The sequence below is a fragment of the Cenococcum geophilum genome (assembly GCF_001692895.1).
Source record: "Cenococcum geophilum 1.58 unplaced genomic scaffold K441scaffold_26, whole genome shotgun sequence".
NCBI classification, from domain to species: Eukaryota; Fungi; Ascomycota; class Dothideomycetes; order Gloniales; family Gloniaceae; genus Cenococcum; species Cenococcum geophilum.
The window spans coordinates 762,343-834,431 of record NW_027137584.1 but is presented as its reverse complement, the minus strand read 5'-3'; the positions used below and the strand labels follow the sequence as shown (position 1 = coordinate 834,431).

General features: G+C 35.5%; 7 protein-coding genes across 7 annotated transcripts; 3 read left to right on the top strand and 4 right to left on the bottom strand.

Annotated features, from left to right (window-relative positions):
* Nucleotides 1–27,651: 27,651 nt before the first annotated feature.
* On the top strand, nt 27,652–28,008 carry K441DRAFT_722838 (uncharacterized protein; the record flags this gene model as incomplete). The annotated part of the gene is made up of 1 exon (XM_067654077.1): nt 27,652–28,008. A coding segment is annotated over one exon (357 nt), but the record flags the coding sequence as incomplete, so codon positions are not given.
* A 4,176-nt stretch (nt 28,009–32,184) lies between these two features.
* On the bottom strand, nt 32,185–32,358 carry K441DRAFT_565307 (uncharacterized protein; the record flags this gene model as incomplete). Its single annotated transcript, XM_067643694.1, has 1 exon — nt 32,185–32,358. The coding sequence occupies one exon, from the start codon at nt 32,356–32,358 to the stop codon at nt 32,185–32,187; it is 174 nt and encodes a 57-aa protein (XP_067502994.1).
* Nucleotides 32,359–32,446: 88 nt separating this feature from the next.
* On the bottom strand, nt 32,447–34,335 carry K441DRAFT_138281 (uncharacterized protein). Its single transcript, XM_067640115.1, has one exon. The coding sequence runs from the start codon at nt 34,068–34,070 to the stop codon at nt 32,535–32,537; it is 1,536 nt and encodes a 511-aa protein (XP_067502993.1). The 5' UTR covers nt 34,071–34,335; the 3' UTR covers nt 32,447–32,534.
* A 1,805-nt stretch (nt 34,336–36,140) lies between these two features.
* On the top strand, nt 36,141–36,683 carry K441DRAFT_565407 (uncharacterized protein; the record flags this gene model as incomplete). Its single annotated transcript, XM_067643699.1, has 1 exon — nt 36,141–36,683. A coding segment is annotated over one exon (543 nt), but the record flags the coding sequence as incomplete, so codon positions are not given.
* A 15-nt stretch (nt 36,684–36,698) lies between these two features.
* On the top strand, nt 36,699–38,348 carry K441DRAFT_565156 (uncharacterized protein; the record flags this gene model as incomplete). Its single annotated transcript, XM_067643686.1, has 2 exons — nt 36,699–38,072; nt 38,172–38,348. 2 exons carry the CDS (start codon nt 36,699–36,701, stop codon nt 38,346–38,348), a joined length of 1,551 nt encoding a protein of 516 aa, XP_067502991.1.
* A 5,043-nt stretch (nt 38,349–43,391) lies between these two features.
* Nucleotides 43,392–46,692, bottom strand: K441DRAFT_565356 (uncharacterized protein; the record flags this gene model as incomplete). The annotated part of the gene is made up of 4 exons (XM_067643695.1): nt 43,392–43,447; nt 44,282–44,289; nt 46,439–46,548; nt 46,582–46,692. Coding segments are annotated over 4 exons (285 nt in total), but the record flags the coding sequence as incomplete, so codon positions are not given.
* A 126-nt stretch (nt 46,693–46,818) lies between these two features.
* Nucleotides 46,819–50,086, bottom strand: K441DRAFT_565640 (uncharacterized protein; the record flags this gene model as incomplete). Its single annotated transcript, XM_067643711.1, has 2 exons — nt 46,819–46,952; nt 49,993–50,086. Coding segments are annotated over 2 exons (228 nt in total), but the record flags the coding sequence as incomplete, so codon positions are not given.
* Between the last annotated feature and the right edge of the window lie 22,003 nt (nt 50,087–72,089).

Below are 72,089 nucleotides of genomic sequence, written 5' to 3'. Positions count from 1 at the left end.
AACGCTATTAAACTAATACCTCGCGGGGATTTTATATAATGGTCGGTCCTCTACTAAGAGCTATATACTAAGCTGGACATTTATATTATAGTTCTTCTACTAGCGACCTAAAGGATTGTTAACGCTCTACTGTTATAGGCTTGTGTTTAGGCTCGCGATATAACTATTAAGCTATTTAGTGCCTAATATAAAGAAGTAGATAATGACCACAGGACTATTTAATAGCATATCCTAAGCTTTATGGATTTATAGCGTAAATAGGCTAAAGTCCCTGTTAACGAAGAAGTACTCGCTAAGTAATGTGCGCGTACCTAATGCGAGTTTATTAAAGGCGACAACGAACCTAATATAGTAAAGTCGTAGGGTTGCGGCATCTTGCGGGAGAATGCAAGTAAGATACTTAAGTGTAGTTAGATATAATAGTCGTTAAGTAACCGGAGAAGTAGTATTAGCAGTATTAACCTTAACGTTGCTAGTAATATTAGCATCTATAAATTGGACAGACGCCGTCTTATATAAATAATGAGTAGGCATTCTACTGGTTTTATAAAATACCTAGAACATAATACTATATGCTATAATATACTCTTTAATAATTTGCATAATAAACTAAACTATAAGGTGGTTATTATTTGGAAGCTAGAGTATATCTAAAGGTTCGGCTATTACGGAATTGCTATCCTCTATATAGGTATCTAAATTATTTACTAGGTTATCCGCTACTGGATAAAAGCCGGCTATATTAAGAGGTTTGGGTAATAGAGAGGTGGCAGCTATACTTAAAGTAGCAGTATTTGGTACATCTACTTTACCTAAAGCGGTTACGGCGTCTATTACCTAAATTAAAGTAGGTTTATTTATGCAATTATTAATATTATACCCTATAACTTTATAGTTTTTATATACCTAATTATAAAAGACAGTTTAATGGTCTAAAGAGCTATAGTTTAGGTAAGTCCGCTTTTTCTTACCTAATAGTTAGGGACAGTCTCGCTTTCTATAGCCTATAGCACTATATTAGTTATACGTTATACTAAAATAGTTGCTTTTAAGATAACCGGCTTCCCTATAATTATTATATATAGGGTTAGGGTAGTTAGCTTTAAGATGACTGGCTTTACCGCAGCCGTAATAAAGTTAAGAAGCTTTCTTAAGAGGATAATTGGCGCGTATATGGCCGGTAAATAAATAGAGATAGTATTTTAGAGCGTTGTTAGCCGAGAGGTATAGACTGCCGAGCTCTAGAAGAAGAGGCTTATTAAGTATAGGGCTTTTACCATTACCTTACGAGACACTAGAGCCCGTAGATGCTATAGTTAAGGCAATCTTAAAAACTATAACACCTTTAGCGAACTTTTTGTAATTACGGACGTAGTTAACATCGCGAGTTATAAAATAATTAGTGGGTAGGTCTATTTTGGTAGTAGGCTATATTAAGTAGTAGTTTATATAAATATATTAGTAAATATAGATTCTCTATTATATAGCTAAGGCCAAAGATAAGGCAGCTGACTTACTATATTATAAGGCTCTATAGCTTAGATAGATCTATAAAGGCACCGGTTATAAAGGTGGATACTAGTAGGGTAAGAGTAAGGGTAGGTAGTTAGTAGAGTTAGGTTAACTAGTAAAGGTAAGGAAATAAGGCGCGCCCTAATAAAATTATATAAGTAAGGCCTTGGCGGTAAAGCATATAGTTATGCACTTTGTAGGTTAAATGCGTATAAGGGTAAATTTATAGTAATAAGACTAACCTATAGAGGAAGGCGCGGTATAGTATAAGTTACGGGGACTACTTTACCTAGCCTATCTCTTAATATAGGCTAGGTAATAGTCTAGTACTATTAAGCTCTTATAGTTTATAATATAAGTATATAGACATATAGAAGGGTAAGGGAAAAGAGAAGTAAGTAGTAAAGTAAAAGTACTTTACTATAGGTAGGCTAATTATATTATAGGTAAACAGAAACTTAAACACCATAATCTGTTAAAAATATCACTAATAAGCACAGCCTACTACTGCTAGAAAGTATAAGTCTTTTCCTCCCTTAATTAGTAAGAGAAAAGGTATTATTAACTAAATAATCTCTTGCTAGAGTATGGGGTGGGAGGTAAGATATTATAAAACTGTATATAGTTTTAGACAGATCTAAAATAAAGATATTAAATTTAAGAGACTTTAACGCAATAAATACTATAGTAGAATACTAACCTCTTATATAATACTAAATAGATAAATAACAAGATAAGTTAATATTGCTAAATAGCTGGATGCTAGTATATATAACATATTTACTGTCCTAAAATGCCCTAAAATGTTATAAAATACTATAAAATGCTATTAATTGTATAAACTTATAATATAAGATATAAAACCTCCTACTACCTTTTATAGTAGATATGCGTTTAAATAAGCACTAGATATTTATGCATAGACGTAAATCCCGTATACTAGATAATTATTATTCTAGATAGACTTATCTAGTAGGCCCTTAAGTGCTATATAGTATAATAATAACACTAGCGATTATAAAGTAAGTGTAATACGTCGCCGTCTACTAGAAGTACTACCTGTTATATACTAAGCACTTTATAGCAATAAAGTCTGTATATATAGACGCAGGCTAGCCCTCTAACTTTAGTAGCGCGTATATTTACTAACTTTGTATAACAATAAGAAATATAGTGACGCCTATAATAAGTGCAATACGTCACCATCTACTAGAAATACTACCTATTATATAGCAAACACTTCGCAGCGATAGAGCCCGCATATATAGACGTAGGCTAGCCCTTTAACTCTGGCGGCGCGTATATATACTAACTCTATATAATAATAAGAAATATAGTAACGCCTATAACCTCCTATATTCTACTATACCGTAATAACTAGTTACCTCTTTATAGGCACTTAATAAATCGCTTATATTAAAAACTATAAGAGTTTAGTGGTACTAGACCGCCACCTAGCCCTAAATAGGCTAGGTAGGGTAGTCCCTATAAGTTATATAATTATACCCTTATTTAACTGTATAGTACTAAGTCTAGCCGTATTTACCCTAACTAGTAGCAGCAAACTATAGCCAATTTTACCTCTATGCGGGCACGTGCGGGTAATTGCAAGATTTACCTCTTTACCTCTTTTTAATTAACTTTACTTACTCTATCTTTTATCTCTCCTATAACTAACCCCTAACTACGTCTAACACTAGAGTTATGCTAATGTAGCGCTAGCCAGCTACCGTACAAAGCCCTTTTACTTTAATAGTTACCTTCTACTTAATATATGCCGTAATATTGTATATACCTAACCGAATAAGCGACTTAATAATAATATAAATATAAGTAAAGCCGGACGCGTAGTATAAGGCAAACCTAAAGCCGACTAAAGATATAGATATTGCCTAAGGCTTTAGAATAAGCATCAAAAACTATAATAGACTAAAAGAGATAGTTAAAGATATTATAATTAAAGTTAAGCCTAAGCACGTAATATATCGCGGTAACTCTATAATAATGAAAAAAGGGTATATTAAGGAGTTTTATAAGTAACTCCTGTAATTTGCCAATGCTCTACTGGATTAGAAACTATAGGTAATTTTAAAAATTATAGGAAGTGCTTATTCTAATTGCGTAAGGAGGGTACTAAGTACCTCTAAGAGTAGGCACGCTCTGTATAAATATACGTTACCCCTAAAGACTAAAGTATAAGATAAGATAACGCCACCTTAGCTACTGCATGCGATATAGCCTATAGACGTTACTACAACCCTACTATATGGTATCCCTTTGCTTTAGCTAGTAACCCTAGCGGCGAGCAACGTAATTAATATAGGAGATATTAAGATTGAAATTTAATCTATAGGCTTAATAGGTAAGTTAATAGTTAGGGTGGTTTAAGTCTTATATCTAATAAGCGGAAACCTATATATAGCTCTAGGTAAGCTATAGGAGGAACTATAAGCCTATACAGAGCTTAATATTAACGGTCCGCCTAAAAAGAACATCTATATATTGCTGTGGAGATATAAAAACCTCGTAATACGGTTAAAGGGCACACTTATTGCAGCTCTTAGCGAAATAGCGAGAAATAACACAAAGGAGGCCGTGCTTATAGCATTATTCTTACCTCCTAGCTTAAACTTCTAAGTCGCTACTACTAATAATATACCGCTAGCTATTAAATCTAAGGCGCCTAAACATAACGGACGTAGCGTAAAAGATAGCCAGTAAGTCCTAACGCTGCGTAAGGCTAGCGGTAAGAGTAAACTAGGAGAAGGTAAGAAGCGAAGTTAATTAAAATTAGCAGCATATAGCTCTAAGGAAGATAGTAAGGGCGAGCCTATTAGATATAAGAAATTAAATAATAGTAAAACTAAATCGGGTAAATATAATAAGTGGCCTTAACTAAGATTAGCAATAAGTGCTCTGGCGGAGGATAACGAAAGTAAGCCGGTCGTGCCTAGGAAGTTAAATAGTTGTAAGGCTAGCCTAAATAGAAGTAGGAAACGCCCTTAAGTAGAATTAGCGGTAGACACCCTTATAGAAAATAGTAATAATAAGCCAGTTGTGCGCAGAAGGTAATTAGTAAAGGAAAGACGTAACCTATCTGCCTATAAGCCTATATTAGTAAGTAACAGCAGTACCGGAGAAATTGCCGCAGATAATAGTAAATCGCCGTAACCTATTACCGAACCTAAAGGTATATACTAGCCTGACGATATAATAGACAACCCTACTGCCGTATTGCCAACTATTAATACCCCTTAAGATGTTACCGTAAAGGACAGTAAATTGCCGTAATATGCCAGTGGATATGATAATTAGTTCTTATATTATACTAACTCTAAGGACGCAGAGAGTAGAGATAAAGATAAGGATTTAGTTAATGATAACGACTAAGACAAGGATTTGGTTAATAATAACGACTAAGATAAGGATTTAGTTAATAATAATGACTAAGACGTAGACGTAGAGGAAGAGCTTAACTAGTAATCTTTCTTAGCCTAGCTCTATAAGGCCGGGAAGGATAACCTAAATAGCGCACTAGCGTACGTAACAGAGGCAGATATTTTACTTACTCTAAAGTATTTCCTACTCGTCTTATTAAAAGCACTTTCTAAGACTACCCTAATTGAACTCCCTAATTAGGGCCTTGTATTAGGCTTTAAATTTAGCCTATACTAAGTAGTATATATAGCTTAGGTATTTAAGTAAGAGAGGACAATTAAAGGAGGCGGTATTTGTGTAGACGAACTTAGCGCGGGTAAGACTATATAAATAATTACTTAATAGCTAATAAACTACTTTTATTATTAGAACGTAATAGACGTTTAAGAGGCCCGAGCCGCTAGGGATGTAATCTGCCACTTACCTAAGATGTATTCGCCGGATGTAAAATGCCTATAGGTAGTAAAGCAGCTGATTATATACTACTACAAAGATAACTTTAAGAAACTATACCCTATAGACCCACAGCGAGGCTACTTAGTTGTCTTTACGCTAACCCCGGGCCTGCTAGGATTTCTAAAGGACGTGAGTATAATATTATAAGACGGCGCGATTATAAAGCGCCCTAACCCGCCCTAGATTATAATTCTCGCCCCTAGCTATAATAAAGTTAAGATATTTAGTAAACTAAAAAAGGACGAATAGCTATAAATCTATAAGGCTCTTAAGTGGACCAATAAGGAATAATAGGAGAATAATAATAATATATATCTGGTTGGCAAGACTCTCCTATTACACCCGTGGGGTAAAGCTAGGTTTAAGAATAATTATTACCCTACCCCTAATGCGACGGAACTATTAGCGCCAAGATACTTAACTTAATTCCTTCTAATTACTACGCAAAATTATATTACCATACGACTAATACGCAGGTTTATTACTATATAAACTAGTATATAGAAATACCTAAAGGGCAAAACTCCTAGATTATATTAGAAATTAAAGAGTATAATATAGGTTGGGCGTATCCTTTGGGACGAATGCTACCTAGACGCAACCGGTAGAGTCTTAATATTGTTTATTAAGGATGTAGTTAAGGAGTACCATATTACGTATAATCGCAGCCCTGCCGTATAGGGTGCGTTTGGTACGCCTAATAATAGGAACCTAATGTAACTAATGCGGTTTATTATAGTAGGATTAAAGAGGCCCGAGTAGGAGAAAGTAGATAAGCTAAAGGGAACGGAGTTTAAAGTACTGCTTAAGCTTAAAGAAGAAAACATCTAGCTAAAGAAGAAGGAATTTAACTGTCTTTATAAGGATGCGAAGACTAACCTATTTAGAGTAATAGTAGATAAGAAATTCGGCGAACTGGCTATATTTTTCCGTATAGTCATTCTAACGTTTTAGATATATAGAGGGGAGTTAACACTCTGGTTTAATTAGTAAAAGCTTATCCTAAAGAATAGCTATTTTAAATTAGTTATGTTATAGGCCGACCCTAATAATACTAAGGCGGCTATAATTATAGCTATAGAGGACCGAGTAAGGATAGAGCAGAGGCGCCAATATAAGGAACTTCTTGCTATATAGGAGGAAGATGGCAGCGATCTAAATACTAAACCTAAGATACCAAAACTTACCTAAGCCGAGTTATACACTAACGCAAAAACGGCAGTAAGCGTAGCCTAGGTTGTTTAATACTAGGACTAGCATACCCCTATTATAATTAAGTCTAATAAGTCTAATAACAAATGCCTAAAAACTTAGAGTTGCACACTTAAGGACCTAATTATCGCTAAGTAAACTACTAACCCGCTTAGTAAGGAGTTTACTAATATGCTTAACCGCTATTTTTAATAGAATGCAAAGTTCTTTAAAGCTAAAAAAATCTATAATTGTGTTTATAACGAAAAACGGACGGATAGTTTAGCGTATAAGATTATTATTACTACTTACTTACCTCTTATACTAGCTTGTTGGTTTAATAGGCTATATAAAGAATATAGTAAAGATAAGGTGCTCCACTATGCAGCCAGTATATTTAATATTAAGAAGGCTAAGGCTCAGTAAACCTTTAATACTAATAACTCTAAGTGGATCCTACTTTGTACCTTCGCATTAATTAGGCTGGCCATTAACCTATAGCGCGCAAATTATACTATTATAGTTAAGCTAAGCTATAAGCTTTTGGAGGTAAAGTAACTATTTACTTAGATAAATTAACGAGGATAGACTAAGCCCGTCTGCTATAGTACTATTATAGCTAATTAGAAGTCGAGTATTAAGTAAAGGATATTAAAGTTAACTAAATTTACGTTATTACTGCAGAAGTTAGTATATAAGGAGAAGGCCAATTTAAGCTTAAAAGTAGGCTAAGGTAAGAAGGAAGACACTAAGACTATCTAATGCTAGTAACGATTGTAAGAGTATAATATAACTATAGATAGTTCTGAACACTATATATAGTTACTATATAGCAAAACCTATTATGATTGTATAGTGGCGTATATGCGGGCTAAGGGACGTGTCTTTTAGTAACTTATAAGTAGTAGCGTATCGTATATAGTAAACTTAGTTAACTAAAATGTTTCCAGTATTACCATCCTTAAGAGAGTATTAAGCTGTGTTATAGGACTAACACGCGTTGTTATAATTTGGCTTATAAGCGTACGCGTATATATAAGCACGGACCTAATCCCTAAATAACGCGTATATATACTACCTTACCTCCTATATAGATCTTTACGCGATATTAATTATATACTTTTACCTCGTACCTTAACAGTTAGCTTATACCGTAATAGTCGGCTCGTACTATAATAAGTGGCTCATACTATAATAAGCTGCAGCTTACAGCACTGTTATTATTAAAGTAGCGTTTAGCCGCAAATTGTAGCATTGTTATTGGCGGTATAGTATATAGCCGTAAAATGCAACTAAATGCGGCTAAATGCCGAAATTGCTAGATTAGCATAAACCTAACTTAAGATGCTAGTAAATTTTTTCGTAATGCTAGAGCCTTAGCGAGATTTTTATAGGGGTAGTAACTTTAATATTTATTAATAATATATAAAATATAAAATATAAAAATTATTAAAATCACTAAAATTATAAAATTATACTTTTATGCATACTTACTAATATTAATAAAATATATATAAAATATAAAATTTATAAAATTTATACTTTTATGTATGCTTAGTAATCTTATAGTTAGCACTTAGTAGCTAAATGCGGCATTTATAATTAAGTCTTAGCATTTAGCTGCTAAATGCTAGGAAATGCTGGAAATGCTAGGAAATGCTAGGAAATGCTGAAATGGCTGAAAAGTAAAAATAAATGCTGGTAAATTTTTTCCTGACGTAGGCCCTATAATTAAGAGGATTTAACTAATTAACGTATATAACTTTGCTAATTAAATAAAGTAGTTAACGGAACTATTATAAAGTAAATTAGCGTACGCTTAAATAGTATANNAATAGNATATAAATAAAGNACGAGCTNCNNTNTAGGACTTTAAGGAAGGTAATATAGTTTACCTAAATATATAAAACCTAAAGACTTAACGACCCTTAAAGAAACTAGACTAGAAGTTTATAGGCCTATACCAAATTAAAAAGAAACTAAGCCTATACGCTTATAAGCTTAAACTACTAACTAAAATAAAAATATATCTAACGTTTTACGTAAACTTACTATAACCCTTAAAGGGTAAACCTATAACTCGCGAAGTGCCACTACTACCTCCTATAATTATTAACAATGGTAACAGTTCTTACTTTATTAACTTTATTAATAATATATAATAGAAAATATAATCTAAATAATTTAAACTCCTTATTAAATGGGAAGGATATATAATATAAACTTAGGAAACCTATAACCAGATTAAGACCGACGCGCCTTCCCTAGTAAAAGAATTCTACAAAGACTATCCTTTACGGCCTGCTTTAGCTAGATGGATATAATATAAAGGTAAATAACTGCCACCTAATATAAATATACAAAATATAATAGTAGGAAGCTTAAAATTAAAAGGAACTTAAAATATATTATAACGTTTATAATATAATTATATAATATATAAGATATTAAAAAACTTTAACCACTAGTTAAAGTTATCTAATTGGTTAGATCTGTCTTACTAAGACCTATTATAAAGATATTAGTTCTGCTTACCACCTTAACCAAGCTAATAGCGATTTTCTATCCCGGGGATAGAAAATCCTAATTAGCCTATTTAATGATAGAATTAGTAAAACTTTATACTACTACCTAACGCGAAAATATAATACGCGATAAGTTATAAGTCTTAACTAAAATTAAATTATTTAGACCTTTGGCTAAAAGGGGGGATACTATAATAGGACTAGCCCAGTTATAGTAGGAATGTCTTAGTAAAACACTTAATAGATAAATTCTAACGCTTTAATCGAATTCTGCTAAATTAATTAAATTCTACTAAAGTCCGTTAAAGACCGCGTGCGTATATGCGCACGCATCGACCACTAAGCCCCTGACTATTTAATTATATAATTCTCTTGTTATTCCTTTCTCTTCTTTACGTAATGTCTTGTTCTTAGCAAGAACTATATACCCTTAGATTTAGATAAAATTTATATCATTCCTTCAAATCTTCCCTAAAGTCTCTTCACGCCCTTATAGCTTTTTAATTTAATATTTTTATAAAAGTATATAACTCTAGCTATTATATAATAATTAGATCTAGAAGTGCTTGCTTTATAGTATTTTAATATACTATATACTTTAGAACCTTACTCTTAAGACCTTAAACTTCTTCTTTTACTAAAAGCTTTTAATATAGTTCTAAAAGATATCTCTCCCCTTAATCTTTTACTATTATACGCTTCTAATTCTCTACTAGATTCTATTTAATATATTTTTTTAAAGATAGCCTTATAATCTAACGGTTAAGAAATAATATCCTTTTAGGTTTTAAGGAGGATAGTATTTATAAAAGTAGCGTTTCTTTATATAAGTCTTTTTTTCCTTTATTGCCATATAAGTATATTTATAAATTAAGGAGACTTGTCTTAAGATCTATGTTATATAAGTAGTTAGAATTAAATTAGTATTAGCTTTAATCTTAACGCTACTTAAAGGGCAGAAAGTATATTAACTTTAAAGGAATTATTATCGTTAAAGTTTTTAGGGTGAATTTTACTAGTACTAGCTATATTTACAAAGGCGCGCGGCATTAAAAATGGTCTGTTTTTAAGCGAAATTTAAAGTGGGGTACCCCTCCCTCTATTAAAATTTGTATTATATCTAAAGTACACTTAATATAACTTATTCTTTTTACATTAACTATAAAATTTATTTCCTCCTTCGCAATTAATTATAAGAGTATTAATTACAGCTATTCTAGCAACTATAGCACGTATTTTATCTTATAGTATTAACTCTTATTAACCCCTCTATACTTTATCTATCTACTCTATATTTAACGGCGCCTCCTAATCCTTTATAATTGCTATTTTTATTAGTATTAAAGTCGATTCTATAGTGTTTATATTAGAGGAATTGCTTATATGCTTATATATTAGTATTCCTTCCTTTTTAAGCCGCTGTTTTGTTTATTTTAAGGTATATAAAAGAGCGTTATCTTGCTAAAAGGAGAAGGGAATAAAATATCGCACTTAAACTCTTTAGGTTTATATATCTATAAAGAGATATTTTTTTAAAATGGAATTAAGAGCGGTTTAATTACTTTATAAATATATTAAGTATTATTAATACCTTCTTAAGAGGGGCCATTTTTAAACTAATTATTTTTCTAATAGACTTCCTATAAAGCTCTTTTCGTTAGCCACCTCTATCCCTTTATATTCTATGTTAGCGACTTAGTTAATCGAGGCACGAGCACGGCAAAAGGGTCGCGCGAGCCTATACGATTGGATTGTCTATAAACGAGGATCTAAAGCTAGAGAAAGGAAAAGGGAAGAAGGGTAGCGCCGCTCGAGGTTTTATGCGATCCTCTGGTCACGTGACTGCGACTATCTAAAACAGTAAGAAACTGTCTACGATTGTCCGCCACAATCCACCACCACAATCTACCGTTTTCTACCAGCGCCGTAACATTCTACTTCTCTTTTCTTTCTTATTCTTATAAGTTAAAAGTAATTTAATATTCTACCTTAATTTCGCCGTTATTAAAAAGCCTTAATAATATTCTAATTCTCTACTTTTTGGAACTTGGTTTTAGGGTAGTAAATATAATAAGAACCTTTATAATTATATATAAAACACCCCCAAAGTATTACCTTTAAGTAGTTATTATACCGGCGATTAATATAATTATTATAATGTCGCTTATCTAGAAATTAAAAGAGGGTTTAAGTACTGTAAGCGGTAGAGATAATAATTAATGCTTTGTTTAAGAATATAACCTTCCTCTACTCTTTTATTCCCTAGTTTTTTTTAAGATAAAGTAACCTCGTATCTTTATACCCGTTAAATGTCAGTTAAACTAAGCTTTTTAGTAGCTTTATAGCGTCGTAAACCTCGCTTACGGAGTTTCTATTTAATCGTACGGCGGTAGAGGTTAAAAAAGCCTTCTTTATAAGCAATAACATATTATAACTTCTTTCTTTACTTCTTATTAAGCATACAAGCCCCTAATAAGCCTATCACCTCTTTAGCACTAATCTTTAGCTTTACTTTACTCCCTTCTTTCCTTAAAACAAGTTCTTAAATTATTAGTAATAGGAGGCCAGCGTCTATAAGTTAAATTTCGATCTTTACGGCTCGATTCTTAATATTTATAGCTGTTTTTTGATGGATTCTAGACTTACGCGCAGCTTTAGCTATACCTACGTACTGCAAATAAGTTAAAAAGACAGCATGATTAAGATTACTAGTTTGCGGAGCCATTGGGGTAAGAAATGCATTTTTTATTATTGCTAAAGAGAGGAGTTTTTGGTGGGATTTGCTAAGAAAATTCCTTACTTCGGCAACAAATGAAAATGGACCATTTTCAGCCCGCCTTTGTATAGCGTCGTACAATAGGGGATAAAGGTTTAGTTTTGTAGTTAAAATTTTATAGATATCTAGATATTATCTAGATATTATCCGATAGCCGGACTATTCTCGGATAGGATACTGTCGTTTGCAAAAGATCGGGAACTCGCTTAAGGACGAAAGAGCCGCATTGCCCCCCACCAAAATTTATATAAGGGGTAATTCTTTTAATTTTAACCACCAATAATACGTTAACTACCTATTGTAAGTGCCTAAATAGTCCGTCGCCTCCCCTTTGCTCCTCCGTTCGTCGTCGCAAGGGCGCCGCCGGTTGTATACCCCCTAAAGACACGTCACCACGACGCTAGCTACCACAACCAACGATTCCACCACAACCAGTCTGCCACAGAGCAGACGACCTCCTCTACAACCAGTCTGCCACAGAGCAGACGACCTCCTCTACAACCAGTCTGCCACAGAGCAGACGACCTCCTCTACAACCAGTCTGCCGCAGAGCAGACGACCCCCTCTACAACTGTCTGCCGCAGGGCAGACGACCTCCTCTACAACTGTCTGCCGCAGGGCAGACGACCTCCTCTACAACTGTCTGCCGCAGGGTAGACGGACCTCCTCTACAACTGTCTGCCGCAGGGCAGACGACCTCTACAACCAGTCTGCCGCAGGGCAGACGACCTCCTCTACAACCAGTCTGCCGCAGGGCAGACGACCTCCTCTACAACCAGTCTGCCGCAGGGCAGACGACCTCCTCTACAACCAGTCTGCCGCAGGGTAGGACGACTCTCTACACTGTCTGCCGCAGGGCAGACAATCTCTACAACCAGTCTGCCGCAGGGCAGACGACCTCCTCTACAACCAGTCTGCTGCAGAGCAGACGACCTTCTACAACCAGTCTACAGGCCGTTATACTGTAGACGACCTCTACTACAACCGGTCTACGGCTGTCGCGCTATAGCAATCAAACTATAGGAGGACGCAGGCGTACCGTAGGCGCACCGTAGGCGTACCGCGACCAGACGATGCACTGCTAAGTAGCTATGGGGATAGGGGAAGGGGCCCGCGCTTTACCATTATAAGAGTTAATTATTATAAGTGTATAGGCGAATTGGTTGTTTATACCTTATACAGAAAACCTCGTGTAAAATTTTCTATGGGAGTAGGTTTATGTAACGAGGTTCGCCCTTATAAAATACCATTAATAGCCTACTTTTGGGGAGAGTAGCTATTAATTACTAATTCCCTACCCATTTCTTTAGCAAGGAGAAGAGATAGGGTATAGGATAAAAAGTCGCTTTAGGGGTAATTGGTAGCTGCTTCCAAGCTAGCAAGCTATTGTAACGCCTCTTATTCTTAAGTGCAAAACTATTTAATAAAAATCATTCTTTTAGAGCGCTTTTTCTACTCTAGGAACGGCAGAATACGGCAGAAATAGATAAAAGAGCCAGGATTTCCTTAGTTTTCTTGGTACGAACTGGACCATAGTAAGCAAAATACCAGAACGAAAAAACACCAGTCGCTAGAGCTCCCCTAGCATTTTAAAAACGGGCCAGAGTGTCCACTTAGCTACTAGTACATGTTAAGCTGCCTAGAAAGGATTCATGTATATAGAACTATAGCGCCATAGCCTAGAGGCTGCATGCGCAGTATTGTACATAGTATAATACAACGGATATAAAAAAAAATAATAAAAAAAGTGCCTAAATAGTAAAGCTGGCGCGTTACCTAGTTAAGTCAATTATATAGAAATCTTAGTGTTGCATCTTATGTCGCCCTAACAGCAGCAGCTACCTACTTAATTGTTAGGCCGTGCTCTGAAGCCTTCTAAATAAAAGCGGGCTCAATCTATACCTACTTCTGCTATCTTACAGCCGCCTAAGAAGAAGGTAAAGAGGAAGGCGAAAAAGAAGTAGAAGATAATACCAGTACCGTCGCCGTTACCGTCACCGTTACCATCGCCGTTACTATCGCTGCTACCGGCAACGCCCGCAGAGCCTACATCTATAGATAAGGTTAATAAGAACGAGGATAAGAATACCAAGGAGCTTATAGAGGTGGAAGATGAGGATATAGGCTCGNCGCCGCCGCTGTTATCGCCGCCGCCGCCGCCGCCTGCACGCTTTATAAGTGTTTGGAAGGCAGTTACAGGTAGTAAAAAGGAGTCTCTTCCTGGCATAAAGTTAGTAGTATTTAACACTAAAAATATATACTACTTTAAGCTGGAGCAATGGTAGAACGAGACTGTACTAAATCTACTACTACGGAAGTTTAAGATTACTTACCTCTAAGCTGTTGCCTTCTATAAGAAGGCGCAACAAGCTAACTACTACCCTTAAGATATTTAGTTACCTGCGGATTTATATTAAGCTCTTATAATAATTAAGGAGTGGTATAATGTAACGGAACCCCCCAGGAGGTACATATCCGATAAGACGGTAGGAGGTTTTATCTATATCCTATCTATATTCTAGAAAACATAGTTAAACAGGTTAGGGGCGAAAGGTTTTACTAGTGTCTTAGAAGAAATATATAGGAAGCTGGTTCCCCTCTAGAGAAGAACTAGCAATTAGTCTCTAAATAGAAGAGGTTAAAAAGCATTTATCCTTTATTTGTAAGGATCGTTCTACCTTAACTTATCTTCTACTTACCTATAACTCTTATTCTATACTATTAATTAGATAATTATATATTCCGGTTAAACTAGCCTCTTATAATTCTAATCGCTCTTAATTCTTTACGGAAGGAACGTATGGCTATTAATTAACGATAACGGGCTATACCTCCTTACCCCTTAAAACGACGCCCCTACTATAAGAGGCTTAGAGAGTCTCCCTAAAGGAGCGTATTCCCTCTTCCTATAAAGAAGCTATGGCTAGTCCGTCTAACCTTATAAGACCCTTAAAAACAATTACCGCTAGGGAGTTATTAAAGTAGTCGCTACGCGAGACCTTATAAAAAATAAAGGAGTTAGAGATATAATTAAGATAAGTATATTAAGACTATTAAGAACAATTATAAGGACAATTAGGGGAAGTATAGACACCCTAGACACGAAGCGGACTTAAAGGGGTAACGCTATACTACGTGGTAATATTAGAAAAACCTAAATTCCGCATAAAGAAACCTAATAAGTACTATAGTAATAGTCTCCGGAACTATAATCGTTTTATTTATTAATATAAAACTAAGTTTTAGCTAGATCTAAAATATTACTTTAACGAGTATAATTAGACACTAATTGCTTTTACCTTCCTATATAGCACCGTTAAGAGTTTATAGACATGCTACGAGAAGAAACTTACTATACCCTTTAAATTTAGCGAACTTAAGTCCTAGTTAGTTAATTAGGTCTAAGACCCTACTAATTAAAGGATGGATTATAACTAGCGATACTATAACGCCAAACAGCAAAAAGGCTAAAGTGTAGTCTAGTTTATAAACTACTTAGAAGAACTAGAAAACAATATACCCTACTTAAACCTATAGGATAATACTATATAACTTTACTAGCTACTTACTAAGTTATAACCTAAGATTTAATAGGCTATATAGGAGAAGGGCGAAATTCCTACCTTTTAAGAAAAGCTTATCTCTAAAGCTACTTAGATTAAGAATACTAAAAGAGACTATTTAGGTAAGCGAAAGAAATAAGACGCTAATAATAAAGAGCGTAGGACTAGACCTAGTTTTAATAATAGGGGTAGATTCTAACCTAACTATTTTATAGAAGAATAACGTAAGCAGGCTTTAAAGCTTTAGAGTAACGCTAGTTAGCCCTAAAATAATAATAGGCAAAAACCTAATCTAAATAAGTGGAACTAAGAGTCACGCGTTTATTATAACTGTGGTAAAAAGGGCTATATAAAGCGCTTTTATTAGTAGAAAAAATAAAAGTCGGATTAATTGGGAAAAGAGAGAGCCTAGTAGATCTTTACTTCCTTATACTGGGCTAGTAAAAGAAAGAGGGAGTAAGCTGCTGTATAGTTATTCCTGTCTCTATTTAAGTTAATAATAAATAGGTAACATAAGACTACCTTATAGACAGTGGCGTGACTATAGGGTTTATTTCTTAATTACTAGTAAAAGAATTAGATTTGGACCTTAGCGGCTTATAGGTGCGCACTATTTAAAGTATTAAAGTCCACCGGATTCTATGCTATGGGGAATAGGCTTTTTTCGTGGCTAGCTAGGACCGCGATGGTCTATAGGATACGTAGGAGATACGCTTTTATACCGTAGAAATTAAGGGGTATAACCTTGTTTTAGGATACCTATAGCTTCGCTAAGTTAATCCGGATATTAATTAGCCTTTAGCCTTATATTAATATTAGAAGTCTTAACCGCGCATTATAGTTAAAGATTAAAAGACTTTCTTAAACTATATATAAGAGGAAGGGTAGGCATATACTATATATACTACTCTTAACACTAAGAACAGGGATACGGGATATTTATTTTTAGATATCTGGCTATACGCAGTTAAGGAACTAGAGATTCTATAGGAATATATAGACTTAAAGGATGTTTTTAGTAAAGAGGCTGCACAAACCTTACTTAACCTTATATTAGTTAAGTATAAGATAGATATAGGGGATAAATAACCTCCTTTTAGACTACTATATAACCTATTAGAAAATAAGCTAGTAGTACTACGTTAATATATAGTAGATAATCTTTAAAGAGGATGGATTTAGCCCTCTATAAGCCTAGTAGGGGTACTAATTATATTTATACCTAAGAAGGATAAGACCTTTTGCCTCTATATTGACTATTAGGCGCTAAACAAAATTACTATAAAGAATTGCTACCTATTGCCCTTAATAGGGGAGCTTATTAATAGACTGTCGGGCGTAAAGATATTTATAAAATTAGATCTAAAAGATACATACTATTAAATCCGGATTAAAGCCAGTAATAAGTAGAAAATGGCGTTCCGAATATAGTATAGCCACTTTAAGTACCTAGTAATGCTATTTAGGCTCACCAACACACCGGTAATATTTTAGGCCTATATTAATAAGGTATTATTAGGCCTATTAGACACGATATATATAATCTACCTTAATAACATTATAGTCTACTCTAATAACTATAAAGTATATACGTATTACATATAAATAGTATTAGAAAGACTGTGGGAATATAAGCTCTATATAAACCTAAAAAAGTGCACGTTTTATACTACTAGCATTAATTTTCTAGGTTTTATCGTTAGCGTTAATGGAGTATTAATAGAGAAAAGTTGGGTAGACGCTATTAGGGAATAGCCCTACCCTATAATATTTAAAGAAGTGTAGGTTTTTTTAGGTACGGCGAACTTCTACTAAACGTTTATTGTTTACTATTTATAAGTAATACTCCTAATTACTAATCTACTAAAAGAATCTAAGAATAGTAAGAAATTAGGACCCTTTATATTTAGGGAAGCTACTAAATAGGCTATAGACTAGTTAAAGGATTTGTTTACGTTAGCGCCTATTCTAATACACTTCTACTAGAAGCTATATATATACCTTAAAACAGATATATTTAGCTTCGCCCTAGGGGCAATTATATCTTAATTAAAAGACGGAGAATAGCATCCTATGGCGTTTTAGTTAAGGAAAATAACTTTTATAGAATAGCGTTATATAACGTATAACTAGGAGTTACTCGCGATAGTTATAACAATAAAGTACTAGCGACATTATTATATAGGAAGTAATTACCCTATTAAAGTCCTTATAGACCATAATAACCTAGAATACTTTATAACTATAAAGGTATTAAGCGGTTAATAAGCTAGATAGGTAGAGGCACTATTATAGTATAATTTTAAAATTATATACCGCCTAAGAAAGATAAATCCCGCTAATAGGTTATTAAGACGTTTAGATTATAAGATAGGAAGGATCTAGGATAGTATAGGGGAAATAATCCCTATATTGTAAAATTTACTTAAAAAAAAAAGACTCTTTCCCTAAAACTATAGAATTTTATAGTAGGGCAGAGGTCCTAGTAATACAGCTGTAAAGCGCTATAATTATAGAGCCGTAAGATATAGTTATAGACTAGGTTATAGGCCAGGTAAATATTATAAAGTTAGCATACCTTAGAATTAGTAAGAATTCTGTAGGATATGCTAGGGGTATCGCAGTACCTTTAACTTAATGGTGTATTAGCTACGAGTGTTTAGATCTAAAGGGGATAGGCGAGATGCCTATTTATAGCGTGGCACACTATATAATGGTAGGAGAATCTACTAGCACTAATAGTTTGAAACATCTTATACTACGCCTTATATCTATAATAGTGGCAGGTAAAATAGAAGTAAGTAATCTATATAAAACCCCCTTAAACCTTCTTTAAGTATAATAGAGGGACGCCTTTATTTCTAGGGAGAGGTAGAAAGATATAGTAGAGACCGACTTAGCCGGAGTTACTAAGAAGCTATAGTAGCAAGACTAAAAGGGTTTATTGCGCTTTAAGGGTACTATATATGTCCTAAAGGACTAAGCTGTTTAAGACGAAATTTTAAAGGTTTTTTATAATAACTTTTTTAGGGGTCACTATGGTGTTAACAGAACTCTTAAAGCTATTTAAAGGAAATACTTTTAGGATAAAATGTCTAAAGAGGTTAAGGATTATATATTAAGATGTAATACGTGCTAAAGGGTATAGATATCTAGATATTACCTATATAGTAAGTTATTAGTGCTTTCTATTTTGCAGGGACCTATATTAGAATTAATAATAGATTTTATAATAGGCTTACCCCCTACTAAAATAAGAATAGGAGAGGTTGCTAATACTATCCTAGTAATTATTAATAAATATATAAAGTTCTTAGGGTACTTTACTATTATAATAATAATTACGGTAGCAGAGCTAGCAGACCTGTTTTTAAAACGGTAGCTCTTATTTAGTATGCTAAGGGGAATTATATCTAATAGAGGTACTGTATTTAATAGCGCATTCTAGTCTTTATTTTGTCTCTTATTAAAAATATAGTAAAGAATAAGCACCACCTTTTACTTGTAAATAGATGGGCTAACAAAGCGTTTAAATACGTTATTAGAACACTACCTCTACTGCTATATTAATTATTAACAGGATGATTAGACATTATAGTTAGCTTTGGCGTAATATATATATAATATAAGCATCTATAGTAGTATAAAAATGACCCCTTATAAAGTATTGTTTAGGGTAAAAGTAAATAACCTTTAGAACGTTAAGGACATTATTTCTAAAAAGGAGGCACTAGTAGCGTTTAAAAGAATTAAGTAAATAAGAATTTGCAAAGAAAAACTTAAAAAGCACTTACTAGACGCCTAGGCTGTGTAAAAAAGGTACTATAATAAAAAATATATGCTAAAAGAATTTAAGATAGGAGACGAAGTCCTACTGTTTATAAAAAATATCTAAATAAAATGTATTAAGAAGAAGCTGGATTACTAGTAGCTTATACCCTTTAAGATAGTTAGGAAAACTAAAGGAAATTAAGCCTATAAATTAGAATTGCCGAAATTATACCTAATATATCCTATATTTTATATTTCCTTACTAAAGCTATACTAAAGAAGAGATAGTACGGAACTACTACTACCTAGCGAAATTAATAGGGAACTAAAATGGAATATAGAAAACATTCTGGACTAAAGATAGCGCTAAAAAAAGCGCGAAATTTTTAGTTCGCTAGAAAGAATACTCTTAGGTATATAATAGTTGGGAACCTAAGGAGCACCTTTAGCTAGGATGCAATATGGTAATTAAAACCTTCTTAAGGACTAAAGGTAAAGATTTGGTAACGGTTCCGGATATACTATAGATAAAATAATAGGGAAGACCCTATAAATTAAAACTATAAGGTTAAGTATAGGTATTAAGAACGGAAATATTTTACTATTATAATAGGGATCCTAGAACCCTATAAGGGGAAGCCTATAAAATTTATAGGAGAACTACTAAGGATACTGTCTAAAGAAGACGCTATTTAAGAATAAGTAGTAGCAATATAAGAAAAGGCCTTAGGGATTTAGAAGGACCCCTTAAGAATAAAAGAAAAGTATTTAGTCTAGCACCAGAGATATATAGTAGAGTTAATAATATAAAGAGGAGTAAAAGGATAGCCTATAAAGAATTAAAAAATTTAAAAAATTGTAAAGCACCTATAGGAATATTACCCGTTTATTATATATAGGGATTATAGTAGTATACTGCCTTTATAAGAATTATTACTAAAGCTTAAAATAAAGGTATCCTTAAAGTATAAAGTTAATTCCTAATAATAGGGCATCCTAGAGGCATCTAAGAAGTACTATATAAAGCTATTCTATAAGAAGAAGGAAAGAGCTAGGTAATAACTTAAATACTAGCAGTAGTAATAGGAGCCTCCTCTTCTATCTTAATGTTATTATTAACGGTATTATTAACTCCTTTATCCCTAAAAGCATTAGCACTTTTATTAATATTCTTCTTAGAATAATAGGTACTGGAAAAACTAGCATAGGTAGGAAACTAGCGAGGAGAACGTTTATCTTAACCTTTATTACTATCCTTAGTATCCCTAGGTTCTAAATTAGCGTCTAAGTAGGGATTAGAGAGACGTTGGCTAAAGGAGTTAGTATAGTTCCTAAGTAAGTTACTAGAGAAACTTACCTAGCTAAAGTAGCCCGCGTAAGAGTACGAATGTTATTATTAATAAGGGTAAGCTGTTCGTATATATGCTTCTAAACACTATATATTTAAGATTATTACGTCTTTATAGTAGTAAAAACCCTTATTAAATTAAAGAGTTTATAAGTAAGGGAAGATACCTTCTATCCCTACCTATTACTATTAGGATATTAACAGAAATCTTAAATAGCGCGTTAGAGCCTGCGAGTCTTATATATATAGATAGCGGGGATCTAGTATAATTAGCGAAATTTAGAATAAGACGGAATGGGAAATACTAGGACGTAGGTCTTTCTTCTGCTACGGCAATAAAAGCACTTAGATTTATTTTTGCTAGAGTAAGGCATCTTATAGATATAGGAAGGATCCTACGTAAGAGTATAAATATAGCAATAATAGTATTTTAGGGAAACTGCTATAGGAGTAACAGACGCTGTCTAGGGCGTTACTAGAAGAGGAATAACACTACTACCGGTCTAGGGACGCGTAGAAGGACTACGAGCCGTTATAAGAGAATACTTTAAGAAGTTAGTATTGTTATAAGAGATAAGGTAGGGATCCTATTGCTTATAGACATGTTAAGAAAAGATAATAAGGTAGTAATAGAAGTGCGGCTAAAAATATAGAAGCTAAAAGGCGAAATATAATAAAAACAGCCTATTTAAGAATAAGATAAATAGTGTTGTTAATAAAAGGACGAGTAAGAGATAATAACTTATAAATAGAAAGAAATTAAAATAAAAGATGTTATTATTAAAACCTATTTTAGGTAAATAGGGATAGTAGTTAGTTAACGCGTTACATTAGATAACCTCCAGATCTATTTATAATAAATTCCCAAAATTAGAGAGGTAAATCCCACTAAATTTTTATTACTATTATTAAAATCCTATTATAAAAGCACTATAAGGAGCTAGGGTAGGAGAAAAGTAGAGAAATAAAAGAAAAAGTAAAGCTCCGCGCTAGTAAAGAGCTGGCGATAAGCTGTATTATAGAGTACCTTTCTACTAAGGGCTTCCCTAGTGATTTTAGCCAGAACTTTATAAAAGCTTAGTAAAAGCGAAGTCTTAGAGGACTAAAACCTTAGAAGGGGAGGTAATTATAATAGAACCCTCTGGGAGGTATATATCCGATAAAATAATAAAAGGTTTTATCTATATCCTATCTATATTTTAGAAGATATAGTTAAATAGGTTAGGGGTAAAAGGTTTTACTAGCGTCTTAAAAGGAATATATAGGAAGCTAGTTCCCCTCTAGAGAAGAACTAGTAATTAGTCTCTAAATAGAAGAGGTTAGAAAGCATTTATCCTTTATTTATAAGAATTGTTCTACCTTAACTTATCTTTTACTTACCTATAACTCTTATTCCACACCACTAATTAAATAATTATACGTTTTGGTTAAACTGGCCTCTTATATATAAGCACTGGCTATTAAAGTCTCTCTCCTTAAACTTTACCTTATATTTAGTTAAGGAGAAGGAGCTAGAGTCTTAGGCTCCTCCTACTATAGCTTTAAGTTAGTAAGTTGTTAAGAGGCCTATAGGTAGAAGGATAGCTATATAAGTTTAAATTACCAACTTACCTAACGTAATTACTGCTAAGGAGGCTTCTGGTAATTATAAATTAGTGGCCTTATATAAATATCCATTGCCGTAATAAAGGTAAGATATGCTAGTAGAATAAGCTATCGCCTAACTTGCCCGATATTATAATTAACTATTATCCTATAAATATAGTAGACTTCTAGCGGTAGAATAAAGAGCTCCTCTCTAGCGCCTCTACCGTTAAGCAGCTGTTGTAAAATATTATAATGGTCTTAGCTAGTAGTAGAGAGAGGAGTAAGAAGATCTAGAAGGAGCTAGTAGTAGAGAAGGAAGATTCTATACTAGAATATATTAAGTAGCTAATAGCAATATTAGTTATAAATTAGGCCAATTTTATAGCCTAAAATCCTTACCTCCGTTAATATTCTGCGTTATCTTTAAATATTAAAGCACCCTAAAACTTAAGCCCTATTTGGTTAGAAACAGATCTAGTTAAGCTACTTAGCTAGTTCTTTAACTAGCTAGCTAATAAGCTAGAGTTTAGTAGTAAGAGGTAAAGGGCTACTTTAGAGCTAATTAAGGATAAGCTAGTAGAGGAAGAATGGAATATTAACTTACTAAAGTTAGAGAAGCTAGGTAAAAGTATAACGTTAGATTAATAGGAGAGATATAGCTTTAAGATTAGTACGCTAGTATTACGGAACCCTACCACAGGGGCCTCCATAGGAGAGCCCCGTGCTTTTGTATACACCTCGCGTACAACTTATGTCAGCTACGCGTAGGTATATTACCTCCTTACGCCCTCGACCCTTACGATTGATCGCGTAACGTCTTGTAGACTCCTTAAATACATACGCTCTATAGCCACTGCCCCCGTTCCGTAACATTACGTTGCGCCTTTTTACCACCGATGTTTAGCCTATAACTAATTCTACATCTCTATAATACTATAGGCGCTGCCAAAAGTAGCGTGTCTATAAATTACCTCACTTTATACTTCTAAGGAACCTATAATAGTAAGACAATATTCCTTACTAGCTACTATATTAAACCTAAAGAACAATCTAATACCTATACTTAACCTACGACGCCAATCAATTCTAAGAGAATTCGATTTATTAGCCCTAATCCCTAAGGAGATAGATACTAATAATGTCTTATTTTTTATTAACTATATAACTACAGACAAGCAAATAAAAGGGCTACTATTTATTAAAATCAAAATACGAGACGCCGAGACGTTTGTAAAAATAGTAGTACAAGACCCTAATAAATACTACCGCCTTTTACAGAACTATTACCTAAAGCTTATATAAGCTAAGATGCGTACTACCTAAGATCGCGATATTATCTAAGACCTACAAGCTTATAAGGCGCTCGCTAATAATATACGTTAAGAAACTAAAGACAACCTCTATATATCTAAACGTGACGTTTAACAGTTAAAGAAGAATAAAATTATACTAATTGCTACGGTTACTAAAAAAGAAGGTATAATTAAATACCTATAATTTTAGCTTAATGAGCACATTTGTAATAACACTAGATACCTCTTTACTATATACAACGCTACCTAAGTCTTTACGCTCCTGGTAACTTTACCTACTTAACACTTAATAGAGGGTTAGCGCTAAGCAGCTTTACCTAATAGGAACCCCTACTAAAGCAGCGACGATAAAAGCTATAATAATTGGACCTAAACTACTACTATAGGATCTAATACACGCTACCCTAATCCCCTAGTCTTTTAAGGAGATCGTAAGGAATATAGCTACTAGAAGATATAAATCCGCAAGAAACTAACTTAGAGTACCTACTTTTTTCCTATAGAAGATACTAAGATTAGCTATATTATCGGGCGAATAAAGGGTATACTATTTAATAGACTCTTCGCCTAATGGGAGACTAGTAGCCCCTAGAAGTGGCAGTCTTACTAAAAAGTCCTTAATAATCTTAACCTAATATACCGCGATTATAACCTACTAGCCACTAACTGAGCTAAACTACGTGCCCTAAAGATAAGCCCTACTAAATTATTTAATGAGTTCTATATTAAATTCCAAAAATATACTAGAGCCCTCGCTTAAGACAATACTAAAAACTAAGAGGATCTCCTTAAAAAAGTTACTTATTGCCTTAGTTACGCAGCCGCCAGTTATAACTATAACAATATTTATAAGATGGTAGCAGCCCTATAGAAGATTAAACAACAACTAAATTAGATTACTACTACTAACCCTTACTTAAAGACCTCTTTATAGAAGCCCTTTAGGCCTACTAAACCTATATATACTAAGCCACCGACGCCTACTACTTTAGGTGCCACTGGAGCTAATATTAACCTCTCTATACTAACCTTTCCGCAAAAACTCCTAGACGGAGAGCGCGAGTTATTTTAGAAATTAGGACGCTGCTATAGATGCTATTAAAAAGGCTGTTATCGCGATAACCTAAACTACCTAATAGCTAGGTTTAGTATCTATTACCTAATACCTAACCTAATGCCCTAAATACTAAATACGTTGCTATATACTACTACCATACAAAATAAAGACGTAGTAATAGTAGTAGAATTAAATATGGAAACGGAAAACGCTAAGTCCTAGCCCTAAGTTATAGGTTGGGACGCCCTAATAATAGAGGGATCTATATATTAGCCTACTTAATAGATAACTTAGTAAAGATAAACGGACGGAAATAGATAGTTTTACCTATAATAGGAACTACTGCTATAAAATAATATAAAAGCCGTTCTATAATTAACTACGGAGCTACTAACCAATTTATAGATATCTAACTTATGCGTATTTATAACCTATCTACCTTACCCCTTACTAAAGCCCGCGCCCTATAACTCGCTAATAGTAGTTATACCGTATAGAAGATTACCTATATAGTATAACTCTACTTAGATATAAACGGGCACCAGAAAGAGCTCTAGGCCTATATTACACCACTTACTAACTACCCTATTATCCTTAGAATAAGCTAGCTTAAATAATATAACCCTACTATTAACTAGGAAAAGAGAGAAGTAACCTTTAACTTTAAATACTATAGAGAGACTTGCCTAGGATATAGCCTAGCCGCCTCTATTTACTTACTAGGATATTAATTTAAGAAACCCCTTATTACCCTACCTATAACTAACTACTACTATATAAGTGCCGCGGCCTTTTACTACATAGTATGTAGAAAAGGCTGGACCGTTACTATAGCTTCCTAATTATAACTATATAAGCTTAATAAAGAATAAGACCACGTCCTCTATAGTAATAGAATAGACATAGTTGACCTTTTAGAAGACGACGCCCCTATAGAACTCTACAGACTTTTACCTTTAGACTTTAAGAAGTTTATAAAACTTAAAAAAGGACTTACTAACGAAGAACTCTATAAGCTCCTCCTTAAGAGGTGCTACGACTTTATTAATATATGCTTATAAAAGGGTATAAATACACTCCCCCCATATTAACCTAATAACTATACCATTAATATTAAATAAGGAAAAACGCTACCTTATAAGAGACCCTACCTAATATTAAAAGACAAACTTCTAGTTATAAGAAAGTATATCAATAAGTACCTTAATAAAGGGTTTATTCGTCCTAGTATATTACTAACAGCCGCCCCTATCTTTCTTATTAAGAAGCTAGGAGGAGGTATCTAATTCTACGTTAACTATAGAGGACTTAACGCTATTATAATTAAAAACTAATACCTAGTACCGCTTATACGGGAGACCCTTAAGCGGCTTAGCCAAGCTAAAATCTATACTAAGCTTAATATTATTGCCGCCTTTAACCATCTCTAAATACGGGAAGGTAATGAATAGAAAACTATATTCGTATTGCGCTTTGGCTAATTTAAATATACTATTATACCCTTTAGCATATATAACAGCCTAGGCACCTTCTAAAGTTATATTAATAACGCCTTATGGGACTACCTTAATAACTTCTACTCCGCGTACTTAGACGATATACTTATTTATAATAATAACCCTTTTAAGCATACCGAACACGTTTAAAAGGTCCTATAGCGCTTTAGAGACATAGGACTTTATATTAACTTAAAGAAATGCGAATTTTTAGTTATAGAAGTAAAATACCTTAGACTAATTATTACCACTAAGGGTGTCTGTATGGACCCTAAGAAGATATATATAATTACTAAATAGTAAGCCCTTAACTATATTAAGGATATATAAGCCTTCCTTAGTTTCGCCAACTTTTATTAGAAATTTATATACAACTTTTTAGGCGTAGTAGTACTACTTATAGTAATAATGCAAACGAAGGGCCTTTCTGTAAAAGAAAGAAAAACGTACTTACGCTTTACCTAGACGCCTAAATACGAGAAGGCGTTCTAAGACCTTAAAAATACCTTTACTAAAGCACTTATCCTAGCCCACTTTACACCAGGACGACAACTCTATCTTAAAACTAACTCCTTAAACCACGTTAACGTAGGCGTCCTTTTTTAGATGGGTGATAACGGTTTTCTTTACTTAGTTATATTCTACTTGTCTAAGCTTATACTATAAAAGTATAACTATAAGATCTATAATAAAGAACTCCTTACAATTATATAAGCGTTTAAAGAATTCTAACTAGAACTCTCCTTAGTAGAGCCCGACTAGCCAACTAAAGTCCTTACGGACTATTGTAACCTTAAGTACTTTATAACTATAAAGTAGCTAAACTAACGCTAAGTATATTAGAACAAGTTCCTCTCTAGTTTTAACTTTAAAATTGTATATAGATTAGGAGTATAAGGTACTAAACCTAATAGCCTAATACGCCGCTTATAAGACCTTCCTTAGTCTAAAAATAACCCCCGTAATTAGTTCTAATAATAGACAATCCTAAAAGCACGAAATTTGGCCCTAGGTATACTACCTATAATAAAGCTAACTATACCTTAACTTTATACCACAGAACTAGAGTTACCTCCTAAAATTAATAAGCTTATTACTACAGTATATAATACCTCTATTAATCTATTACTATATTAACTTATTACCGCAAAGACCGCTAGCGCCTATACGCTGCCTACTAACCTCTAAAGCTTAGGCTAGATTAATATGGCAGCCTTAGAAGTAAAAGAAAACAGGCTCTATTATAAAGGTCGCCTATTTATCCCTAACTTAGAAAATTTATAACGGCAACTAATCTAAATAGCCTACGGAGGATTGCGCGAAAAGAGATTTCTCCTTCCTATTTGGGAAAAGCGCGGTTTTAGTGCCAAGACCCCACCAAAAATCAGCTCAGTCAACTTAATTGAAGCTTTTAACACTAATATATCATCTATATAGCTTCCAAATCGTGGTGTTCTACCGTTTAACATTTACGTAATTTACCTCGTTCCATCGCACCTTATATTCTACATGTCTTTTACGCTTTTTTGAGCCCAAAATGCCTTACTACGGCCTTGCAACGAGAGCGTAGGCTATAGTAATAAGGGCTCTAGGTACTCCTTTAAAAGCAATCACTTAAGTTACCGGAATTAGCACTAAGCACATCGGCAACCTACTAAAAAGGGCAGTAGAGAATGGCTGGCGTGTAGATTGGGTCCTCCTTGATGACCACCTTAAGGATAAGCCCCGCGTAGGGCGTAAGAAAAAGATTACTCCTGATCTTAAGCAAAAAGTTATCAACGCCGTCACGTGCGATCGTTACGGATGTAAAAAAAGTACTAGAAGGATTGCTCGCGAAACAGGCCTCTCTGCATCGTCTATTCGAGGTATACTAAAAAAGTACGGCTACCGTAAAACAAAGCCAATAAGGAAGCCTGGATTAACTGCAGCTATAAAGAGCGAACGATATAAGTTTATATTAGCCCACCGTTATTAGACCTTAGAAGATTGGAAGGTTGTAATTTGGTCAGATAAGATAAGCATCGTTTTAGGCCACCGTTAAGGGGGCTATTAGGTATGGCGACGTCCTCACGAGGCTTATATACGCAGCTATGTACGAGAACGATAGAAGGGGTACTCCGAGTTTATGTTTTAGGGTTACTTTATATACAACTTTAAAGGTCCTTGTTATATTTGGAAGCCTCAAATAAAGAAGAAATTAGATAAATCAAAATCAATTATTAAGATTTGGAATTAAGCTCTAGAGCCAGAGGCATACAAGGCTTAGAAGAAACAATAAGACGCTAAAAGAAGAGCATACGAACTATGTTATAATAGGTGTATAAGCGGAGCACGTGCCAAGTAGAAATTTACAACATCGTACGGAGCTTTTACTCGATCAGATGGAGGTGGAATTAACTAGTGGCGATATTTAACGAATATCCTAATACCAAAACTTCTTCCGTTCGCCTAGAGCCTTATATGCTTAAATCCTACTACGATCGTGCAGGAAGATAAGGCTACTTCTTATATTACAAAGATTTACCAAACCTACTTTAACGCCTGCGAGATTTAACGTCTTCTTTAGCCAGGTAATTCGCCTAATCTAAATATAATTAAGCCCTACTGGGGCTACTTAAAACAAGTTACTACAAAAAGGGGCCCACCTACCTCTTGTGTAGCTGCAGAGAAGGCCTAGCTTGGAGCTTGACAAGATCTTAAGTAGTGGCGAATTCAACAGTGGATTAAGAGGATCCCTTACCATATTTAAAAGATTATAGAACTTAAAGGAGGCAACGATTATAGAGAGGGAGTAGAGGAAAGGCAGCGAAGCCGGAAGCAGCTCCGTAAAGAAGCCAATCGTAAGCTTCCTATGATCGTTAAGGTGCTTCAAACGGGCTACAAGACGTTGCGTAATCACTATAGTTTACCTAACACCTACCTATAATTCTTCCTTCCTACGCAAAGCCGTGAGGAAATTAAGGAAATTACTAAGAAAGAGTGGCAAAAATTAGTTAATATAATCGTTCTAAATCCATGTTAGAATACTTAAGGCCCTGGCTTAATTGCAGATCGATAGCTTTATAATTAAAGACGCTAGAGGAACAATCGCAATTAGGTAGTTGAATGGGTAGAGTTATAGGTAGTTGAACGGGTAGAGAGCCAGGTAGAAAGTCAAGAGCAGTAAAGGCAGTTACGGCCTCGAAAACCTTGAAAGCCTATAGAATATAAGGTGCGATGGAATAAGGTAAATTACATAAATGTCAAACGGTAGAACACCACGATTTAGAAGCTATATAGATGATATATTAGTGTCAAAAGCTTTAATTAAGTTAACTGAGCTGATTTTTGGTGGGGTCTTAGCACCAAAACCGCGCTTTTCCCAAATAGGAAGGAGAAATCTCTTTTCGCGCAATCCTCCGTATAACCTCCGATTAAGCGGCTACTTAGGTAAAGAAGGAACCTATAAGCTTCTTAGCCGATACTACTTCTAGCCAAAAATAATAGACTTAGTTAAATACTTTATAGGCGCCTGCTACGGTTATAAGCGCGCTAAGGCCTTTAATATAAAGTACTAAGGACTACTATACCCTCTACTAGTACCTATATAATAATGGGTAGATATCATTATAGATTTCATTATTAACCTACCACCCTGTAAACGACATGGCCGTACCTATAAGAATATCCTTATAATAATATGCCAACTTATAAAAGAGCGCCACTACGTCCCAACTAAAGGTGTAGCTGTTAGTAACGTTACTAACGCCTTTCTCCGCGAAGTTTACTAACTATATAGGCTACCTAACTCAATTACGTCCGACTAAGGCATATAATTTAACTCTAATGTATGGAGACGAATCTGCTAACGCCTTAGCATCTCTATTAAGATGTCTATATCCTTCTATTATAAAACTACTAGGTAACCGGAAAACGCTAATACCAGTATAAAAGCGTACCTACAATAGGTAGTTGCCTATAGTTAAGATAACTAGGTAGATTACCTCCTACTAGGTAAATTTATAGCAAATAACTACGTCTTAACCACTATAGGACTTACCCCGTTCTTTATAAATAAGGGTTATTACCCCTAATCTGGCATAGAGCTACTAGAACCTATTAATAAGAAACTACTATATAGAAAACGCCTTAAGATGCTACTTACCGACTAGTATATAAACCGTATAAAAAATCCACTTAACTACTATAAGGGAGAAATGGCCTGGGCTTAAGTAAAGTAGGCCTACTTCGCCAACCGCTATAGAACGCCACCACTGGAGATGCGTGTTGGTAACTGAGTATAGCTAAATATACGCAATATCTCTATATAGAGGCCTATAAAGTTACTTAATTATAAGAACCTCAGCCCCTATTTAATTAAATGAGTTATTAATAGGGGAGCCGTATATAAGCTAGAACTCCTACCAGCCCTAGCCACCCGTAGAATATAGCCTATATTTTACCTATAGCTACTACACCTTTATTAGCCTAACCCCTTACTAGGGTAAATATAGCCTAAACCCCTACTAGTACTAATCCGAGATAAGAACAAAGATAAGAACTATAAGGAGTAGACCGTTAAATAAATTATTAACTCTAAATACTTTAGTAAAGGTAGAGGACGACGGCTCTACTACAGAGCTATATACATAGGATTCGATATAGATTAGCCAGAATGGCAACTATAGGAAGACTTTAAAAATGCAAAGAATTTAATTAGCAACTTTTACTACGCGAACCTATAGAAACTAGGCCTAAGCAGAGATTTTATACCTAATTCTCTATAAGAGCCCTTATAAAGTTAAACTGTTATACATTACTATATAAGGGCAAATTGCCGTTAAATTACGGTAAAGTGTAATTATATAACTGGAATATTATTAAGATATCTAGGAACTTTAACTGGCGGTTAAAGTTATCTAATTGGTTAGATTCTTAGATGCCAAGCCTTATTATATAACGTTATTTTAAACCTTTAGCAATACCCCCCTTTTCTTCTTTTCTATACCTTAAGTGTCCCTTTTATATATATATAGTAACCACAGCGTCACCGGAGCTCCGCCTCTATAGGAGAGGGGGTAGTGTTACAGAACCCCACCGCAGGGGCCTCCATAGGAGAGCCCTGTGCTCTCGCGTACACCTTGCGTATAGCTTATGTCAGCTACGCGTAGGTATATTACCTCCTTACGCCCTTGACCCTTACGATCGATCGCGTAACGTCTTGTAAACTCCTCGAATATATACGCTTTGTAGCCACTGCCCCCGTTCCGTAACAGCTAGTTAGAATTAGGCCTCTAATCTTAAAGTTTAAGCGATTAAGATAGTATTTATCTATTACTCTATAATATATCCTGCCTCTTAGAAGTAAGCTCCTGCGTATATACTATATACTTAACTAATAGTAAAATATAAGAAGTTCTTAAAGCTCTTAAAGTTTTTAACTAGCCGCTAGTTTCTTCTAATCTAAGCCTTAATGTTATTAAACGTAGCCTTAATAGGATTATAATCTAGTAAGTATAGTAGTAGGAATTTTAATAAGATACCGTGTTGCTTATAAAGCTCTTAAAGCCGTGTTAATTTATAGATTACCGCGTTATTAAGAATAAGGACTGATCGTGGCCCTAAATATAGCGTATAATAAGGTAGTACCTACTCCTTTATAAAGGCTTTAAATATTATAGACGTAATAAAGCCTTAAAAGATAAGGTAGCTAAGGTATCCGTTAACTACTAACGCTAGTAAAATGCTCTACCTCTCTAACCTCTTAAGTACGCGTGTTATACTATATATAGTCCCTTCTAGTAACTAGCTGTACTTCCTATTACTAGTCCTTTTATTTACTGCCGACTTATTAAGAAATATAAGCTGCTTTACTACTTAGCTCTTTTATATACTAATCCAAGCGTTATAGAGGGGAGCGCTCCTTTAAGCCGCCCGAGCTATAACCACCTTCCGTAACCAGGAAGCTCTCTTAAGAGTATAGTAGATAGTTATAATAGAGACTTAGATATTAAATTCGTTAAATAGGAAAGTCTGCATCTTATCTAGATACGCTATTAGCTGATCTTTAAGGAAGTTAAAAAGGCGCTGTATAAGCAGTTAGTAAAAAGCTTAACACTACGGCTGTATATATTATAATTTCTTAATAAGGTAGCAGGGCTCTCGGTTAACCTTAAACCACGGTAGGAGACGCGTACGGTTCACCCCAAATATTAAGGTTTAATCGTATCTTATAAATCGTCTTCTTGCCCACTTTTACAGCCTCCGCAATAGCTAGTACTGCCTCACCAGCTTTAATATAAATCCTAATTCTATGAACAACTTCATCTAGAAGGCGGCGGCCCATAATAACTTTAATTGTGGTGGTTAAAATTAAAAGAATTGCCCCTCATACAAATTTTGGTGGGGGGCGATGCGGCTCTTTCGTCTTTAAGCGAGTTCCCGATCTTTTGCAAACGACAGTAATTTATCCTCCGCAGGTCTGAGTTTTGGTTCTAGTTGTCACCTCATAATCTTTCATTCTTAGGGTGATAATCGCAGAATCTCACTATCGGCATAGTGTTCGAAACATCGCCTCTCCGAATTCCACCTTCTCCAGGCCTTGCCGTCTTGACCCTCCCAACCTTCGTTGAAATAGACCCAGCAGTCGTACGGGACCTCCTCCTGTCGTTTTATAAGTTTACCCCTGTTGTAATATTCGTATACCCCGTTAGTTAGCATCCAAATGTCTGGACTACGTTCCCCAGTGGATGTGTTGCTCGAGGTTGATGCCCGACTTTGTTTCACTGTCGATGCTGCTAGGCTATTGAACCCGTTAGCTCCAGATGTTTCATTGGCCGATGGGATCGGGGGAGCTGGACGCCCTGGTGGTTTTGCCGTGTGCGAAGGCTCTGCTCCTGCCGTTGAACCCGGTCTTTGAGTAACCACTCGTCGCCGTGGAATTAGATGTGTTGGTCGAGCCAATGGGTCCGGTGATTGAAGTTCGGCACGTGAATCGGAAGTTCGATTGACAAGCCCAAGCGGGAGCGTGGCTGTTTCTGTTGTGTTAATACTGGGGGCAGGAGTTGAAGGACCAATTTGTCCACTTAGTCTACTATATCGTCCACTTCCGTCAAGTTCCTGGATGGCATTCAAGTCAAGTTCATTTGTCGATATTTCATCCTTTTCATACATGCTAGTAGAGTCTGACTCTAGCCTTGCGGGACTGGTAGAACCCGGTGTTGCCGGGAAGCCCCCGGGAATATGGTTGGACCTCTCTCCTTGCGGACGGAGCGTATTTGTCTGCGCTGGCAATTCACGGCCAGGACTCGGCGAAAGGGTACCAAAGGAGTTCATACCACTGGGGCGGGAATCTTCGCTCGAATAGAATCCCGCTCCGAAGAGGGATTCGGTTGAGTCTTTCTCATCCACAGGCGAAACGTCGTCCTGATTGTTCATTGCCTGATACCTTGGCTCTATCTCAGGAGCCTGTGTGCTTTCTTTGCCGTACACTTCATCCAAAGTAGTCACTTCAGTTTCCTCTACAGCTGGTTGGACCCCGCGAAGGAATTCCTCTTCTTTCTGCGTCAAAAGGCCGACTACTTGATCCTCATCCTTCTCATTCATCATCGTGAAGTCAGGATGTTCCTCCATGTGTTTCTCAAACGCCACAGCAGATGGGTAGTCAACGATCTTACGATTCTTGTAGCATGCCAGGCATCGGTAGAAAGCGCGACGCTCTCGCCATTTACAAGCGTTTAAATGCGAAGCTGTGAGTAGCAATGAGGTGTCCAATGCTTGCCCAGTGGAAGAAATTCGAACAGCTCGATAGTATCCGACCTCCAGGCCACAGGCGTTGCAGATGTAACCCCAGTCCGAAGTGAACTTGGATACTTTTACAAGGTCAGAGAGAAAATCTTCGTCCTTGTCGCCGGATTGGAAAAGTTTCGCGCCGTCGCAAAACTGTCGGGGAGGTTCTTTCTTCTCCAACTGCTCGTTCTCTATCGCTGTGACCTTGTCATCTTCTGGCACCTGATCTCTGTAGATCTTGGCTAAGGCCTTCCCGGTACCTTTCTGCATGTTGTTGATAGACTTTGCTAGGCCGGTGAGTTTCTTAAGGGTCCGAACTTGAGTTTGCTCATCTTTTCCAAGTGTCGTGCGATAAGACTCTAGTTCCCTGATCCCTGATTGTACGGTTACTAACTGCGGTCTAAGTTGCTGAAGCTGCTTTAAAAGTAGCACTGAATTAATGTTAGTAATAGCTCTTAGTCTTGCCAGTTTGTAATCCTATTGTACCATTGGTGCTACTGTCGCTCAACAGTATCTGGAATTTTCTGCCAAGCACCGAAGCTATCTGGTTGTATTGCTTCCACAGTTCGAGCAACTGGTCAAAAGGGAGGTTATCCACCACGGTGGGTTGACTTGATTTGGCAGTGAACCGATTCTCTCGATATTCGTGCCACCATTGATAAAGCGAGCGGGAAGCAGAGATGACGGCGCAAATTGTTGCGAGTATTGTAATAGGATCTATCATTGTGATTTCGGGGGTGATTCGACCTCTCAATTCTTGAACGCCTCGATCTCCTATGGAGTGGTGATGTTCATGGCAGTTTAAAACGAATATCCTACTTTGAAATAGGAGCTGCGGGGCTGTGTCTGAACCCGCACGTATTGCGGCTGGCCTTTCAAAGTCGAGCAAAGGTAGGCGTGCGCGGGCTCGCTCAATCGCCACCAACTGCGCATGGTAAATTGTAGCGAACGCCTATGGCTGTACGCACGGGCTATTTTGGTTGCCCTAGAGAATTATTCTGGTTGGCTAGGGGAATCGAATCGAAGCAATTTAGAACTTGCCTAACTTACGTTCCCTCTTTCTCCTTCTTTTGCCCATGCCTACGCCAAAACGCGAATACGACGCTGTCTCTGCAGCGGCTGATAAAGTTTGGCAATATCGTACGGGCGAAAACCTCACGATGTTTGACAAAGATCACGACACTATAGAGACCGATCGCGAACAGCTGGGGTTCTCGCGGCCAAGCGTAGGCGTTCGCTACGATTGCTATGTACAAGGGGGTAACACGAACGGGTCGGACGGCCCTCCCTGCTAGTATGCTAGCAGAATAATACAGCCCAACCATTTTGCAAAGGTTCGCTTATTTTGATAACATACTAGCAGGGAGGGCCGTCTGACCCGTTTATGCTATCCCCTTGTACAGCTGGTTGCAGTCAGGCGAAGTTGAATGTGTACCGAATTCGAAACCTGCGGAATGGGGTGGAAGCTGGTCATGCACACATAACTGTCCCGGCGTTTACCTTGCGTTGAGAATGAAATGTTGGTGGTTAGAAATGAGGCTTACGGCAATGAATGTCATGCAAGCCTCCCAGAACATCTCGGCGGTTCGGTAACCCAGGTCTTAGTTTCGATCAGACATTGAGGCTCAAAGTCGGCCCTTCTGTCCCCAAATTGGAAGCAGAAACCTGCTAGGAAATGCAGCTTGCTGACAATCGGAGGCTGATCAGGATGGGCATGGAAGCTGTCGCAGCCTAGGCTTCAGCCCAGTAGGTGCAAATGAGGAAGCTGAACCAGAAAGCTAACGCAGTTCAGTATCAATTTGTGCCACCAATACGCAGCTGCATATGCGTCTGGATTATATATTTTTTTAATTGTGTGTCGTCTTGGCATTTAGATTAAGGGCAGGTAAAATCGTCTTCGCTGAGGTGAAAGGATCTGTCTCAACTTTACATATTACAGCATCGTGGTGTGGCCTGCAGAGATGAGTGCGCCTTAGCACTGTTTTATCCTTGCACGAGGCCGCGCACCTGTCTATCTGAGCCTTGCGATTGTGATAGCCTAAAATCGTGTATTCTTACCTGCTCATAACTTACTGCTTTTCGGTCGCCGCCTCTCCCTCCTTTCCATTGCCTGCTACGAACCTGCCCCTGTCATTAACTATTTCTCCCTTCTTCCTGAAGCCCCTCAGCTCCCGAAGACATCCTTCAAGTATCAGATCGTCACCGGCAAGATTTGAAAGACCGTTAGGCCAGCGAGATTCCCTGATGTCGTATGGTTACGGCAACGCTGCCAGCGGGCCTAACGCCTTCCCCAACGGCAATACTCATTATGTCAACGGCTCTGGTCCCCCAAGGCCACCTATGACTGAGCCGAACGAGGCGACATCGTTTCTCGAGGCATCCGGCGAGCACGCGGAAATACTGAAGGTGTTGGATGAACTGCGAGACTTAGGCATAGGCCAAGGTCGTAGTGTCCATTCTCTTCCACAAATTATTGTCTGCGGGTCACAGTCATCGGGCAAAAGTTCCGTCCTCGAGGCCATCGCCGGAATCCCGTTCCCTAGGAAGAGTCAGCTGTGTACAAAATACAAGACGCGGGTGACAATCTTACGCAAATCGGAAGTGGGAGCGACCCTGAAAATAATTCCCGATTCCTCAAGACCCACGGCCGAGGCGGAGTTACTACGAAACTTTGTCAAGGAGCTCGAGAGCACAGACTGGCGACAATCCATGCCTCCGGCAATATCGGAAGCAGATAATATGATCTTCAGTGGAACCAGAGCAAACAAAACATGGACAAATGACACACTCTCGATCACGATCACCGATCCTCACAAACAGGATCTAGAATTACTGGACCTTCCTGGTCTCATCAAAGTCGATAAACACAATGAAGGAGCAATCGACATGGTGGAGCGGATGGTGACAGACGAAATGAAGAAACCCCACTCTATTGTCCTGGCGGTGGCGAGGGCCACAGATGATTTGGAGCACCACGAAATCCTACAAATGTGTAAAGATCTCAAGGTAGACAGCCGACGAACTTTGGGTGTTCTGACGATGCCTGACCTGGCAGACACCCGAGCAGATACATACGCGAGCATAGTCCAAGGTCAGGACAAGCAGTTCAAAGACTCATTCCCACTTGACTGGCATGTGCTGCTCAACGGCAGTGACAAGGATCTGGCAGACCCAATGTTCGATCGCGACAGGAAGGAACGCGAGTTCTTCATCGACCAGCGGCCCTGGAATCAGCTCAGACCGAAAGACAAAGGTATAGACGAGCTTCGGCGCCGGCTCAGCAGTCTTCTCTTCACCGTCGCGCAGAAAGAGCTTCCGAACCTCTTTCAGAGTATGAGGGAGAGGGAGAAGATCCTGAAGGAAGAGATGGATAATTTAGGCGGTGACCTTGACGAGAAGGATTTGAAGAGAGCATTTAAGAAGTCGTTGGACCGTCTCAAGCAAAAGGCGAAGGATCATGCGCGCGGGATATACGAAAGCGACATCCGTAATTATCCGGGTTCCCATCCTGTACATCTGCGGTCTCGGGTTGTTGAGCAGAGTGAAGTGTTTCGCGACAGGTTGCTCAAGATTGGCCACGAATGGGACCTCGAAGGACGTATCCCAACTATCGATCCCGATGCCGATCTGCAATCTGTCCATCGCCCTCCGACTACCAGAGATCGGCATGTAACAGTGAAGGTTGAAGATAAAGCGGTCCAGGAGTTCGGAGAGCTTCTCGATTCAATGCGCAGCCGGGGATTGCCAGGTTTCAACAATGAGGAGGTGGTAAACAAGGCGTTCTGGCTTTTGACGGAAAGGTGGAAAGGCATCGCTGAGGACCATATCAAAGAGGTTTTCCAGTGCTGCGAGAGTTATTTCGACACCATGACATCCATTTACTTCGCGAAACCTGAGACGACAACCTCACTAGGCGCCGTGGAAGGCTTCGGAAATTGCAAGGTTGTTGCACGTCGCTTCCGTCGGAAATATTTGACGCCCGCTCTAGAGGAGAAGAAACGAGAGGCCTTCCACGAACTCACGAAACTAGAAGAAGATCGATTAGATATCTGCCATAATTTCGACAGGGAGTTCCTAAGGAAATTTAGATTACAGCGCGAAAAAAGACATATGAAGCGTGCCATGGACTTGCTCCATAACAGCGGTGATTTGGACAAGAAGCCGGAAGTGGAACCAGCCGATATTGGAAAGCTTCTAAATCTCCACACACAGGAGGACTGGACGACTGAGACTGCAAAGGATCTACTGAGCGCGGTATGGACACATTACGAGGTAAGCATTCAACATCCAGAATAATAATCGATGAAGTGAGCAAATACTAACAAATAACAGATCGTCTGCCGCCAATTCGTCGCAAATGTAGTGATGCAGGTAGTCGAACGCCATTTAATGCGTGTGGTCGATCAGATCATTAACGATAATCTGGAACTGGACCAAATGAGAGAGCTAGTGAAAGCAGAGGAGGATGTGGAAAGAAAGAAAAAGGAGATTAGAGATGAACTTAAGATGTTAAGCAAGTCGATGGCTGCGCTAGAGTCCTTCTCGTAAACTATTGGTCTTCTGCTGGAGCATTCAGCTAGGAAATCATTTCGGCCTGCCGGAGTGGACAATGTCAGCAGATGACGAATGCATTGGGACGATATCGGTAGTCACAGGTAATCAGCGGATCAATTAATCGTAACTAGTGATCATAGCAAAGTACATGAGACGTTCTTGGAATGCCTCACTGAATCGACGAGCTGTTTTGTTGCGCGTCCTTCACGCGACGAGGAAGAGCAACAATAGAAAGTCTAGTTAGAGAGAGTGACGTTACCTAATTGGAAAGAGTGACTTTGCTTGAAGGTGGCGACGATGATTACAAAGTCTAGGCCGGTCAGAGAGTAGTGGGTACTAGGTGAGGAAAGGGTTAGCCAGATTCTTTTACTAATTAAACAAATCCGTAATAAATGGAATACTGCGTAGGAGGGGTTTTCCTTAGGCAGAAGTAGATACGCCCGCGTGGGCCCACTAGCGGGACCAAATTGGAGTTAATAGAATTTACTATTATTTGTCAGATCACTAACTAGGCGGAAAGCGGAATGAATATAAGAGGCTCTATGAGGAAGAAGCCATGGAGCTCAATCGCTCGAGAAAATATCTATAATATGGCCCGTGCATGGTCACGTGCATATGCACATCGCCGAGCTCACAGACACTTTATCTCAGTTGACTTAGACCCTCGGAGAGAAAATCCACCTCACCTGCAAACTCCTGAGCCAATTAGCGGCTGGCACCGCCATACCTCTATAATCCCTATAACTCCTGTAAACTCCTAAGCCAATTAGCAACCGGCGCCGTAGCCTAATATATGCTACGGACATTAGCGTTTACGCTAGCTTTAGTAGCCAATTATAAAGCGCCGAGGTAGATTCCTCTCTAAGGGTCTAAGAGATTATAGGCGCCTTTTATAAGGGCTGTACAGCCTTACTAGTAGAAGATAGTTATATTACCTTTAACGTTATATATCGCCCCTAATATAGCGCTACTTAGCTCGCTAATACCTCTATTTAAAAGCTTATCTTTTACTTTATATATTATATCTATAATAAAGCCTAATTATATATTACGGAGTAAGTGTAAGCGGCAATAATATATAGCGGAGTAGATACTATTAAGCTATGTACATAAACTGTGTAATAAAGTCAGGACATTATATAAGGAAAGAAGGTAAAAAAACGGGAAGAAAGGGTATATATTGTTAGCTTAGTTACTTAGTTAATATATACACGGAGCAGAATAGGATTTAGGTAGTAGCCCTAGTAGAACCTAGCAGAATATAGCAAAATATGGTAAATTGCCGTCCTGTGGTCGGTCTTTAGTTATTAAGTTAATAGAAATAGGTGGATGTATATAAGGTATTACGGGGGTGTCTTATAATAGTACCCCCCCCTTTAAACTTAAGCTTCTGCAAGATAGGGTTATAGTAGTTCTAAATAGAGTTTATAAAAGTCCTCTACGGCTTATATAAGTCCTATAGAGTTAATAGGCTCCTATAAGGGTTTAGTAAAGCCTCTCTATTTTATTAGGTATATATATTAGTATTTCCGCTTATTATACTTAATGTCGTTAATTCTTTTAATAAAGTACTCGTCCTTACTATCTACTTTAACTAGTAGGGGAGGGTCCCATATTTGCTTAGGCAGGGTATTTAATATAGGGGTAGTAGGGCGGAGGACTAACGTATAAAATACGGGGTGGATTTTAACCGTATTAGGGAGCCTTAATTAGTAGGTATAAGAGAAGACAACCTTTTTAACCTTATACAGGCCAGCGTTCTTCTAATTAAGTTTCTTAATAGGTTATTTTATATTTAGATTTCTTATATCTAGCTAGACGAAGTTACTAATCTAATAAGCCGGTACTAGGGTTTAGTTTTTATTTACTACGGCTTTATAAACAGATTAGGCCTATATTATCTTATTAATAAGGAACTATTATAGTTCCTCCATCTTCTCTATAAATTTGTTTACTTTTATAACTTATAACGCGTAATAAGCGAGGCAAAAAACACTACTAAAGGGTTTAAAACCCATTTATAGATACTAGTCGTAGTTGGCTAAAAATAGGGAGACCTTTATAGTTTCCAAGACGGAATTATTTATAGTAAACTTAGCGAACGCAAGCTAGTTAATCCAGTTAGTCTATAAATATGACGTATATATCTAAATATACTCTTCCATTATAGCATTTGTATATTCTATTTAGCCGTCTATTTCCGGGTAATATATAGTAAATAATAGTACTTTAATACAGAGTTAGGTAGTTAGTTTTTTCTAAAATATAAAGATAAACTAGCTGCCTTTATTAGAGATAATTGTTTTAGGGAGTCTATAGAGTTTCTATACGTAATCTAGGAATAGTTAGGCAACGGTAGGTGTTAATACATTAGGGTATACGATTAAGTATCTTATCTTAGATAGTTGGTCTATAACTACTATAATATTTATACAGCCTTTATTTATAAGGAGATTAATAATAAAATTAATTAAGATATCCTTCTATCTTTAGTCTAGAATAGGTAGTAGCTTAAAAAGGCTATTATATGTCTTATATAAAGCATTAGCTTATTAGTAGATATAGCAGTTAGAGACGTACCTTTATATTATATTATATATATTTAGCTAGTAGTACTCTTATTAGAGTAAACCTAAGGTCTTCCTTTAGCCTATGTGGCTAGCTACTAGTAGATTATATATATTGTCTGAACGAGTTCGAACAGGAATTTGTGGTCAAGTGCTAGGCCGCGCAGCATGGTAGAGTAGGCTTGGCTGAACTCCTGTTTAGGAATATCGGCCTTCTGACAGAGGTCCGTAAAGATGGTTAGTTTAAAGTCAAAGTTGTCGTTTTCACCGCTGTACTTAGATTCGTCGGTATAGAGCTTAGCTAGGTTAGCTAGTTCCTTGCCGTAGGTCTTCGCTTAGGTGCGTTGCAGATCTGTAACTTGCGGATCTGTGGCTTGCGGATATATGGCTTGCGGATATGTGGTTTGCGGATATGTGGCTTGCGGATCTGTGACTTAGGTAGGTTATAGATTTGTAGCTTTGTTAACGGAAGGGTTTTGGTCTATATTTTGGTTTACGGGGGTATTATGGTCCGTAACTTGGGTACTGGGTGTGCTTTAGCCCGTAAGATTAATTCCGAAATCGCTTAGGTTTGCAGAACGAATTTGGTTAAGTAGGTTAGGTATAAGGCTAGCGATGCCATTAAGTTTGGGAGAAGCAGAGAGATTATTAGTGGCTTTAACCTAGTCTAGGATTTTCTCTTTAGTCCATTCCGTTTGGTCCTCCTCCTATATTGTGTTGTATAAGGACCGTGTAATAGTAACTTGTTTATCTTTTTTAACCCATACACCTTGTGACGTAAAAGGGTTCGTAGGTTATGGATGGCAGTAGGGTTATAAGTCTTAAGAATAGCTTCCGTAAAGTCCGCAAAGTCTTCCTTATATTGCTCCTATAGGTCGTCGTTTAGAAGCTTATAGTGTCCGTATTTAAGGATTTTGAAATTAATATAGTCGTTGACGTCTTCCGTAGACGTAAGGTTGACTTCTTAGCTCCACTTCTTTTAACCTTTGCTAATTTGCTTACTTATATCTGCCATATTGTGTAGCGTTATATGTCTATATAAGCTGTGGCGGGTCGTAGTAGCTTATAGCGGGTGGAGGAGGTCTTATAACGGTCCGTAAAATCAATTAGCGGGTCCATAACAGTTCGAGGGGTCTTGTAGTGGTCCGTAAAGGCGATTAACGGGTCCGTGACGGTTCGTAGAAGGGTAGGGGGTTTCCGTAAGGTCTAAAGAGGTTTAGGGTTTAAGGGGGTTGAGGATAGGGGGTTCCATAAAGGTCTGTATTTGCGTCTATAACTTCCAGTAAACCGTACTAAGACTTAAATAAGTATACAGAGCTGGTGATAGTCCGTAATCCCCGACTTCCGACCTTCTAGCAGGTCGTACTAGGAGTCTAAATGGGTGGTTGCTGTTGAGTATCGCTCGGGGGAGGTATCGAGTGATTGCTGATTTGTGCGCGCTTACTGATTAGTGTTCGTACTAACTTAATAGCACGAGTGAGTCAGATCTAGGGGCACGAAATACGTATAGTATCGTATGCTCTTTTGGATGATGGTGACTTGTCCTTCTAATCGTATATAAAGAGGTAGAATTTAAGGGGTTTCCTGAGCTCGCTTAGCTCACGTGACTGCGACCACAAATTCCTGTTCGAACTCGTTCAGACATATATATTTAAGGAGCTTAAGCTTAAGTTTATTATGGTTAGGTATAACTAGGCGGCTTTAGTAGTATAAGCGGTTTCTATAAGCCTTATATTTACTTAGAGAAATCCTTTTAAAGCGTCTCTTAAATAAACTTATTATTTAGGTATTCGTTAACTATAATCTATTTAATTAATTAATTGGTTATTTTAAGGACGTATACTATAAGGTCTTTAGTAGGAGGGTTAAATAGTTTAAGATAAAGTAGGGTCTAATTTTAGTAAGAGCGTGCTTCCTTTAATACTAGCGCGTCTTATAAGCGTTAGATTAGGGCGTTAGGCTTCTAACCTTAAACGCCTAAATAGTACGTAATTAATAATTAAAAATAAGATAGATATTCTAACTAGCAAGCCTAATAATGACTTAGTTATTTTATGGTTGTAAAGTATTATAGGTTCTTATAGTTGCTAAGGACCTTAGTTAGAAATCCAGCGCCTTCTAGTTTAGGTCGCCATTATTTAAAATATCCAATAATAGCTAGCAATTCTTTATCGTAGATCTTATAGTTATATTTAGCTAGGCTTAGTTATTTTAAGAAGTACACTATAGAGTATAATACTTTATCCTTATTATATTAAAATAAAATACCTCTAGTAACATAGTTGGATAAATTAGCTTTTATAATACTTATTTAGTTTAGGTTAAAGTATTAGAGTATAGGTACGGTAGTAAATATAACCTTTAAATAAGCAAAGGCCTTCTTATATTCCTTATTAAAGATAAAAGCTTTATTCTTTTAGGTTAAAGCTATAAGGGGTAAAACTATGGCAGAGAAGTTATTAATAAACTATTAGTAGAAATTAGCAAATCCTATAAAGGCTCTTACGTCCTTAACATTCTTAGGTTCTTACCAGTTTATAATTACTTTAACTTTCTTTAGGTCTATTTATATGCCGTTTATAAAAATAAAAAACCTAAGATATAGGACTTCTATTTTATAGAATTTATATTTATTTATATCTAATTATAAACTAGCTCCTTATAAGGCTTATAAAATAAAATAAATATATTTCTAGTATTTGGTTAAGTTATTACTATATATTAGAATATTATTAATATAAGCAGTGCAGAAGATATCTAGGTAGGGATGTAGGGTATTATTTATATAATACTAAAATAAGCTTAGGGCGTTTATAAGGCTAAATAGTAGTACTAAGTACTTAAATAATCTATATTAGGTACGGAACGTAGTAAGTTATTTATCTCCCTTAGTAATACAGAGGCGGTTATTAACGACTTAGTCAATTAAGGCACGAGTACGGCAAAAGGGTCGCGCAAGCCTATATAATTAGATTGTCTATAAACGAGGATCTAAAGCTAAAGAAAGGAAAGGAGACGGAGGGTGGCGCCGCTTAACGTTATATATAATCCTCTGGTTATATAATAGTAATTATCTAAAACTATATAAAACTATCTGCGACTATCTATAACTATCCACTATAATTTACCAATATCTACTAATATCTATTAGCCACAATCTACTAGTTTCTAGTAGCGCTGTAACATTACCTTCCCCTTTAAAAAAGCCTACCCTTAGGCTTTATACGTCCGTATTATATCTATAGGGTATTCTTATCTTTATACTTAATAGGCAGCTTATTATCTTCGCTATTTTAGTACTTTATCTACTTATTAAGGTACTTTAGGGGTCTAGGTTTGTTAGGGTAACAACTATAAAACTTTTAAAGCTTATAGGGACTACTTATAAAGTTCTATATAGGGTACTAAGTAGGGTTTAGGTTATACCCTTTCTAACTAATATAATATTTTAACGTTCCCCTTATAAGCTTATAGGCCAGTATTTCTTTAATTTCCTATTTATTATTACTATTAACTTAAATTAGCAGGGGAGGTTTATTCTTTTATCTAGGTAATAGGTTATTTATAGCTTTTTATAGTTTATCCGGAGAGACAATAGGGTAAACTTTAATTAAATTTAGGAGCTTTACTTTATATAAGTTACTTATCTTCTTAAGAACCTTATATAGTCCTACTATTTAATAGTTTAGCTTATAGCTAGGTTATTCTGTCTTCTAGTTCTTTATTATAACCTAGACTATATCTCCCACGGTAAAGTTAGGCTCTCGCCTATACTTATTCGCCTACTATTATATTAACTCCTAGGCCTTTTCTAGATTTATACGGGCTACTATTTAGGCTTCTTCTAAGCGCTTAGTGTACTACCGTGCTTCCTTATAAAATAGTTTTTCGCATATAGTCTAGGGTTCTTTTAGTCTTTCCTAGTTAAAGCTTATATAAGGTAAGTAACCCATTTTTAGTTAAATAGGGGCAAATCCTATAGAGTTATAGGGTAGGGTCGCTTAGGCATAGTTTATTAAGGGTAGCAGTTTAGCCTAGTTATCTTAAAAGTAGTTAATAAAGGGCCAAAGTCTCTAATTTAAGTATTAATTTACAATTTTCGTCTAACTATTTATCTAGGGGTGATATGCTATAAAAAGCTTTAGCTTAATACCTAAGATCTAGGTAAACTTATTCTAGAAAGCTGATATAAATTGCGGCTTGTAATTAGATATAATAGTATTTAGTAATTTATAGATTTAGTAGACGTAGTAGATATATAGTTAGGCTGCTTTTTTCGTATTAATATTCTTATAACATAGGATTAAGAATAGGCGCTTACTAAAGCGGTTAACTAAAATTATAACTATATTGTATCCGTTACGGTCTATAGGTAGCTTATAAAAGTCTATAAAGATATACTACTAGGGGCGTTCTAGTATTAGGAGTAGTTTTAATAGTCCTAGGGTCTTATCTCGTGGGATTATAGATTTATAGCAGCTATTGTAGTTCCGTATATAACGGTTAATATCTATAACTATTCCGGGCCAGTAGTAGCGGTTACTAATAATCTTACAGGTCTTATTTTTTTTAGGGTAGGCCGTAAAGACCTAGGTATAAGCTTCGGTAATAAGCCAGGTCCGTAAGTTCTGTTCCTTAGCTACTACTAGCCGTTTCTAATACTTAAGTAGTCCGCTTTTAAGGGACTATAGGCTAGTAATATTCTTTACCTTTTTATGGTACTTCTATAGAGAGGGGGTTATTTAGTTAGCCTATAGTAGTTTATTAATAAGGTTAAGTTTAAAGGAGTTAATAGGATATATCTTAGCGCCTAAAGAGTCTATACTTAGTTCTGCCTATATTTAGTGGTTAAGGTATTTTAGTTATAGTAGCGTCTAGGTCTATAATAAGATCTTTACAGCCATCTAGTTATCTAGGTTTTATTTACGCCTTATAAGAGCGTCCGTACGGTTTATAGCGCCTAGTCTATATATAATTAAGAAGTTAAACTAAGATAGGATATCCGCCTAATATACCTGCTAGGCCGTAAGGGCCTTAGTTATTATAAAGTATTCTAGGGCTTTATAATCTAAAGCTACCTTAATCGGCTTAGGGGTCCCCTTTAGCTATATACGCTAGTGCTAAAAGCTAAAGATAATAGCTAGCATTTCTTTATTATAGATGTGGTAGTTTAGCTTAGCATCTATTATAGTTTTTAAATAGTATATAATAGGGTACTATTCTCCATCCAGTTACTTCTAAGAAAAAATACTAGCTATTACGCCGTTTAAGGTATTCGTTTTTAGCATTAAGGGCCATTCTAGGTTAAAATAGGCAAGTAGGGGAGCCGATACTAGCCGTTTTTTAAGCTTATTAAAGGCCTGCCTATATATAGCATTAAAGTAAAAGGGCTGGTCTTTTCTGGTGGGACGGTTAAGAGGCCGGGTAATCCTACTATAGTTTTTAATAAAATATTAGTAAAATTTATAAAAACTTAAAAATAATTATACCCCCTTTATGGTCCGTAGGGGTACCTACTAGTTAATTACGGCTATCTTCTCTAGGTCGGCTTTAATTCCGTCTATACTAATAATAAAATTTAGGTACTTTATACGCTTAATACTAAGCTCTAACTTTTTAATATTAACCTAGAGGCCAGTCTTATAGAGCTGTTATAGGACTTTATAAATATACTCCTTATATTCTAGCTTATTCTTAAAGTAGATTATAATATTATCTAAATAGGCCGTATAGAAGTTGTTAAGGTAGTTAAAGAGTACATTATTTATATATCGCTAGTATATAGCTAGTCCGTTAGTTAGTCTAAAAAGAAGTACCTTATATTTATATATTCTATAACGGGTTTAAAACATAATAAAATCCTTAGACCTAGGGTTTATTCTAATTTAGTAAAAGGCCTAGCGGATATTAAGCTTTGTAAAGACCTTAGCTCTACATATTTGGGCTAAAGTCTTATTAAGTAGGGGTAGCGGATAGCGGTCCTTACGGGTTATATTATTTAGCTTATAGTAGTTAATACAGAAGCGGAGTCCTTTATTTAGCTTTTTAATAAAGAGAATAGGTAAGGTAAAAGGGGCTTAGCTAGGCTTAATAAAGCCCTTATTTAGGTTATTAATAAGATACTATTTTATAGCCTATAATTTAGTAATAAACTGCTTACAAAGGGGGCTAAAGCTAAGGGTGTTTTCCTTGCCCTACTTAATCTTAATCTTATAGTTATATAGTCGGTAAGGTAAAAGTATATTAGACACTACTTTAAAGAATATGTCCTTAAATTTCTAGTGTTAATAGGGCAGCTTTTATTCTACTAGTTCCTTGTCTCAAGGCTTACTTTTTATCTACTAAGCTCGCCTTCCTTTTCATTAATTATTTAATTAATTTCGTATAAGCTAGTTGTAAAGGCAATGGTATTAGGCTAAACTAAGTTTTAGTAGAATCCTACGGCACTAATATAGTAGACGTTAACTAGTAGGAGGTCCGCTAGTTTCTTGCGGATATTTATTAGGTCGTATTTTATAGTATAGGGTTTATAGTCTTCCTTAGCTTACGTTCTATTTTCTATAAGTTATCTTTTCTATCTATTAGTTTAGTATAGCGTCTAATATTCCTAGCTTTCCTTTATAGCTATATAGGGCCTAAGTCCTCTATAGTTAACTTAGCTAGGTTATTACTAGCTTCCTAAGTCTCTAGTGCGGGTAGTGTAATATAGCTAGTTTAGGAGTAGTGTAGTATATAAATTTATTACGGGTTAAGCTGTATATCTTTCTTAAAGGCCTAATCCCTACGTATAGCATCTACTTAGTAAATAGTATTAATCTAGGGCCATATAAGGGTTTCTATTATAATACTAATTTCTTTTATAAAAAAAGGGGTTAGGGGTAGAGTTTTAGACTAGATAAGCCGCCTACTCTATATATTAAGCTATAAGCCTAAATAGGCTAGCTATTTTTTTTTAAGATTATATTATGGCTTCCTAGGTCCGTAATAAGGAAAGGGATATTATACTACCTTTATCTGTTAACACGGAGGTAAATCTATAAAATAGTCGTAATAGGTAGTCCTATTCGCCCATTATACCCATAAATAAGAATTAGTTTAGGTAATTCTTTAATAGGTATATTTAAAAAGTTAGCTAGCTTTATGGTATACTAAGTGTCTATTAAGGCAAAGGCATTTACTCTAGAGTTAGCTAAAGTAGAGGTTAAAACTTAATATCTATTACGGAATAAAGTATAAGAAATAATATAGCTTCTTCTACTAACTAGCCAACCTAGATTGATATGCGACATATTAATCCCTTTTAACCCTAAAAAGAAGTCTTCCTCTAAAGTTCCTCTTTTTCTAACTCTATACTATTTTCCTAAATTAATAGGACCTTGTCCACTTTTATATTTATTAGGTAATCCTTTATATAGTGGCCTTTTTAACCATAAGAGAAGCAAGCTCCTTAATTACTAAGGGCCTATATATAGGGGTTGCTATATATAGGCCGAGTATTCACTAGACCTATAGTAGAACTAGCTATATAGCTAGCTGCTAAATTAGCAGCGGGCTATATAGGTAGTGCTATAGGGGTTACTAATTATACTAGGGCATTATAGGCCGTTCTTAAATTGCTTATAGTCTAATTTAAAGGGGTTTTAGCTTTATACTATTTAGCGCATACCTTAATTTAATGGAGGCCTTAATTAATAGCCAAGCACTAATCCATAAGTTCCTTTAGCGTCTATATAGTAGTAAAAACTAGTAATACGGCTCGCTATAGGTCTAGGGTAAGCTTATTAAATAGGTCTAGTATTAGATCTTCCTAGGGAATTTAAGCCTAGCTAGCTAGGTATAGAAAGTGGATCTATAAGGCTAAGAAGGTCTTTGTTATTTTTATATTTAGGCTTTTATAATTATGTCGGGCGTTTTATACTTTAAAGGGGTCCTTATAAATAGAAGATAGGTAAATAATTATCTCTTCTCTAAAGAGGAAGGGATTTACTAAGTCCTATACGTATCGCGGACGTAGGTGCGTCTATATATCCCTACCAGTACGGCTAAAGACGTAGGCCATTTTAGCCTAAGTAGTAGGGAAGTGGTCCGCATTAACTTTAAGCTTATCCTATAATTAAAGCCTCTAATTATTAAATATAGGGTTGGTTCTGTCTGTAAGTAATAGGGGGGTTATAACCTTCGCGAACCGCGACGATACTAAGGCTATATATTAGGCTAGGGCCTTAAGGACTATAGTAAGACTAGGTATCTAATAACTCTTTGCTAGGTATAGAGGGTTCTCTAGCTTTAAGCAGCTCTTAAAGTCGTTTAATTTCGGTATTAGCTACTATAAGCTCTACCTAGGAGTTTAAGTTAGTTACTATTTTACCATTAAAGGTATTTAAGGGTCCTACAGCTGCTTTGCTGGCTATTATATTTCTTAGCATAGTAGTATAATTACTAGGGTAACTTTTAGTAGAATTCTGTAGGGGTTCTAGTCTATATATATTCTATAAATCTTATTATTCTTTTCTATTCTTTTAGTTTTATTTTATTCTTTAAGTTCTAGTAATAGTCTTTAGGTCTACTTCTATGTTCTATTCTTATTTATAGTTTATAAATATTTTTAAGTTCCTTTTTAGGAAGAAGAGTAGACGATCTTTAGATAATATTAGTGACTTAGTTAATTAAGGCACGAGTATAACAAAGGGTCGCGTAAGCCTATATAATTAGATTGTCTATAAATAAGGATCTAAAGCTAAAGAAAGGAAAGGAGATAGAGGGCGGCGCCGCTTAGCGTTATATATAATCCTCTAGTTACGTAATAGCAATTATCTAAAACTATATAAAACTGTCTGCGACTATCTACGACTATCCGCTATAATCTACTAATATCCACTAATATCTATTAGCTATAATCTACTAGTTTCCACTAGCGCCGTAATAGCGGTTAAATATAGAGATAATATTAAGCTTTATATAATAGCAAGCCTTATTTAGTTAGTTTAGCGTCTCTTATATTAATGGGATTAAATATTAGTTCTTAATAGTAACGGCATTAAGGACTTAGTAGTCTATATAGAAGCGTAGACCGCCGCTAGGTTTCTTAATAAAGATTACTAGTATAGCTACGGGCGAAGAGCTTACTTTAATAAATCCTTTACTTAGGTTCTTGTCTAGATACTTTTATAGCACTTAAAGTTTGTTTTAGGACATCCTGTATAAGGGTCTAAATCTAGGCTACTTTCCTTCTTTAAATACAATTTTATAGTTGTATAATTAGTATTCTAGTAGCTTATTAGGTTCTTTTTATAAAAATGCATCTAGGCGTTTATAATACTCTACTAGTACCTTTATAGTAGGGTTAGTATACCTTTTTAGTGCTAAGGCTTTCTTAATATCGGCTATTATAACAGCAAAGATTGTATACTTAGGTCTTTTGGTAAATTAAGCTAGTGGAGTAGCTCCAATTATGCGGATATTTAGGGTATTAAGCTTACTTAGGTTATCTATAGTTTCTTATATAGTTTCTTATTCGGCTTTAGGTTTAGTATTAAGTATAGAATTGGTGTTAGATTTAGGTTTAGGTCCCCCAAGTATCCTTTTTATAGTAGAATACTAGTTCTTTTAGTTCTTTTATATATTAAGCTTAAGCTTCTATTTAGTTTGGGGCAGTATAGTAGTTAGGATTAGTTTATATAGTTTAGTATAATTTCTAAGTCCCCAGTAGATATTAGCGGAAATCTTATACTAGTAGAATTTGGTGGAATTCTTAGGTTAGTAAAATTAAGTAGATTCCTTAAGTATGGGGTAGATAGTTATAGAAGTCTTATATTAGTAGATTTTAGTAGATTCTTTAAATTTTAGTTCTAGATTTAAGTAGTAAGTTATAAGGCACTTCTGCTTATAATAGGAGACGGTAAATAAAAGCTTAAGGTTACCCTAATTAATAGTTACCTTATATAGCTTTATCTAGGGTCATCTAAGGATTATTAGGTAACCTAGGGTAGTAATAAAAAGCCTAATTAGTTCTTTATAGTTTAGGTATTAAAATCTTAGGTATACTATATAGGTAATTTAGCCTAAGACCATACGTTTACTATTAAATCTAAATACGTTAATATGCCAGTTAAGGGGGGTTGGGATAAAACTATTATCTTATATAAAGATCTTATTAATAAATCCTATACTATTAGCCTATTAATTATTCTAATAAAGGCGGTAGTTAATGGTTATGCTACGGTTCTAAGAGTTAGAGTTTGTAATATCTAAAGCATTTAATAAAATCCTAAGGTAAAGTCGTCCTAAAGAGCGACTTAGCTCCAAGATCTTCCTTTCATAGGCGATTAGGGCGGGATTCTTATAGTATATTAGTTATAGCTTTATTCTTATAAATGGTGCTTACTATATATAGGGCTAAAGCTAGATAAAGAGGGCCGTAATTAATAGCTTAAGGTTAGGCGCGGCAAATGGTCGCTAATATTAGCTATTTATAGATTGTTTAGGGAATAAGTAAGGGGACGAGGTAGTATTTTAAGATATAGTCCTTACTTCCGCATTTAAAGTAAAGGCCTAGCTTAATACGTCATTCTTATTTAAAGGACCTTAGTAGGGCGTACTCTAGGATTTTAGTATTAATATTTATAGTATCTAGGTCCTTGTGGGTCTTAGGTAGCTAAGGGGCAAAGTATTAGAGTATATATTTTAGGATAAGGCGTAGTATATTATTATATAGGCCGTTAATAATATTAGTATAGGCAGTAAGAGTAACTAACAGCTTAACTCCTATAAGGGAAGCCTTTAGTTTAAAGTTTAAGGATTCTACTAAGCAATTAATTAAAGCCGGTTCGTTCTATCTAGTCTCTTTAGTATAGTAATAAAACTTAGTAAAGTATAATAGGAAGCTCTTAGAGCCTTATATTATCTTATATAGTTTTCTTTATACTATTATAATTTAGTTAGGGTTGCTATAAGATACTTCTAGTATAGTAACTAGTTCTTTTATAGTGCTTAGCTAAAACGGGTATATAGTTTCTGCGGTGTCTTCTATTAAACGGCTTATAGCGTAACGTAGTTAGCTATTAGGGGTGGGGTAGTAGTTAATATTACCGTTTAGCTTATTCTTAAGTTAGCTAAAGAAGGAGCGTAGTTTATTCCTTTTACTTAAATAAGCAAGAGGATTAGGGAGACGTTTAGTTAGCTTTTTTACTAAAACACTAGTTAGTAAATTTAGGGTTAAGGAGCTAGTCCTAAATACGTTTCTTCTATCTAGTACTTATAGGTTAACACTAGTAGAAATAGGTAGAGGCGATAGTATAGTAGATAGTAGGTTACGGCGGATCTCTTCAAATTTTTTTCTTAGGGATTTAATTATCTCTTAGTATTAAGCCTCTTATTAAGTAAAGGTGTCTATAAATGTTACGGCACTAGCAGAAAGCGGCAGTTATAGTAGACGTTATAGTAGATATAGGGCTTACGTAACTCTTACGTGACTAGGGATTGTATATAACTCCTCGCGTTGCTACTTATCCTTTTCTTTTCCTTAGCTTTAGATTCTTGTTTATAGACAATCCAATTATATAGGCTTGCGCGACCCTTTTGCCGTGCTTATATCTTAATTAACTAAGTCGCTAACATTATCTAAAGCTTAAACCACCCTTTCTTCCTAAGAAGAAACTTAAATATATCTATAGGACTATGAATAGGACAAGGATATAGAATAGGACCCTAAGGATATTACTAGAACCATAAGGACAGAACCTAAAGGAAAAGAATAAAACCCTAAGGAAAGGACTTATAAGATATATACAGACCAGAACCCCTAAAGAAATTACCTAGAATTACCTAATACCCCTACTACTATGCTATAAAACACAGCAGTAGGCAAAGCAGCTATAGGACCCTTAAATATCTTAGATAAAGAAACAATTAATGTTTTAACCCCCTAGGCGAAGCTTACGGCAGCTAATACTAAAATTAAATGACTGCGAGAGCTGCTTAAAGCTAGAGATACCCCTATATCTAATAATAAGTCATTATTAAATAACTAAAGACTTACTATAGTCCTTTGGGCCCTATTTTAGCGCCTTAGTAGATCTACCGAGGCCTATATAGCACTAAAGCGGTTAGTAAAGGTTGTAGATCCCCTATTACTTATAGATAAAACAAACCCGATATTTAATAACTAGAAGCTTTAATTACGGGATAAGCTTAAAGTTAATACTAACTACTTTTCTATCCCCTAAGCCAAGATAGTCTATATCTTTAGCCGTACTAGCAGAGATACCTAAACGCATTTACGCCCACAATATACTAAAGACTTAGCAGAACCCTTCCTCTCTAAAAAAGAAATAATTAACTACCTATCTTCTATTTATAAGGACTCTTTTAGGGTATAAAATGCCCGCCTTAGCTATAAAGGTCTAAATATAAAAACAACGGAGACCTTTTTAGCCTTTTAGACCCGCTTTTTACACCTAGCTAGGTAAGCCTAGATTCCCTAGGAAGACCTACTCCTAGACCTCTTTAATAAGCTTACCCTAGACTTATAGCGGGCTGTACTACTAGCTTTTACTACTATATAGACGTTAAAAGAACTTACGGACTACTGCCTAGCTATTAACTAAGGCCTCTATTGAATTAAGGCACGAGCTAAACAGATAAAGGCTAAGAATCCCTTAAATTAAGCTATAAGTAATATAAGAACGGCCTGTAATACCCTAGTACAACCTATAACGCTTACTACACTAGCCGCTAACCTAGTAACTAGCTATATAGCTAGCCCTACTGCGGGCTAAGCGTTTACTTAGCCTACCTATAGCGACCCCTATATATAATCCCTCAGCAATTAAGGGGCTTACTTTTTATATAGTTAAAAAGGCTACCCTATAAGGAACTGCCTAATAAAAACAAAAGCGGATAAGGTCCTGTTAATTTAGGAGGATAGTATAAAGTTAGAAAAAGAGGAACCTTAGAAAAAGACTCCTCTCTAGGGTTAAAAGGGATTAATATATTACACGTTAATCTAGGACAGCTAATTAGTGGAAAAAGTTGCACTATTCCTTGTACTTTATTTTGTAATAAATATTAAGTTTTAACTTCTACCTTAGCTAACTCTGGAGTAAATACCTTTACCCTAATAAACACCCAGTGTGCTGTAAAGCTGGCTGACTTCTTAATATACCTATGGAAGATCTACCTAAACTAATTCCTATTCGCGGGTATAACGGATAGGTAGGGCAACCTATTACGAGTATTTTGCGAATATACCTCCGCGTTAATGGGCGAAGGTAGTATAATATCCCCTTTCTTATAATGGACCTTAGAAGCTATAATATAATCTTAGGGAGAAAATGGCTAGCCTATTTAGGCTTATAGCTTGATGTATAAAGTAGACGGCTTATTTAGCCTAAAACCCTACCCCTAACCCCTTCTTTTATAAAAGAAATTAGCATTATAGTGGAAAACCTTATATAACCCTAGATTAATACTATCTATTAGGCTAATGCTATACGTAGAGACTAGGCCTTTAAGAAGGATATACAGCTTAACCTATAATGGATCCGTATACTACGCCGCCCCTAGACTTATATTACGCCACCCACACTAAAGACCTAGGAAGTTAATAGTAATCTACCTAAGTTCCCTACGGAGAACTTAGGCCCTACGCAGCTATAAAGGAAGGCTAGGAATATTAGACGATATACTACTATAAAAAAATAAACCAGAAGGATAACTTATAGAAAATGGAATGCGAGTTAAGGAAGACCATAAACCCTATACCGTAAAATACGGCCTAATAAATATCTGTAAAGAAACCTACGGACCTCCCACTAGTTAATATTTGCTATATTAGTGCTTATTACAGGATAGGGGCAGTAGCTACAAAGCGTATGTATTTGAGGAGTCTATAAGACGTTGCGCGATCGATCGTAAGGGTTGAGGGCGTAAGGAGGTGATATACCTACGCGTAGCTAATATAAGCTATACGCGAGGTATATGCGAGAGCACGGGGCTCTCCTATAGAGGCCCCTATGGTAGGGTTCTGTAACACTACCCCCCCTCTTATAAAGGCGGAGCTCCGGCAACGCTGTGGTTACTATATATATATAGAAGAGACACTTAAGGTATAGAAAAGAAGAAAGGGGGGTATTACTAAAGGCTTAAAACAACGTTATATAATAGGGCTTAGCATCTAAAAATCCGACCAATTAGATAACTTTAACCGCCGGTTAAAGTTCCTAGACATCTTAATAATATTCCGGTTATATAATTGTACTTTACTATAATCTAACGGCAATTTAACGGCAATTTACCCTTACGTAGTAATATATAACGGTTTAACTCTATAAGGGCTCCTATAGAGGATTAGGTATAAAGTCTCTACTTAGGCCCAGTTTCTATAGGTTCGCGTAGTAAAAGTCGCTAATTAGATCCTTTGCATTTTTAAAGTCTTCCTATAGTTGCCATTCTAGCTAATCTATATCGAATCCTGTGTATATAGCTTTATAGTAAAGCCGTTATCCTCTGCCTTTACTAAAGTATTTAGAGTTAATAATTTGTTTAACGGTCCACTCCTTATAGTTCTTGTCTTTGTTCTTATCTCGGATTAGTATTAGTAGGGGTTTAGATTATATCTATCCCGGTAAAGGGTTGGGCTAATAAAGGTGTAGTAGCTATAGGTGAAATACGGGCCATATCCCGCGGGTGGCTAGGGTAGGTGGGAGTTCTAGCTTATATACGGCTCCCCTATTAATAACTTGTTTAATTAGATAGGGGCTAAGGTTCTTATAATTAAGTGACTTTATAGGCCTCTATATAGAGATATTGCGTACATTTAGCTATACCTAGTTGCTAACACGCATCTCTGGTAGTGGCGTTCTATAATAGTTAGCGAAGTAGGCCTACTTTGCTTAAGCCCAGGCTATTTCTCCCTTGCAGTAGTTAAGTAGATTTTTTATACGGTCTATATGCTGGTTAGCAAGTAGTATCTTAAGGCGTTTTCTATATAGCAGTTTCTTATTAATAGGTTCTAGTGGCTCTATGCCGGATTAGGGGTAATAACCCTTATTCGCGAAGAACGGGGTAAGTCCTATAGTAGTTAAGACGTGGTTATTCGCTGCGAATTTACCTAGTAGGAGGTAATCTACCCAGTTATCTTAACTATAGGCAACTACCTGTCGTAGGTACGCTTTTATGCTAGTATTAGCGTTTTCCGGTTACCTAGTAGTTTTATAGTAAAAGGATATAGACATCTTAATAGAGATGCTAAGGCGTTAGCAGATTCGTCTCTATATATTAGAGTTAAATTATATGCTTTAGTCGGATATAATTAAGTTAGGTAGCTTATATAGTCGGTAGACTTTATAAAGGAAGGCGTTAGTAACATCGCTAACGGCTACGCCTTTGGTTAGGACGTAGTAGCGCTCTTTTATAAGTTGGCATATTATTATAAGGATGTTCTTATAGGTACGGCCGTGTCGTTTATAGGGTAGTAGGTTAATAACAAAATCTATGGCGATATCTGCCCATTATTATATAGGTACTAGTAAAGGGTATAGTAGTCCTTAGTACTTTATATTAAAGGCCTTAACGCGCTTATAACTATAGTAGGCGCCTATAAAGCGTTTAACTAAGTCTATCATTTTTGGCTAGAAGTAGTATTGGCTAAAAAGCTTGTAGGTTCCTCCTCTACCTAAGTGGCCGCTTAATCGGAGGTCGTAGGCTATTTAGATTAGTTGCTGTTGTAGATTTTCTAAGTTGGGGATAAATAGGCGGCCTTTATAATAGAGCCTGTTCTCTTTTACTTCTAAGGCTGCTATATTAATCTAGCCTAAGCTTTAGAGGTTAGTAGGTAGCGTATAGGCGCTAGCGATCTTTGCGGCAATAAGTTAATATAGTAATAGGTTAATAGAGGCGTTATATACCGTAGTAATAAGCTTATTAATTTTAGGAGGTAACTCTAGTTCTGTGGTATAAAGCTGGGGTATAGTTAGCTTTATTATAGGTAGTATGCCTAGGGCTAAATTTTGTGCTTTTAGGATTGTCTATTGTTAGAACTAATTATAGGGGTTATTTTTAGACTAAGGAAGGTCTTGCGAGCGGCGTGTTAGGCTATTAGGTTTAGTACCTTATACTTTTAATCTATATACGATTTTGAAGTTAAAACTAGAGAGGAACTTGTTCTAATGTGCTTGGTGTTAGTTTAGCTACTTTATGGTTATAAAGTACTTAAGATTACGATAGTCCGTAAGGACTTTAGTTGGCCGGTTGGGCTCTGCTAAGGAGAGTTCCGGTTAGAATTCTTTAAACGCTTATACAATTATAAGGAGTTCTTTATTATAGATCTTATAGTTATACTTTTATAGTATAAGCTTAGACGAGTAGAATGCGACTAGGTAAAGGAGACCGTTATCGCCTTTTTAGGAGAGGACGCCTGCGTTAACGTGGTCTAAGGAGTCGGTTTTAAGGTAGAGTTATCGTCCTAGTGTAAAGTGAGCTAGGATAGGTGCTTTAGTAAAGGCATTTTTAAGGTCTTGGAACGCCTTCTTGTATTTAGGCGTTTAGGTAAAGTATAGGTACGTTTTTCTTCCTTTTATAGAAAGGCCCTTTGTTCGCATTATTGCTGTAAGTGGTGCTACTACGCCTAAGAAGTTGTATATGAATTTCTAATAGAAGTTAGCGAAACTAAGGAAGGCTTATACGTCCTTAATGCAGTTAGGGGCTTGCTATTTGGTAATTATATATACCTTTTTAGGGTCTATACGGACACCCTTAGTGGTAATAATTAGTTTAAGGTATTTTACTTCTATAACTAAGAATTCGCATTTCTTTAAATTAATATAAAGTTCTACGTCTCTAAGGCGCTATAGGACCTTTTAAACGTGTTTAGTATACTTAGAGGGGTTATTGTTATAAATAAGTATGTCGTCTAGGTACGCAGAGCAGAAGTTGTTGAGGTAGTCCTATAAGGCGTTATTAATATAGCTTTAGAAGGTACCTGGGCCGTTATATACGCTAAAGGGCATAACAGTATATTTAAATTGGCCGAAGCGCGATGCGAATGCGGTTTTTTATTTATTACCTTCCTGTATTTGGAGATGGTTAAAGGCGGCGATAATGTTAAGCTTAGTATAGATTTTAGCTTAACTAAGCCGCTTAAGGGTCTTACGTATAAGCGGTACTAGGTATTAGTTTTTAATCGTAATGGCGTTAAGTCCTCTATAGTTAATATAGAATTAAATACCTCCTCCTAGCTTCTTGGCGAGAAGGATAGGGGTAGCTGCTAGTAATATGCTGGGATAAATAAATCCTTTGTTAAGGTGCTTGTTGATATACTTTTTTATAACTAAAAGCTCGTCTTTTAATATTAGGTAGGGTCTTTTATAAGGTAGCATTTTTCCTTATTTAATGTTAATGGTATAGTTATTAGGTTAATATGGGGGGAGTATATCTGCGCTCTTTTGTAAGCATATATTAGTAAAGTTATAGTACCTTTTAGGGAGGAGCTTGCGGAGTTCTTTGTTAGTAAGTCCTTTTTAAGCTTTATAAACTTCTTAAAGTCTAAAGGTAAAAGTCCGTAGAGTTTTATAGGGGCGTTGTCTTTTAAAAGGTCGACTATGTCTATTCTATTACTATAGAGGACGTAGTCCTATTTTTTATTAAGCTTATATAGTTGTGATTAGAAAGCTATAGTAACGGTTTAGCCTTTCTTATATGCTATGCGGTAGAAGGCTAGGGCACTTATATAGTAGTAGTTGGTTATAGGTGGGGTAATAAGGGGTTCCTTAGGTTAATATCCTAGGGAGTAAATAGAGGCGGCTAGGCTATGCCCTAGGTAAGTCTCTCTATAGTATTTAGAGTTAAAGGTTACTTTATTCTTCTTCTAGTTAATGGTAGGGTTGTATTATTTGAGCTAGTTTATTCTAAGGATAATAGGGTAGTTAATAAGTAGTGTTATATAGGCCTAGAGTTTTTCCTGGTGCCCATTTATATCTAGATAAAGTTGTGCTATATAGGTAATCTTCTATATAGTATAATTACCGTTAGCAAGTTATAGGGCGCGGGCTTTAGTAAGGGGTAAGGTAGGTAGGTTATAAGTGCGCACAAACTAGGTATCTATAAATTTATTAGTAGCTCCGCAATTAATTATAGAACGGCTTTTATATTATTTTTTGGCAGTAGTTCCTATTATAGGTAAAACTATCTATTTCCGTCTATTTATTTTTATAGAGTTATCTATTAAGTAAGCCGATATATAGATCCCTTCATTATTAGGGCGTTCTAACCCGTGACTTAGGGCTAGGACTTGGCGTTTTCCGTTTCCGTATTTAACTCTACCGCTATTACTACGTTTTTATCTTATACGGTAGTGGCGCGTAGTAACGTATTTAGTGTTTAGGGTATTAGGTTAGGTATTAAGCGGCAGCTACTAAACCTAGCTATTAGGTAGTTTGGGTTATCGCGATAATAGCCTTTTTAATGGCATCTATAGCAGCGTCCTAGTTTCTAAAGTAGCTCGCGTTCTCTATCTAGGAGTTTCTATAGGAAGGTTAGTATAGAGAAATTGATATTAGTTTCGGTAGTACTTAAGGTAGTAGGTGTTAGTGGCTTAGTATATATGGGTTTAGTAGGCCTAGGGGGCTTCTATAGGGAGGTCTTTAGGTAAGGGTTAGTAATAGTAATCTAATTTAGTTGTCGTTTAATCTTCTGTAGAGCTGCTACTATATTATAAACATTGTTATAGTTATAGCTAGCGGCTGCGTAACTAAGGCGATAAGTAACTTTTTTAAGGAGGTCCTCTTAGTCTTTAGTATTATCTTAGGTAAGGGCTCTGGTATATTCCTAGAATTTAATATAGAATTCGTTAAATAATTTAATAGGGCTTATCTTTAGGGCATGTAGTTTAGCTTGGTTGGTGGCTAGTAGGTTATGGTCGCGGTATATTAGGTTAAGATTATTAAGGACTTTTTAGTGGGACTGCTACTTCTAGGGGCTACTAGTCTCCTATTAGGCGAAGAGTCTATTAAATGGTGTACCCTTTATTCGCCTGATAATATAGCCAATCTTAGTGTCTTCTATAGGAAAAAGGTAGGCGCTCTAAGTTAGTTTCTTGCGGATTTGCATCTTCTAGTGGCTGTATTCCTTGCGGTCTCCCTAAAAGGCTAAGGGATTAGGGTAGCGTATATTAGACCCTACGGTAGCAGTTTAGGTCCGATTATTATGGCTTTTATTATTGCTACTTTAGTAGGGATTCCTATTAGGTAAAGCTGCTTAGCGCTAGCCCTCTATTAAGCGTTAAGTAGGTGAAGTTGCCGGGGGTGTAGAGACTTAGGTGGCGTTATATATAGTAAAGAGGTGTCTGGCGTTGTTACAAATATACTTATTAAGCTAAGATTATAGGTATTTAATTATGCCTTCTCTTTTAGTAACCGTAGCAATTAGTGCAATCTTAGCCTTCTTTAACTGTTAGACGTTGCGTTTAGATACGTGGAGGTTATCTTCGGTTTCTTAACGTGTATTATTAGTGAGCGCCTTATAAGCTTATAGGTCTTAGATAATATCGCGATCTTAGGTAGTACGCATCTTGGCTCGTATAAGCTTTAGGTAATAGTTCTATAGAAGGCGGTAGTATTTATTAGGGTCTTGTGCTACTATTTTTATAAACGTCTCGGCGTCTTGTATTTTGATTTTAATAGGTAGTAGCCCTTCCGTTTGCTTGTCCGTAGTTATGTAGTTAATAAAAGATAAGACATTATTAGTGTCCGTCTCCTTAGGGGTTAAGGCTAGGGCTAATAAATCGAATTCTCCTAGGATTGATTGGCGTTGTAGGTTAGGTGAAGGTATTGGATTGTTCTTTAGGTTTAATATAGTAGCTAGTAAGGGATATTATCTTACTATTATGGGTTCCTTAGAAGTATAAAGTGAGGTAATTTATAGACACGCTGCTTTTAGCAGCGCCTATAGTATTATAGAGACGTAGAATTAGTTATAGGCTGAGCGTTAGTAGTAAAAAAGGCGTAACGTAATGTTATAGGACGGGGGCAGTGGCTATAAAGCGTATATATTCGAGGAGTTTACAAGACGTTGCGCGATTGATCGTAAGGGTCGAGGGCGTAAGGAGGTAATATACCTACGCGTAGCTGATATAAGCTGTACGCGAGGTATACGCGAGAGCACGGGGCTCTCCTATAGAGGCCCCTGCGGTAGGGTTCCGTGACAGTGCTATAGGATTTTACTAGAACTTAATTTAGCTGGATACCGTTGCCTTTATAACTAGCTTATATAAAATTAATTAAATAATTAAAGAAAAAGAGACCCTAGCCTAAGAGAAAGATAAGCTTATAGATAAAGAGCTAGTAGAATAGAAACTACCCTATTAGTACCGAGAGTTTAAAAATATATTCTCTAAGGCAGTATCCGATATACTCCTACCCTACTAACCGTACGACTATAAGACTAAGATTGAACCAGATAAGGAAAACGTCCTCAGCTATACCCCCTTTTGTAAATAATCTATTGCCGAATTATAGACTACTAAGTAATATATTGTGGATAACCTGGTAAAGGGTTTTATTAAGCCTAGTTAGGCCCTATTTACCTCCCCTATTCTCTTTATAAAAAAGCTAAACAGAGGACTTTGTTTCTGTATTAATTACTATAAGCTTAATAAATATAACCCGCAAAGACCATTATCCGCTGCCCTTACTAAATAAAACGCTAGCCCGAATAAATAGAGCTAAAGTATTTATAAAGCTTAATATCCGTTAGGCCTTCTACTAAATTAGGATAAACCCCGGGTTTATAAACCTTACTATATTTTAGACGTAATACGGATTATATAAATATAAAGTGCTCCCTTTTAGACTAACTAACGGACCTGCTATGTACCAATAATATATAAACAATGTACTCCTTAACTACTTCGACGACTTCTGTATAGCCTACCTAGATAATATTATAATTTACTTAAAGAATAAGTTAGAATATAAGAAGCACGTCTATAAGGTCCTATAACGGCTCTATAAGGCTAGCCTCTAGGCTAATATTAAGAAGTTAGAGTTTAGTATAAAGTAAATAAAGTACCTAGGGTTTATTATTAGTACGGATAGAATTAAGGCAGACCTAGAAAAGACGGCCGTAATTAATTAGTGGGAACTATTACGGACCGTAAAAGGGATATAGTTATTCTTAGGCTTCTGTAACTTCTACTAACACTTTATTAAGAACTACAGCAGAATTACTTAGCCCCTTAGCCGCCTTACTATAAAGGACTAGCCCTTCTACTTCGACACCATATATAGGCAGGCTTTTAATAAGCTTAAAAAACAACTAGTCTCTGCTCCCTTACTCGCCTACTTTAACCTAAAACGGCCCTTAATGCTAGAAACCGATGCCTTAGATAGTGTTATTGCTAGCGTTTATTCCCAGAAGTAGATAAACGGAGAGTAGTACCCTATTGCTTATTACTTAAAGACTATAGTAGATGCTAAGCTAAACTACCTAATCCACGATAAAGAAATATTAGCTATTATCTCTAGCTTCTAGCACTAGTAAGTATAGCTAAAAGGGACCCCTAAGCTTATCTAAGTAGTTTTAGATTATAAAGCCTTAGAATATTTTATAATAATAAAAGCCCTTACGGCCCGGCAGGCGCGCTAGGCGGATACCCTATCTTAGTTCTACTTTCTAATTATATATAGGCTAGGCGCTACTAACCATGCGGACGCTCTTATAAGGCGTAAACAGGACCTAATAACTAGATAGCTGTAAAGATCTTATTATAGACCTAGACGCTACTATAACCAGAGTACCTTAACCCTTAGATATGGGAAGAACTAAGTACTAAATCTTTAAGCGCCGAGATATATTTTATTAACCCTATGGAATTCGACCTTATTAATAAACTACTATAAGTAAACCGTATGGACCCTTCTCTATAGGAGTACCGCGAAAAGGTAAAGGATATTAGCAGCCTATAGTCCCTTGAAAATAGACTGCTTAAGCACTAGGAACGGCTAGTAGTAGTAAAAGAACAAAACTTATAAACCCGGCTTATTACCGAAGCATATACCTAGGTCTCTATAGCCTACCCTAGAAAAAATAAAACCTATAAGATTATTAGTAACCATTATTACTAGCCCGGAATAGTTATAGATATTAACCGTTACGTACAGAACTGTAATAACTGCCGTAGGTCTATAATTCCACGAGATAAAACCCCAGGACTATTAAAGCTACTCCCAATACTAGAGCGCCCCTAGCAGTATATCTTTATAGACTTTTATAAACTACTAGTAGACCGTGACAGGTATAATATAGTTATAATCTTAGTTAACCGTTTTGGCAAACGCCCTTTCTTAATCCCCTATTACAAGAATATTGATGCTAAAGAGGCGGCCCGACTATATATCTATTATATCTACTAAATTTACGGACTATTAGACACTATTATATTGGACCGCGGACGGTAGTTTATATCGGCTTTCTGGAACGAGTTTACTTAGATTTTAGGAATTAGGCTAAAGCTTTCTACGGCGTACTACCCCTAGATAGACGGTTAGACGGAGATTATAAATTAATACTTGGACTAGAGACTCTGGCCCTTTATTAACTACTTTTAAGATAATTAGAGCAAACTACTACCTCTAATAGACTACACCCAGGCAACCTTACCTTATAACTTTATGGGATTTGCACCTATCTAACTAAAAATAGGATATCTACTATAAATAAGCTTTAACTGGGATAAACTAGAAGGACTATAGACTGTACGCAAGAACCTATCTTATAAGGAAGCCCAGCAGTACGCTAAGCGCTTAAAGGAAGCCTAGACGGTAGCCCGTACGAATCTAAAAAAGGCCTAAAAATTAATAAAACAGCAGGCCAATAAGCATAGGCGCAAGCCTAACTTTACCGTAGGTAATATAGTCTAGGTTATAATAAAGAACTGGAAAATGGAACGGCCTAGTTATAAGCTTAATTATTAGATGATAGGACTGTATAAGGTCCTTAAGAAAATAGGCAATTTATATAAAGTAAAGCTCCCAGATTTAATTAAGGTTTACCCTATTTTCTTGCCGGATAAGCTACGGAAGGCTGCGAATAACTTATTACCTAGACAAAAGAATAAACCCCCCCTACCGATTTAAGTTAACGGCGATAATAAATGGGAAATTAAGGAGATACTAGCCTATAAGCTAGTAAGGAAAACGCTAAAGTACCGCGTTAGTTAGAAAGGCTATAACCTAGATCCTACCTGGTACCCTATATAGAACTTTATCGGCAGTCCCTATAAGCTTTAAGAATTCTATAGCCATTACCCTAATAAACTGGGACCGCTAAAGTACCTAGACGAATAGATGGAATGCTAGTATAATAAAGATAATAAGCTACCGGAAGAGCATAAAGATAAGAACGCCCTATAGGCATAATATGGATATACAAAGCCTAAGGGCAGGCTTTTGCGGAGGGGGGGGTAATGTTACGGCACTGGCAGAAAGCGGCAGCTATGGTAGACGTTATAGTAGACATAGGGCTTACGTGACTCTCACGTGACTAGGGATCGTATATAACTCCTCGCGTTACTACTTATTCTTTCCTTTTCCTTAGCTTTAGATTCTCGTTTATAGACAATCCAATTGTATAGGCTTGCGCGACCCTTTTGCCGTGCTTATATCTCGATTAACTAAGTCGCTAATAATAAAGGCCTATTACAAGCCCTTTATTTATTTGGTAAATATATTACGTAAGTTAATTATAGATATAGGGGCTTTTAGGTTATTCTGCATATTAGGCAAGGTAAGGTAGTATAGGTTTAACGCAATATAGTATTATAGAATAAGTATAAGCGGCAATAATATACAGCAGAGTAGATACTATTAAGCTATATATAAACCATATAATAAAGTTAGAATATTATATAAGAAAAAAAGGTAAGAAAACGGAAAGAAAGAGTATATATTATTAGCTTAGTTGCTTAGTTAATATATATATAGAGTAAAATAAGATTTAGGTAGTGGTCCTAGCAGAACTTAGCAGGATTTAGTAGAACTTAGCGGATGTCCCGTAATATTATGCCCCTAATAGGCGTCTATATAAGTAGAACACTTAAAGTTCTCTGTTTAGCCTTTTTAGCCTACTAGAATACTTTATTAATATATCTAAAAATTCCTTTAATAGCAATAACTAGATAGATAATAAGGGGATTATAATTAGGTACCATCGGTATAGTTATATTAAAAGATAATAGCTAGTATTATTAAATACAGTTATAAAAAATCCGCAACTTAGCTATATTTAAGGGCCAGTTATACTAGTAGGGTCTTTTACTATAAAGCTAAACCGCCTTATTTAGAAGCTAGACTTTAATATATTTAATAGGACATTAAATATAAAGGACTTAGACTTTAAAGTCGCCTTCTATACTATATAAAATATTACCTTAATATAGTATATAACTTTACCATAGTTGTTTAGTAACTAGCGCGCCTATAGAGTAAGTTATTAGGTAAGAGGTTAGAAGGCAAAAAGTTAGAACGCTTTAGTTAGGCGGGTATATATTATTATTAATATAATCTATTCTTCTCGCTTATAAATATCTATCTTATAGGCTTTAGGGTAAAAAGAAGGGTATTTAAAACGCTATTTGGCTTTAGGCTATATTATAGCTATTATTTAGCAAATCGCATTATAAATAGTATTGCTAAAAAAGTAGACGTACGTTAACTATCTTATATCTATCTCCTATAAACTCCTAGGTAAATTAAAAGAGCTTTTATAAACTTCTTTAGGAGCTAATATTTATAAAGGTATTTTAAGACCTTAGTATTACGGCACTGGTGGAAAACGGCGGATTATAGCGGATAATCGCAGATAGTTTTAGACAATCTTAGATAGTGTTATGGTATTAATAAATTGCTACGGATTGCCGTAGATTGCGGTTATATAACGCAAAGATCGTATAAAACATTAAGTGGCGCTACCCTTCTTCTCCCTTCCTTTCTTTAGCTTTAGATCCTTGTTTAGAAATAATCCAATTATATAGGCTTGCGCGTTCCTCTTACCATACTTATACCTTAATTAATTAAGTCGCTAATATTATTTAAAGCTCTTCTATTCTTCTTCCTAAAAAGGAACTTAAATATATTTAGATTATAAATAGGATAAGGATATAGAAATAGATCTAACGGATATTACTAAAATAATAAGAATAGAATAGGACCCTAAGGATAGAATAGAACTAAAAGGATACGTATAATATAACTTAAAGGACCTGCATAGACTAGAACCCCTAAAGAAACTACTAAAAATTACCTAATACCCTTATTACTATACTAAGAAATATAGTAGCTGGTAAAGCAGCTATAGGACCCTTAACTACCTCTAATAGCAAAATAGTAACTAACTTAAACTCCTAAGTAGAGCTTGCGGTAGCTAATACTAAAATTAAACAACTTTAAGAGCTGCTTAAAACTAGAGATACCCCTATACCTAGTAATAAGTTATTAGATACCTAAAGACTTACTATAGTCCTTAAGGCCCTAGCCTAACGCATAGTATTAGTATTATTATAGTCCGCGAAGGTAATAAACCCCCTATTGCTTATAAATAGAACCAATCCTATATATAAAAATTAGAAGCTTTAACTATAAGATAGGCTTAAAGTTAATATAAATTACCTCCCTACTATTTAAGCTAAAATGGCCTATATCTTCGGCCGTACTAGTGGGGGCGTATAGATATATTTACGTCTATAATATGCCTAGGACTTATTAAACCCCTTTCTTTTTAGAGAAGAGATAATTAACTAACTATCTTTTATTTATAAGGACCCTCTTAAGGTATAAAATGCCTACCTTAATTATAAAAGCCTAAATATAAAAATAACGGAGATCTTTTTAGCCTTTTAAACCCACTTTTTATACTTAGCCAGCTAAGCCTAAATTCCCTATAAAAACCTAATACTAGACCTCTTTAATAAGCTTGCTATAGATCTATAGGGCGCTATATTACTAGTTTTTACTACTATATAGACGCTAAAGGTACTTGTAGACTACTACCTAGCTATTAAATAAAGCCTTTATTAAATTAAAGTATAAGCTAAGCGGTATAAAACTAGAAACCCTTTAAACTAGACTATAAACACTTTAAGAACAGCCTATAGTACCCTAGTACAATCTGCAATTTCTATAGCACTAGCTATATAGCTAGTCCTACTATAGGTTTAGCATATACTCGGCCTATATATAGTAACCCCTATAAATAGGCCCTTAGTAATTAAGGAGCTTGCTTTTTATATAGCTAAAAGGACTACTTTACTAAGGACTGCTTAATAAAGGTAAAAACGGATAAGGTTCTATTAATCTAGGAAAATAGCGCGGAGTTAGGAAAAGAGAAACCTTAGAGAAAAATTTCTCTCTAAGGTTAAAAGGGATTAATATATTATATATTAACCTAGGTTAACTAGTTAATAGAAAAAGCTATACTATCCCTTATACTTTATTCCGTAATAAATATTAAGTTTTAACCTCTACTTTAACTAACTTTAAAGTAAATGCCTTTACCTTAATAGATACCTAGCACGCTATAAAACTGGCTAGCCTTTTAAATATACCCTTTAAAGAACTACTTAAACTAATTCTTATTTATAAGTATAATAGATAAATAGGGCTACTATTACGGCTATCTTGCGGGTTTACCTTTATATTAATAGATAAAGGTAATATAATATCCTCTTTCTTATTATAGACCTAGGAAGCTATAATATAATCTTAAGAAGAAAATGGCTAGCCTATTTAGGCTTATAGCTTAATATATAAAGTAGGTAGCTTATCTAGCCTAAAGCCTTACCCCTAACCTCTTCCTTTATAAAAGAAATTAGTATTATAATAAAAAACCGTATACGGCCCTAGATTAATACTATTTACTAAGCTAATGCTCTATATAGGGACTAGGCTTTTAATAAAGATATATAGCTTAATCTATAACAGATTTATATACTATACTGCCCCTAGACTATCTATATTACGCTACCTGCACTAAAGAGCTAGGAAGTTAGCAGTAATCTACCTAAGTTCCCTATAGAGGATTTAGGCCCTATATAGCTATAAAGGAAGGCTAGGAATATTAGACGCTATACTAAATTAATAAACTAAAAGGATAATTTATAGAAAATACAATATAAGCTAAGGAAGATTATAAACCTTATATTGTAAAATACCGCCTAATAAAAGCCTATAAAGAAATCTATAGACCTTCTACTAGTTAATATCTGCTATATTAGCGCTATAAAATTCTACTAAAACTTAGTCTAACCTAATACTATTATCTTTACTACTAGCTTATATAAAATTAATTAAATAATTAAAAATAAGAAAAGTAAGCATAGTAGATAAGAAAGTAAGCTTATAAATAAGGAGCTAGTAGAACGGAAACTACCCTACTAATACTAAAAGTTTAAAGACGTATTCTCTAAGGTAGTATCTGACCTACTCCCGCCTTATTAACCATATAACTATAAGATTAAGATTAAGCCAGATAAGGAAACTCCCTTAGCTATGCCCTAATTTGTTAGCAATTTATTGCCGAATTATAGGCTACTAAGTAGTACCTTATTAATAACCTATATAAGGGATTTATTAAGCCGAGTTAAGCCCCTTTTACTATATTATAATCTACTTTAAGAATAAGTTAGAATATAAGAAATATATTTATAAGGTCCTATAATAGCTCTATAAGGCTAGCCTCTAAGCTAATATTAAAAAATTAGAATTTAATATTAAGTATATAAAGTACCTAGGGTTTATTATTAGTATAAATAGAATTAAGGTAGACCTAAAAAAGACGGCTATAATTAACTAGTCGGTACTCCTAAGGACTGTAAAGGGGGTATAGTTATTCTTAGGTTTCTGTAAATTCTACGCCATACTGGCTGCACAGCTAATGTAGAGAGCCGCTAGCCGGCTACTCTAAATATGCGCTAACTTAAATAGATTACCGTTCTAGTGAACGAAGATTGTAAGAACATATTTGTTACCTAGTTTACCTTATTTGCCCTATTTATAGGCTCTTTACCCTTGCTAAGACACGAATCGCTTAATTAAACTAGAGGCTGTTTCTCCTTCGGCCACCTAACAATCTTGTATCACTACGACTTATGCATTGGATAAGAAAGTCGGAATTTAATAACTGGTTTTGTTAGTAAAAAGGTGCGCGAGAACGCAATATAAATGGCTATAAGAATGCGTATTAATAACAGTATGTCTAATAGTTAGCGACGCTAGTAGCGTAGCTGCCAAGAAGCTAATAATATAAGCAGTCAGTTAGCGTATAGGGTAGTTACAGTTAGTTAATAGTTAGTTAGTATAGATTCTATAGCGCGCCAAAAGCTCACTGCCTTAATAGTAAGATTAGGAAGGTTTTATAGTGTTTTAAAGCTTTAGGTAAGGTTAAGGATATTCGGCTAATATTCGGTTAACTAAGCAATGAGAAACCCCTAAGAAACTCTTACTTATCTATAGTAAATAAGACAGTTTCTCTAATTTCTCCGTTGCGCGTATAAACTTATTCCGCCTACTAAATATTAACCTTTTTTTATTACCCTATCTAAATGCAACGCATCTTATATTTTTTACGCTAACTAGGATATAGAGCTTCTTCCTTTATCTCTTCCTTATTAACTCTATAATCTACATATTAATTAAGCCCCTTAACGCCGTATAGGCTTTATAGATTAACTACTTCCTTACCTCTTTTAATTAATAACAATACCAAATTAGGTAATTAAAATAATTCTATATTATAATAGCCTCCCTTAGTTAATTAAAACTATGGCTATATTTTCCCTATTAACTAAAACTGTTAGGAATATAGGCAAGTTGCCGTTACGTGTCGCCGCGGCACTAGCGTAGCGAGGAGCCTTAAGCTCCTCGCCCTTCCTTAAGTAGGAAGAATATAGAATAACAATTATTATACTACCTACAACTTGTAGATATGTGATATTACCTTATAAAACCAACACTAATTAGTAGTTAACTTTACTATTATACTATAGAATAGCTAGGTATTCCACTAAAAAGAGATAAGCCATTATACTAGTGCTACTCGTGCTAGAGGAAGCTGTCTTTTAAGGTTAGAACTAGTCCTAAACCTTAAATAGAACTCTTCTACGAATCTAAGGATCTAAAGGCCAGAACTGGTCCTAAGCCTTTCCTAGATTATAGATTTTTGCGTCTATTACGCAGAATAATACGCTTTACGAGTCTTCGCAATTTAAGGCTAAAACTGGTCCTAAGCCCTATAATCGTAAATACACGTCACAAACGCGTACTAAACGATAATCCCTACACTAATAACACTTCCCTACACTAATAACACTTCCCTCCCTCCAAAAACATGGCTATACCTACTTTAAACGACTAGGAAGACTCCCTACTACTAGGGGTAGCTTTGTACGCGAAACTTATTAATAAAAATTAGGATAAATTTACCTTTAATATAATAACTTGTACTATAAAACAAGTTAATAGCTTTCTCCTATACCGTATTATATTCTACTAAAGTAAACACTACGCCGATTTACAGCTGTGGGAATATTTTAGGGAGGATTTTATAGGATAGACCGCTAACACCTGGGCACTTAGTAATGTTAATATTATTTAGAATTTTTAAGACTTCCTCTGTAGGAATAGGGTATATATTGCTAAGAATAGTAACCTAATTACTAGTAATATTTAGGCCGTTATTATTAGTATAGAAGAACTAGTATAGACAGAAGCTAAGATTATACGTTAACTACGGAAACCTAAAACTAACCCATACTCTTTAAAAGGCAACTTTAATTTAGAACGAAACCCCTAAAACGCTACCCTTCTACCTAAAGGTACTCTCCTACCTAGAGGTGCTTTTCTACCTAGAGGTACTCTTCCTCTATCTCTGCCGCCTTTAGCTCCTCTACTCTAGCTAACTAGTAAGCCTTTATTATAAGAAGTTACGAATCTAATAAAGGTATATTTAAATAAAGAGAAAAAGTTTAAAGAAGAATTATATAATATACTTAGAGCAAAACTATAGGTCTTTTATAACTATTGCAATAAGGTTAGAATTTAATACCACTAGTACTACTACGCTTTCTCTATTATGTTAAAGGGACGGGTAGTAATATTCTATTACGACTATATTATAGGTAAAAACTATAGCTTTAATATAATGCTTTAGCTTACTAGAGCCTACTTTAAAACTAATAAAAATTGCCAACTTTATATATCCGAATGGCGAGAGACTATATTTTAAAGAGTTATTGCTTTTAATCTAATAAAGACTTATTTAGAGTGCCTTTAACTACTCTTTAATAAACTCTAGAAAATCTAATACGGACTTACTAAAACTTACTAAAATAAAAATAGCCTAAGGGACTAGGTTATCTTAGTATGCTATAGCGTTCCTAAGTATAACTTAGCGCTATATAAACCTATAAACACGTTTAAAGGAGTATATACTAAGCTATGCTCCGCTATAGGAACTATAATACAAATATAAGAATCTTAATAGTTTTATACTAAAAACCCTACCTAACTAAGTATTCTTAACTAATATAATTATAACCGGACTAATTAAATATATAGTGGCCGTAGTAGGGAATATAGAAGAGGGTATAATTAATATTAACTATAAGGTAATTATAGAGGTCCTTATAGAGGTTTATTTTAAAGTAATTACTAGAAGAAGTGCTACGTTTATAAGAAGCCAAATTACTAGTTAACTAGACACTCCCTTAATAAGCGAAAAGAGGTATATAACAAATTCCGTTAAAGTATAAAAAACGTTAAAAATTATAAGGTTACTACGGCCTACTTTTAAAGCTTCTTAGTTTAATATAAAGGTATAAAAGATCTTAAGGGTAAGGTTAATAAGGTTAAATAGCTCCTTAACGTAGTTTACAAGCGAGCTGCGCACCTAAGCGAGCTGCGCACCTTAAAACTCACCAAAAAATAGAAAAATCGCACTTTAATATCTCAACAACCACTTAATAATAATTAATGCAAATTTAATAGCGGCCTATTAATGTAATAACTAACTTATATAGGAAGTAGGTTAAATAGAAAAAGTAAGGTAATTCCGCCCCCACTTTCCTATTTAATATACTTCCGCTTATATAAGATTTCCAATACTTCCTATATAAGTTAGTTAT

Bases quoted from the DNA above. Each gene is read 5' to 3' on its own strand.
- K441DRAFT_138281 (XM_067640115.1), bottom strand. From the start codon at position 34,070: ATGCAGAAAGGTACCGGGAAGGCCTTAGCCAAGATCTACAGAGATCAG.